Raw genomic sequence first — 71,787 nt, forward strand, 5'->3', positions numbered from 1 at the left:
TAATCAGTGAAGAATACATGCTCGCCGAAGAAATCATCAGCATTGAATTTTTACTTCCTTGAGAATGGATCCTTTGGCTTGGGCTGAGGAGTGTCAGTCAGTTGCATGATGACCTCAGGAATCGCAATCTCAGGTTCTTCAGGCTGAGGAATTTCTGGTTCCTCTTCAGTGGCAGCCTGGTTCTGCAATTCTTCATTTTCATTTTCTTCAGCACTAGCGGCTGGAATGTCTTCATGAGCTTCATCAGATCCCACTTGAACTGTAGTTGCTGGGGACTGAGGAATTTGTTGCAATGGAGTGAAGAGTGGAGAATTGGGGTGCTGACTTTCCCAAAAGTCATCATTCATCACTGGTGTGGTACAGCCAATGTCCACATCTTCATCTTCCATTTCTTCAATGCCAGCCTCTTCAGCAGTAAACTGAGGCATAGGCGAGGAAACTGTGGGGGTTGAAGGGATTTTATCCACTTCAATTTCTCCATCCATCTGCTCTGACGAAGCAGCAGAAGGATTTTCTTCATCAGATCCGCGAGGGATCACATATTCTTCATCAAAAGGGACGATTTCCTTTGATGGCATGTAGGAAACTGGAACAGCATCAATTGGATTAGGAAATGAGCTTGTCAATTTCTTCATCTTCTTCGGTGCTGAAGAATCTGAAGGAGCTGATGCTTTCCTTTTCTTCACTGTTGCACGCTCTGCAGCCTTGGTCTTCTTCACATCTGATGCAGATGGAAGGATTGGAGTTGGGGTAGGCGCAGGTGGAGCAGGTGGAGCAGAGGAAAGTGGTTGGTTTTCTTCAGACGCAACTGATGCAGTTGCCCTGACCTCTTCATTTTCTTCAGGCGCACCACTAGTGGATGCCCTGGCAATTTCATCAGCGGCTGGAATGCAGTCATCAGCCCTGGAACTCACATTTTCTTCAGCAGCCTGATTATCATCAGCGGTGCTGGCATGTTCTTCAGTTGGCTGAGCAGATGCTTCAGCCTGAGGAATTTCTTGTTGCGATGGGGCTGCAACATTGGAGGTGAACATCTTAGTCAATTTAACAAACCTGACCTTGGCTCCTTTCCAATCAGCATAGCAAGCATTGAAATCATCGCTGAGGACTTTGATTTCAGACTGGATCTTCACAAGTTCATCAGTTGTCATAGAGACAATGTTTTTCTTCAGGAATTTCTCCTCCCTGTATTGTGCTTTCTTGAGCTGCCTAGCCTTCTCAAATTTCCATTTTTCTTCTTGGATGAAGGCATTCAGCATATGACTTTGACCAGGAGTCAGCTTGAAGTCCGGCATAGGAGTGTTTGGGTCCTTGTGCCAGAGATCAATGTAGTCGAGGATCAACTTTGGATCCGAAAGCAGTGGCACATTTGTGCCCTTGGCTCTAGCGGCCCTGACTTGCCTATCTCTGATGATTTCAGCAAGTTCATCATCAGCTTCGTCTTCTTCAGAGAGCACTTGGAAGGTGACCTACCTCTTGTGAGGACTTGGGCAAGAGCCTCGTCCAGCAGTGGTCTTTGTCTTCAGCAGAGAGGGTCTTGTTGAAGAATTTGGTGCAGCTGAGGAACTAGCTGAAGCTCCTGAGGCAATAGAGATGCCTGTAGTCCTTTGGCACGTGGCGAGATGCACAGGTGCTGAGGATTTGGTCGGAGCAGCTGAGGACTTTGGAGGAGCAGGAGCGGCGTGAGGAATTGGTCGTGAGGGCTTAGCTGAGGAAATTGGCCGTGATGGCATTGAAAAAGAAGCACTTGGCTTGTGTGCAGGCTTCTTTGCCATGGATTTCTTCGGCCTTACAGAGGCCTCAGCAGCAGCAGCAGTGGAGTCTTCGTTGAATTTTCTCACTGCATCTTTTGCCTGTTTGGCCAGCTTGGCCTGGCGCTTGGCCCATTCTTCAGGAAAATCCTCACCGCACTTGATGCTAGTGGGATCAGCTTCTTGGCCAAGTGCCAATGGTGGTCTTGAGCATGGAGGAGTAATAGCGAATTTCTTCATGTATTTTGGAGTCACATACCTGTACTCCCTCCACTCTTTTGCCCATCTCCTCTCTATCCTCTGAATGCGCACCTTGCACTGATTTTTATCTTCCTCAGGGGGTGTGCAGTACCCAGCATAAATGTCCTCAGGGATTTCAAAGGCAGTATTGATTTCAGGCCTCTTTCCTCCTTTCTGTGGCTTCTTTCCATCAGCCATTTTCTTCAGTCGAGGAATTTGAACAATTGAACTCTCTGAAGAAGTATGCAACTTTTCTTCGAGGAACGCTGCAAATGAGTTAAGTTGATGAGAACCTAGTGATTCAGCAGCGGACATGAGTACCTGTGAACAGAGTATAGTTGCGAGGAATTTGGAGAGGTCATATGCGTTCTCAGAAGGTTTTTCAAAAAGAACAAGTTTGAGGAATTTGACCAGATGAGTCTTGAAGAATTTCACTAAGCGTTCTTTGTCTTAGGTTCCAGAGTTGTATAGATCGAAGATCCACACAATTGAGGAATCTTGAAGAAAAATGATGCTTAGAGAAACGAATCAAGAACAGATGACATGTGAGGTGTTCAGTGTGTGAAAAATTTGAGGAATAAACACCTTTGAAGATTTTGTAGGAATCATTTGAATCAAAGAGGGCAGTAAAAGTAACTTTTAATTACCCTGGACGAAGAACACGATGAACTGGGATGTGGAGAAGTGAAGTTCGTCTGTGCAGATCTTCCACGCCCTAACTTGGCGGAGGAAGACAGCTACGGCGGCGGCGGAGTGAAGATTTCCGCGGCCGGCGCGAGTACGGCGGCGACAAGGTCGAGGCAGTGAAGCTCTTCCTCACCGGCGACGATGAAGTAGCGATGGTGCTAGGGTTTGAGAAGCTCGAGCTGGAGAGAGGTCGAGCGGAGTAAAAGTAGTGAGGAAGGGGAGAGGGGTATTTATAGCCACGGTGAAAAACTGTTCGCCCGAAGAAGTTGGACGAACGTGCCCCTGACCCTTCTCATTCGCTTGACATGTGTCACCCACGTACTAAGAAGTGGAGATCGTGTTAGATCGTGGGTGAATAGATAAATATTTCGTGGGATGCGGAACGGTTTGAGCGGCAAAGCCGAAAATTTGGATAAGATAAGTTAAAAGTTCTGTTCGCATATTCTTTAGCTGACAAGGACACACTGAAGATTTTGAATGAGTTTCAAATAGAACGCACATGAAGAATTTGTGAATAGATTGGGTTGAGTATAGCATAGAGGGGGAAGGGTCCGATCACATTCACTTAGCAGAAAAAACAACTTGAAGAATTAGCCATAAGTGAATGCTGTAGAGGACATAAACTCATATATATATATATATATATATATATATATATATATATATATATATATATATATATATATATATATATATAGCCAATGAAGAAAAACGACAGAAACAGTGAAGACAATGCAAAGTTGAAGAACATGAACAACTGAGGAATTTCAAAACTAAGGAAAAACTCAAATTGAAGATTTTCAACTTTTGTGGTGGTGTGACCCACCGTATAAGAATGATGATTTCAGACACCGCGTACAATTGTCGTAGGGTTCTGAGAATCAAATTCTTCATTAATTTCTTCACACTTAGAGTGTTATTCTTCATTGATTAAAGAAAAACGTTTCATGTGTTGCACATCTAAGTCATCAATTTTGCATAAGTGTCAGGATGAGTGTCCTTTTCAAAGAACATTCGAAGATTCTAATATATTTAGCTCACACTGCAACTTGCTAAATCTATTCTCATCCAAGGGCTTTGTGAAGATACCGGCTAGCTGTTCTTCAGTCTTCACATGCTCAATAGAAATGTCACCCTTCAACACATGATCGCAAAGAAAATGATGACGAATCTGTATGTGCTTTGTCTTCGAGTGCTGAACTGGGTTGTGAGCAATCTTGATGGCACTCTCATTGTCACAGAAGAGAGGCACATTCTTCACGTTGACGCCGTAGTCCTTGAGAGTTTGCTTCATCCACAGCAATTGAGCACAGCAAGAACCAGCAGCAATGTACTCAGCTTCAGTAGTAGACAGTGATACGCAGTTCTGTTTCTTTGAGGACCAACAGACCAAAGATCGTCCGAGGAAATGACATGTTCTAGATGTTGACTTGTTGTCCACACGATCACCAGCATAGTCAGAGTCAGAATATCCAATGAGATCAAAAGCCGAGCCCTTGGGGTACCATAATCCAAGTGTTGGTGTGTGAGCTAGATATCGAAGAATATGTTTCACAGCCTTATGGTGTGATTCCTTCGATGTAGCTTGAAATCGGGCACACATGCAAACACTAAGCATAATATCTGGCCTAGATGCACATAAATACAATAAAGAACCAATCATGGAGCAGTATACCTTTTGATCGAAGTCAATACCATTTTCATCTGTGCACAGATGGCCATTTGTGGGCATAGGAATTTTGACGCCTTTGCAATCTTGCATGCTGAATTTCCTCAGTACATCCTTGAGGTATTTCTCCTGAGATATGAATATGCCATTGCGCTGTTGACGAATTTGAAGACCTAAGAAGAATTTCAACTCTCCCATCATAGACATTTGATATTCTTCACTCATCATATAGGCAAATTCATCACTATAACGTTGGTCAGTACAGCCAAAGATGATATCATCAACATATATTTGGCACACAAACAATTCATCATCATATGATTTAGTGAAAAGAGTAGGTTCGAGTGAACCGGGTTTAAAGCCTTTCTTCATGAGGAATTCCTTCAAAGTATCATACCACGCCCGAGGGGCCTGCTTGAGGCCATAGAGGGCCTTATTGAGTCTGAAGACTTTGTCAGGATGCTTAGGATCTTCAAAACCTGGGGGTTGAGCAACATATACTTCTTCCTCAAGCTTACCATTGAGGAATGCACTTTTCACACCCATTTGATATAAAGTGATATCATGATGGTTAGCATAAGCAAGTAATATGCGAATAGCTTCAAGTCTAGCAACAGGTGCAAAAGTCTCATCGAAATCAATTCCTTCAGCCTGTGTGTAGCCTTGAGCTACAAGCTGTGCCTTATTCCTCGCCACAAGGCCATTTTCATCTTGCTTGTTGCGGTAGATCCACTTTGTGCCAATGATATTGTGCTTGCGAGGATCTGGACGTGTAACCAGTTCCCAAACGTTGTTGAGCTCGAATTGATGTAATTCTTCTTGCATGGCCTGAATCCACTCAGGCTCCAGAAATGCTTCATCTACCTTAGTGGGCTCTGTGATAGAGACAAAAGCATAGTGCCCACAAAAGTTAGATAAATGTGAAGCTTTTGAGCGTGTGAGAGGACCTGGTGCTTTAATGTCATCGATGATCTTTTCAACTTGCACTTCTTTTGCAACGCGAGGATGAGTTGGTTGTCGTCGAGGAATTTGATCAGCATTTTCTTCAGCACCATTTTCTTCAGCATTTTCTTCAGGTTCATTAGCTCGACGTTCTTCATGTTCTGGAATGAATTCTTCAGCAGATTCTTCGGTAGGAATGACATCCTCAGTAGCCTTGAACTTGATAGTTTCCTCAGGTGCTGATTCATCTATCACAGAGGGTAGGTGCTCTCTTTGCGAGCCATTTGTTTCATCGAACCGCACATCTACAGTTTCAACAACCTTGTGAAGAAATTTGTTGAAGACTCTGTAGGTGTGCGAGTCCTTTCCGTCGGTGCAAATTTAGCATTGTGATGAGGATCTCTAATCCAACATTTAGCACCGAAGACTTTGAAATAACTCACATTGGGTTTCTTGTCAGTGAGGAGTTCATAGGCAGTCTTCTTGAAGAATTTGTGAAGATATACCCTGTTGATGATGTGGCACGCAGTATAAATTGCCTCAATCCAGAAGTGACGAGGCGTCTTGTACTCATCAAGCATAGTGCGAGCCATCTCAACAAGAGTTATGTTCTTGCGCTACACGACGCCATTCTGCTAAGGAGTATAAGGAGCAGATAACTCATGAGTAATACCAAGTTCATCAAGATAGTCATCAAGACCAGAATTCTTGAACTCAGTTCCATTGTCACTTCTGATGTGCTTGATCTTCACACCAAAGTTGGTTGAAGCCCTTGAGGAAAATCGTTTGAAGACTTCCTGCACTTCATGTTTGTAAGTAACAATGTGTACCCATGTGTAACAAGAGTAATCATCAACAATAACAAGGCCACAGAGAGATGCATCATTTGTGACAGCTGAGTAATGATTAGGACCAAAGAGGTCCATGTGAAGAAATTCGAATGGTCGAGTAGTGGTCATGATAGTCTTTGCTGGATGCTTAGCCTTGGTCATCTTTCCAGCTTCACAAGCTCCACACAAGTGATCCTTGAGGAATTTGACATTCTCAATGCCAATGACATGCTTCTTCTTCGCAAGCGTGTGCAAATTCCTCATGCCTGCATGACCAAGTCGTCGATGCCATAGCCACCCTTCTGAAGCTTTTGCAAGTAGGCACACGGCTGGTTGCGGTCCTGTAGAGAAATCAACAATATACAAGTCTCCTCTCCTAAAGCCTTCGAAGACTTTGGAATTGTCAGCTTCCATAACCACAACACAACGATACTTGCCAAAGAAAACTACCATATCAAGATCACAAAGCATTGAGACAGACATGAGGTTGTATCCTAAGGACTCGACAAGCATGACTTTGTCCATGTGTCGATCCTTTGTGATCGCAACTTTACCTAGACCCAATACCTGACTTTTGCCTTTGTCAGCGAAGATGATATGCTTCAGATGCGATGGTGATAAGGGTGCATCCATCAATAGATTCTTGTCACCAGTCATGTGATTAGTACATCCACTATCGAGGACCCACTCAGTGGCTTTGGGTTGATCATCCTGCAGATGAATTAGCGCAGCTTACGAACTTCATATACTTCATCAGTGAAGAATATGACATCACAATTCATCAGACGAATTTCATCAAGCAGTGCACCAGTTAAAACAGTATGAGGGCGTGTGAAATGAAAGTTCATTTCTTCATGATTAGCCTGCGTCCTTTCAGGCACACTTCAGGTCTCCAGCAAATTCTTCAGACGTTAAAATACGTCTAGAGACCTGACCCTGCATAAAAGATTAGTTCTTTTTCTTCGCCGCCCACATCTGAAGGGGTGATAAAGAGTTCATCACTCTGCGAGCTCCATACGAGAAAGGTGGCATAGAAGCCAATCCATTCCGTTTCACATAATAGGAGTTAGGGTAAGCATATGAATAAGCAGAGAAATTCTTCGAGGACTTACGAACATAATGATTAGAAGAGTAATGCTCATATTCATAGCCCTTGGCTCTTCCCTGCGAAACAGAGTTGTTAGCACGATGATGTTCATATGAGGACTTTGATCCATGTGAGGAATTTGGTCTGTATGAGGACTTGGATCCATATGAAGAATTTGGTCCATATGAAGAATTTGATCTGGGGTTCCTATTCTTCACGGGTGGTGTCATGAGGACATTCACCTGAAGACTTTCAAGGCACCTTTTGGGAACCCAGATTTTCTTCATAGGAGAACCGTTCCTGCAGTTAGTGCCAACATATCTAGCAAATACTTCACCATTCTAATTTTTAAACAGTTTATAGTTGGAGTCAAATGACAAATCAGAAGAATGAGAAGATTCACATGTAAAGCCAGATAAATTAGATGGATCAACTGGAGGTCCCTTTGCAGTAACCCATGAGGTTTTGGGGTACTGCTCAGACTTCCAATATGTACCATCAGCATTGAGTTTCCTCTCAAAGGCAATACCCTCTTTCCTAGGGTTCCTGTTGAGGATCTGCTTTTTAAGCACATCACAAAGAGTCTGATGCCCTTTGAGGCTTTTGTACATGCCTGTCATGTACAATTCCTTTAGCCCTATATCGTCAGTGATACTAGCAATGTCCTCAGATGAGGAATTAGTGATAGCAGAGACAGTTGAAGAATTTGTAGCATTAGAAGCATTTGAACATTCAGGTGAAGAATTAGCAGATTCACTTTCAATGCATTTCAAACATGGAGGAACAAATTCTTCCTGAGCAGCGCCGATTTGTTGAGCAAGTAATGAATTGCGCTCCTTCTGAAGATCTTCATAACTCACTCTTAGCTTCTCAAGATCTTGCTTTCTTTGAAGAAATTCATAAGAAAGCTTCTCATGATCAGACAAGAGAGTGTTATGATGACCTTGAAGGTTGTCAAACCTAGTCTGAAGTCTCTGAAGATTTTCAGTCAAGGTTTTAGTGCGATCCATTTCTTCACCCAACATATCATCACTTTTGTCTAGCATGTTTTGAACCTTTTCAAAAGCCCTTTGTTGTTTCACAGCAATCTTAGCAAGTTTAGAGTAGCTGGGATTGAGGTTTTCATCAGATTCATTCTCACTTGATTCAAAGGAGGTATATTTGAGTACCTTGGCACCCTTTGCCATGAAGCAATAGGTGGGAGCGTAGTCATCATTGCTTTCATCAGCCTTGTTGGTGAGGTCATTTTCTTTAGTGTTGAAGATAGACTTGTTGACGAATGCAGTAGCGAGGGCTAGGCTCGCCACACCGGATTCGGAATCCTCAGATGCCTCCTCTTCCTCATTTTCTTCAGATTCAGCCTCAGAGTCCATTTCCTTGCCAATGAATGCCCGAGCCTTCTTGGAGCTGCTCTTCTTGTGAGATGAAGACTTTGAGGATTTTGATGATGAAGATTTTGAGGATTTCTTCTTTTTTCGTATCATCAGAACTGTAATCCTTGTATTTTTTCTTCTTTGATTCCTTTTCCCACTGAGGACAATCTTGAATGTAGTGTCCGGGTTTCTTGCATTTGTGACAAAGCCTCTTCTTGTAGTCACTGGATGAGGAATCATTCCTCCTTGAGGGTCTTCCAAAGCGACCACGTCTTGAGAACTTCTGGAATTTCTTCACGAGCAGTGCTAGATCATGGCTCAGTTTTTCAGGATCACCAAGGCTGCTGTCAGAGTCTTCATCTTCAGACTCAGATACTGCCTTGGCCTTCAGTGCATGTGATCTTCCATAGCTCGAACCATAGAGATCTCTCTTTTCAGCAAGTTGGAACTCATGAGTATTTAACCTCTTGAGGATATCAGCGGGATCAAGTGACTTGTAATCAGCATGTTCTTGTATCATCAATGCCAGTGTATCAAATGAGGAATCAAGCGATCTCAACAATTCCTTCACCACCTCATGGTCGGTGATGTTAGTGGCACCAAGCGCTTGAAGCTCATTTGAGATGTCAGTGAGGCGATTGAAGGTTTGTTGAACATTTTCATTGTCGAGTCTTTTGAAGCGGTTGAAGAGATTGCGAAGAACATCAACTCGAGAGTCACGTTGTGTTGAGACTCCTTCATTTACTTTGGACAGCCTATCCCAGATAAGCTTAGCAATTTCCAAAGCACTCACTCTTCCATAGTGTCCTTTGCTCAGATGGCCACATATGATATTCTTCGCTTGAGAATCTAGTTGCTTGAATCTCTTCACATCGGTAGCATTCAGTGAGGGTGAGACAGAGGGAACACCATTTTCCACAACGTACCAGAGATCGTTATCAATTGCCTCAAGATGCATTCGCATCTTATTCTTCCAGTAGGGGTAGTCCGTCCCATCGAAGGTAGGACACCCAGCAGAGACCTTGATCATACCTGCGGTCGACATAACTAAAACTCCAGGCGGTTAAACCAAAATCACACAGAACAAGGGAGTACCTTGCTCTGATACCAATTGAAAGTGTGTTATATTGACTAGAGGGGGGTGAATAGGCGATTTTTATGAATTATTCACTGAGGAATTTGTGGGTGGGGAAATTCCTTAGCGAAGAACTACTTGCAGCGGAATAAGTACTCAAAAGTATGCATAGCAGAACACAAGCATGGTCATCATGATGAAATGAAGACAAGCACAGAGTACAGAAAGTGTAAACATAGGATAACACAGGATGAAGACAAACAGACTAAAGAAATTGAACTGAGGAAATTGAGAAAGTCTTCAGTCAAAGTCTTCAAACATAGATATGAACAAGCATACAACACAGTAATGAGGAAATGAAAGAGTTGAGGAAATAGAACCAGTTGGCTTGGTGAAGACAATGATTTGGTAGACCTGTTCCAACTGTTGTCTCAGTTGTACGTCTGGTTGGAGCGGCTAGATATTTAAACCTGAGGACACACGGTCCCGGACACACAGTCCTCACCGTATTCTCCTTGAGCTAAGGTCACACAGACCTCGCCCAATCACTCGTGGTAAGTCTTCAGGTGACTTCCAAACCTTCACAAACTCGGTCACTCGGCGATCCACAATTTCCTCTTGGATGCTCTAGACCATGACGCCTAACCGTCTGGAAGAAGCACAGTCTTCAAAGGTAACAAGCGTCGGATCCACGCAGGATCAATCTCTTCAGTGATGCTCAATCACTTGGGGTTTGTGGGTGTTTGGGTTTGGGTTTTCCTCACTTGATGATTTTCGCTCAAAGTCCTCGGAGGATGGGATGCTCTCAAATGACAAGTGTCAGTTTCTCTCAGAGCAGCCAACCAGCTAGTGGTTGTAGGGGGGGCGGCTATTTATAGCCTAGGGAGCAGCCCGTCATGATAAGACATAAATGCCCTTCAATGATATGACCGTTAGGTGGGTAGATATTTTGGGACAGCTGGCGCATAGCACAGCAACGTCGGAAATTTGAGTATCAAATTCCTCAGGGCTATCATGTTCCTCACTATGTAGGCAATGCGCACTAGCGAATTCCTAACTCCTCAGTCAGAACAAATTCCTCAAAGACCAGAAGAACTTCGTCTCTATCACTTAAGAATATGACTGAATTGTATGAGATTTCCAATGGCTTCACTCGAAGGGATTGGTAGGTGTAGGATTTTGAGTTGAGCATCACATGGAAATTTTTCCTTAGTATTTCCTCGACCCCCTTTAACAGTACGGTGTTTCCTATGACTCAAGAAAGAGAAAATGAAACTACGAAAACAAAAGTCTTCACGCTTCATGTTCCTCAAATGAATACCAAGTCTTCAAGGTCACACCAATTTCTTCACTTTCAAAGTCTTCAGAAAGTCTTCAGAAATCCAAAGTCTTCAGTCGAAGAACTTCATTTTTAGGGGTCGACTTTCTCTGTAAAAATCAAACTCCTCATAGACTTATAGACCTGTGTACACTCATAAACACATTAGTCCCTTAACCTATAAGTCTTCAATACACCAAAATCACTAAGGGGCACTAGATGCACTTACAGGCAACTTCGATAAACAATGATAAACCACTTCACAATATTGTAGGCAACTATTCTTGCAAAGTTAGGCAATTAAGCAGCAATGATAGGCAACTAATTACCAATAGCAAGCAACTGACCATCAGTGGTAGATGGTTTATAGTATTTATAGGCAACTGAACATCAACCGTAGATAACTAACCATGAAATAATAAGCAAGTGAGCAACCATGATAGGCAAGTTAGAATAATATTAGCAAAATTCATAGGTACACATAGTGCAGTGAAGTTGCTTTGTATGTAACACTAAAGGGTTCTATGTTTTGTATGATTTTTCACGTTTTTACGCAAATCAACCTAATAGGCAGTCCTATAGGACAAATAGAAGAATTTGCTTCTCTTTAGCACTATAGTTGCCTCTGTCGCACCCAAAGTTGCCCTCGATTTTTTTTTGACAAAACATACTCATATGAGATCTAGTTTTGAAGAACTCGTCATGAGAAACCCAGCGGTGAAAACGGAACTGGATTTCGACGATTGAATAAAAAGTTATGTCTTTTAAGAATTTTTGAAACTCCAAATAAATGAATGTGGGGACAAAATCTAGGCAGGATCACATGGACAGGGGAGGTTGTGGCAGGGGACAGGGTGGTTCTTTTTTGGACGTGACTAGGCGGCGCCCGAGCGCCCTGCTGTCGATCGAAGCGCTCGATGAAAACAGAAGGACCAAACGGGTTGCTCTCCACGGTTTCCCAAAATGGCAAGCACGCAACTGTTGCATCCGAATAAAAAAGGAAATCTAGCTGCCACATCATCCTACTCTGTCAAAAAAGAAAGTACACGAGCCTCCAACCACATGTTGCCTCAGTTAAAAGGCCACGTGCATTTATTTTCGGGTTTCAAAATTTTTAAAAAGCTATAACTTTTGATTAGAGCGTCAGAATCAAGATCCATTTTCACCGTTGGGTTTCTCGTGACGACCTCTTCAAAACTAGATCCCATATGAATAGGTTTCGACAAACTTTAATTAGAGCAACTTTAGGTGCTATAGAGGCAACTTTATTGCTATAGGAGAGCAACTCCTTTTTATTGCATAATATGATTACCTATGAGTCGGGAGTCGTTCTAAATTAGTTACCATGACCATCAATGATTAGTGTCACCTCTAAGTAGCACTATAGGGAAGCAACTCTGGCTATTTTGCCTAGTAGGACTACCTATTAGGTTGGTTTGTGTAAAAAAATGAGAAAAATCACACGAAGGCTAGTGTTACATGCAAGCAACTTCACTGCACTATATGCACCTATTAATTTGCTAACATTCTCCCAACATGCTTATCGTGGTTGTTCGGTTATCTATAAATATTTGGAATTTCCTATCATTAATGCCTAGTTGCCTGCTATTGGTAATTAGTTGCCTACCATTGTTGATCAGTTGCCCAGCTACATATATTGTGAAGTTGCTTATCATTGCTTTTCTAAGTTGCCTACACCACTTTCAAGTTGCCTATTGGTGTTTCTTAGTTGCCTGCTATTGGTAATTAGTTGCCTACGATTACTGCTCAGGTGCCTAACTTTACAAATTAGTTGCCTACATATATTGTGAAGTTGCTTATCATTGCTTTTCTAAGTAGCCTACAACACTTTCAAGTTGCCTACCGATGATGCTTAGTTGCCTGCTAATGGTAATTAGTTGCCTACCATTGCTGCTCAGTTGCCTAACTTTATAAATTAGTTGCCTGCATATATCGTGAAGTTGCTTATGATTGCTTTTCTAAGTTGTCTACAACACTCTCAAGTTGCCTACCGGTAAGCAACAGTTAGATTTTTTTAAAGAAATTTGAAATCATGATATACAACTTAGATCCCACAAAACTTTCGACATTAAAGGCAACTTAGTTTCCTTGATGGACAACTTTCATAGTATTGTACGCAATTGAGGATCACTCGTAGGCAACTTCTTAGCGACGTAGTCAACTTGGTTTCTAGAGTAGACAACTTAGAAGCCAGGTTATACAAGTTTCCTTTCTACAGTAAGCCACTTTCACAGTATGGTAGGCAACTAAACAATCTACAACTTAAATTCTGATGTATGCAACTTATAAACCATGGTAACCACCTATTACAATGATGCACACAATTAATCAGGAGGTCATTAGACGAATTCACTTATACACACGTTGCAATTCATCAAGCATCAAAGTTGCTCATGTTTAGCACTAAAGTTGCCTCATCTAGCATCAAAGTTGCTTTTGGAAAAAAATCATTAAAACATATCTATATGGGATCTAGTTTTGAAGAGCTCGTCATGAGGAACCCAACAGTGAAAACAGTTCTTCGTTCTGACACTCGATTCAAAAGTTGTAGCTTTTTGAAAAAAAGTGAAATGAATAAATAGGTGACATCAGCACATGCATGCGCAAAGGCGCTGGCTATCCACATGCATGCGGGGTGGTCCCCAGACATAGCCACCATCTGTTGTGTTAAATAGTCGCACGCGTTCGCACATGCACGCATCGGACAGCTCGCGCGTGCGCTCATCATCGCTAAATATCGCAGCTGCGCGTTTAAGTATTTAGGTTCTTTTTTGGAAGTGTGTACGTAGGGACCAATTGCCTTTTCCATATATATGGTAGGGGTGCTGGATCGAACGAACAGGAGCTCGAGCGCTTGCTAGCCACGTCCATAAATTTTTACATAGCAACAGCTAGCCACTATGTATGACATGTGGGTCCAATGGGGCTGAGTCAGCCCAGTCAATTGTTAACCAATTGACTGGCCAACGAAGTCAAAGGGAGGCCAGGGGTCCCACATGTCACTAACTGGGACTACCCAGTCAGTAGGTTTGACTGGTCCACTGACCAGTGAGGCCCCGTGGTCAGTCTTTGTTAGTTTAACAGGGGTTTTAAACTAAACTAGTTCAGCTTAATTAGGGTGCGGGCCCAAGTTGTCAGCGTCTGTATTAGGGGGCCATTAGCACTAATTGTAGGCCACGTCAGCGGCTTAACGCAGGCGAGGCAGAGAACGCCGGCGAGACAGTGCGCTCGCCTCCGGCGACGGCTCGCTGAGCGGTTGGGGGTTAAAGACGTGGCGCGATGAGGCGCGTCAGACGGCTGTTGCGGGGTGTCCAGAGATGGCCTGAAGCAATGTCGGCGTCGAGGCTCCGGCGAGGCCAAACGCGGCAGCGACGCGGGGGTTTTGTCCACAGGCGACCAAACGAGCGGCTGAGCATATGGATCAACCGAGCGCGGCGCTGCGCATGCTAAGGCGACCGGAAACAGTGACAACAGCGAGGATGAGCGGCGGTGGCTTCGGGAGCTCCTCGGGAACGGCGGCACAGCTTGAAACCGAGCTAACCAAAGGGCCGGGCCGCACCACTACGGTGCCCTGAGCACGCTCACATGCTCAGATGACCGGGAGAAGGGCTGCAGCGAGGGCAGCCAACGCGGCAGCGGAACTGAGCTTCAGTAGCAATGGCGATGGTGGCTAGGGATGAAGGACCGAGTGAAGGATATATGCCCTAGAGACAATAATAAAGTATTGTATATTTCCTTATATCATGATAAATGTTTATTATTCATGCTAGAATTGTATTAACCGGAAACGTAATACATGTGTGAATACATAGACAAACAGAGTGTCACTAGTATGCCTCTACTTGACTAGCTCGTTAATCAAAGATGGTTATGTTTCCTAGCCATAGACATGAGTTGTCATTTGATTAACGGGATCACCTCATTAGGAGAATGACGTGATTGACTTGACCCATTCCGTTAGCTTAGCACCCGATCGTTTAGTATGTTGCTATTGCTTTCTTCCTGACTTGTACATATTCCTATGACTATGAGATTATGCAACTCCCGTTTACCGGAGGAACACTTTGTGTGCTACCAAACGTCACAACGTAACTGGGTGATTATAAAGGTGCTCTACAGGTGTCTCCAAAGGTACTTGTTGGGTTGGCGTATTTCGAGATTAGGATTTGTCACTCCGATTGTCGGAGAGGTATCTCTGGGCCCACTCGGTAATGCACATCACTATAAGCCTTGCAAGCATTGTGACTAATGAGTTAGTTGCGGGATGATGTATTACGGAACAAGTAAAGAGACTTGCCGGTAACGAGATTGAACTAGGTATCGAGATACCGACGATCGAATCTCGGGCAAGTAACATACCGATGACAAAGGGAACAACGTATGTTGTTATGCGGTCTGACCGATAAAGATCTTCGTAGAATATGTGGGAGCCAATATGGGCATCCAGGTCCCGCTATTGGTTATTGACCGGAGAGGTGTCTCGGTCATGTCTACATAGTTCTCGAACCCAAAGGGTCCGCACGCTTAAAGTTACGATGACAGTTATATTATGAGTTTATGTGATTTGATGTACCGAAGGTTGTTCGGAGTTCCGGATGTGATCACGGACATGACGAGGAGTCTCGAAATGGTCGAGACGTAAAGATTGATATATTGGACGACTATATTCGGACACCGGAAGTGTTCCGGAGAAGTTTCGGATTAAACCGGAGTGTCGGAGGGTTACCGGAACCCCCCGGGGAAGTATTGGGCCTTGGTGGGCCTTGAGGGGAGAGAGAGGGCAGCAGCCAAGAGGTGGCGCGCCCCCTCCCAAGGGGAGTCCTAGTTGGACTAGGAGAGGGGGGCGCAGCCCCCTTTCCCTCTCCCTCTCCCTCTCCCTCTCTTTCCTTCCCCCCCTTCTTTCCTAGTAGGACTAGGAAAGGGGAGTCCTACTCCTACTAGGAGGAGGACTCCCCCTCTCTCCTTGGCGCGCCTAGGGCAGCCGGCCTCCCCCTTGCTCCTTTATATACGGGGGCAGGGGGGCACCTAAGAACACACTTTGATATACGATATTTTAGCCGTGTGCGGTGCCCCCCTCCACCAGATTACACCTCGATAATACCGTCACGGAGCTTAGGCGAAGCCCTGTGTCGGTGGAACATCATCATCGTCACCACGCCGTCGTGCTGACGAAACTCTCCCTCAACACTCGGCTGGATCGGAGTTCGAGGGACGTCATCGAGCTGAACGTGTGTAGAACTTGGAGGTGCCGTACGTTCGGTACTTGATCGGTCGGATCGTGAAGACGTACGACTACATCAACCGCGTTGTGATAACGCTTCCGCTGTCGGTCTACGAGGGTACGTGGACAACACTCTCCCCTCTCGTTGCTATGCATCACCATGATCTTGCGTGTGCGTAGGAAATTTTTTTAAATTACTACGTTCCCCAACAGTGGCATCCGAGCCTGGTTTTATGTGTTGATGCTATGCACGAGTAGAACACAAGTGAGTTGTGGGCGATATAAGTCATACTGCTTACCAGCATGTCATACTTTGTTTCAGCGGTATTGTGAGATGAAGCGGCCCGGACCGACATTACGCGTACGCTTACGCGAGACTGGTTTCACCGTTCGGAGCACTCGTTGCTTAAAGGTGACTGGCGGGTGTCTGTCTCTCTCACTTTAGTTCAACCGAGTGTGGCTACGCCCGGTCCTTGCGAAGGTTAAAACAGCACCAACTTGACAAACTATCGTTGTGGTTTTGATGCGTAGGTAAGAACGGTTCTTGCTAAGCCCATAGCAGCCACGTAAAACATGCAACGACAAAGTAGAGGACGTCTAACTTGTTTTTGCAGGGCATGTTGTGATGTGATATGGTCAAGACATGATGTGATATAATGTGTTGTATGAGATGATCATGTTTTGTAACCGAGTTATCGGCAACTGGCAGGAGCCATATAGTTGTCGCTTTATTGTATGAGATGCAATCGCCATGTAATAGTTTTACTTTATCACTAAGCGGTAGCGATAGTCGTAAAAGCAATAAGTTGGCGAGACGACAACGATACTACGATGGAGATCAAGGTGTCGTGCCGGTGACGATGGTGATCATGACGGTGCTTCGGAGATGGAGATCACGAGCACGGTGCTTCGGGGATGGAGATCACAAGCACAAGATGATGATGGCCATATCATATCACTTATATTGATTGCATGTGATGTTAATCCTTTATGCATCTTTTCTTGCTTTGATTGACGGTAGCATTATAAGATGATCCCTCACTAAAATTTCAAGATAAAAGTGTTCTCCCTGAGTATGCACCGTTGCGAAAGTTCTTCGTGCTGAGACACCACGTGATGATCGGGTGTGATAAGCTCTACGTTCAAATACAACGGGTGCAAAACAGTTGCACACGCGGAATACTCAGGTTAAACTTGATGAGCCTAGCATATGTACAGATATGGCCTCGGAACACAGAGACCGAAAGGTCGAGCGTGAATCATATATTAGATATGATCAACATAGTGATGTTCACCATTGAAACTACTCCATCTCACGTGATGATCGGACATGGTTTAGTTGATTTGGATCACGTAATCACTTAGATGATTAGAGGGATATCTATCTAAGTGGGAGTTCTTAAGTAATATGATTAATTGAACTTAAATTTATCATGAACTTAGTCCTGATAGTATTTTGCAAATTATGTTGTAGATCAATAGCTCGCGTTGTTGCTTCCCTGTGTTTATTTTTGATATGTTCCTAGAGAAAAATTATGTTGAAAGATGTTAGTAGCAAAGATGCGGATTGGATCCGTGATCTGAGGATTATCCTCATTGCTGCACAGAAAAATTATGTCCTTGATGCACCGCTAGGTGACAGACCTATTGCAGGAGCAGATGCAGACGTTATGAACGTTTGGCTAGCTCAATATGATGACTACTTGATAGTTTAGTGCACCATGCTTAACGGCTTAGAATCGGGACTTCAAAGACGTTTTGAACGTCATGGACCATATGAGATGTTCCAGGAGTTGAAGTTAATATTTCAAGCAAATACCCGAGTTGAGAGATATGAAGTCTCCAACAAGTTCTATAGCTAAAAGATGGAGGAGAATCGCTCAACTAGTGAGCATGTGCTCAGATTGTCTGGGTACTACAATCGCTTGAATCAAGTGGGAGTTTATCTTCCAGATAAAATAGTGATTGACAGAATTCTCTAGTCACCATCACCAAGTTAGTAGAACTTCGTGATGAACTATAGTATGCAAGGGATGACGAAAGAAATTCCCGAGCTCTTCGTGATGCTGAAATCGACGAAGGTAGAAATCGAGAAAAACATCAAGTGTTGATGGTTGACGAGACCACTAGTTTCAAGAAAAGGGCAAAGGGAAGAAGGGGAACTTCAAAAAGAACGGCAAGCAAGTTGCTACTCAAGTGAAGAAGCCCAAGTCTGTACCTAAGCCTGAGACTAAGTGCTTCTACTGCAAAGGGACTGGTCACTGGAAGCGGAACTGCCCCAAGTATTTGGTGGATAAGAAGGATGGCAAAGTGAACAAAGGTATATTGGATATACATGTTATTGATGTGTACTTACTAGTGTTTATAGCAACCCCTCGGTATTTGATACTGGTTCAGTTGCTAAGAGTAGTAACTCGAAACGGGAGTTGCAGAATAAACAGAGACTAGTAAAAGGCGAGGTGACGATGTGTGTTGGAAGTAGTTCCAAGATTGATATGATCATCATCGCACACTCCCTGTACTTTCGGGATTAGTGTTGAAACTAAATAAGTGTTATTTGGTGTTTGCGTTGAGCATGAATATGATTTGATCATGTTTATTGCAATACGGTTATTCATTTAAGTTAGAGAACAATTGTTGTTCTGTTTACATGAATAAAAACCTTCTATGGTCATACACACCAACGAAAATGGTTTGTTGGATCTCGATCGTAGTGATACACATATTCATAATAATGAAGCCAAAAGATGCAAAGTTAATAATGATAGTGCAACTTATTTGTGGCACTGCCGTTTAGGTCATATTGGTGTAAAGCGCATGAAGAAACTCCATACTGATGGGATTTTGGAATCACTTGATTATGAATCACTTGATGCTTGCGAACCGTGCCTCATGGGCAAGATGACTAAAACGCCGTTCTCCGGAACTATGGAGAGAGCAACAGATTTGTTGGAAATCATACATACAGATGTATGTGGTCCGATGAATATTGAGGCTCGTAGCAGGTATCATTATTTTCTGACCTTCACAGATGATTTGAGCAGATATGGGTATATCTACTTAATGAAACATAAGTCTGAAACATTTGAAAAGTTCATATAATTTCAGAGTGAAGTGGAAAATCATCGTAACAAGAAAATAAAGTTTCTACGATCTGATCGTAGAGAAGAGTATTTGAGTTACGAGTTTGGCCTTCAGTTAAAACAATGTGAAATAGTTTCACTACTCACGCCACCTGGAACACCACGGTGTAATGGTGTGTCCGAACGTCGTAATCGTACTTTATTAGATATGGTGCGATATATGATGTATCTTACCGATCTACCACTATCGTTTTGGGGTTATGCATTAGAGACAGCTGCATTCACGTTAAATAGGGCACCATCAAAATCCGTTGAGACGACGCCTTATGAACTGTGGTTTGGCAAGAAACCAAAGTTGTCGTTTCTTAAAGTTTGGGGTTGCGATGCTTATGTGAAAAAGTTTCATCCTGATAAGCTCAAACCCAAATCGGAGAAATGTGTCTTCATAGGATACCCAAAGGAGACAGTTGGGTACACCTTCTATCACAGATCCGAAGGCAAGACATTCGTTGCTAAGAATGGATCCTTTCTAGAGAAGGAGTTTCTCTCGAAAGAAGTGAGTGGGAGGAAAGTAGAACTTGATGAGGTAACTGTACCTGCTCCCTTATTGGAAAGTAGTTCATCACAGAAATCAGTTTCTGTGACTCCTACACCAATTAGTGAGGAAGTTAATGATGATGATCATGAACTTCAGATCAAGTTATTACTGAACCTCGTAGGTCAACCAGAGTAAGATCCGCACCAGAGTGGTACGGTAATCCTGTTCTGGAGGTTATGTTACTAGACCATGACGAACCTACGAACTATGAGGAAGCGATGGTGAGCCCAGATTCCGCAAAATGGCTTGAGGCCATGAAATCTGAGATAAGATCCATATATGAGAACAAAGTATGGACTTTGGTTGACTTGCCCGATGATCGGCAAGCCATTGAGAATAAATGGATCTTCAAGAGGAAGACGGACGCTGATAGTAGTGTTACTATCTACAAAGCTAGAATTGTCGCAAAAAGGTTTTCGACAAGTTCAAGGTGTTGACTACGATGAGAGTTTCTCACTCGTATCTATGCTTAAGTCTGTCTGAATCATGTTAGCAATTGCCGCATTTTATGAAATCTGGCAAATGGATAAACAAAACTGCATTCCTTAATGGATTTATTAAAGAAGAGTTGTATATGATGCAACCAGAAGGTTTTGTCAATCCTAAAGGTGCTAACAAAATATGCAAGCTCCAGCGATCCATCTATGGACTGGTGCAAGCATCTCGGAGTTGGAATATACGCTTTGATAAGTTGATCAAAGGATATAGTTTTATACAGACTTGCGGTGAAGCCTGTATTTACAAGAAAGTGAGTGGGAGCACTACAGCATTTCTGATAAGTATATGTGAATGACATATTGTTGATCGGAAATAATGTAGAATTATTCTGCAAAGCATAAAGGAGTGTTTGAAAGGAGTTTTTCAAAGAAAGACCTCGGTGAAGCTGCTTACATATTGAGCATCAAGATCTATAGAGATAGATCAAGACGCTTGATAAGTTTTTTCAATGAGTACATACCTTAACAAGATTTTGAAGTAGTTCAAAATAGAACAGTCAAAGAAAGAGTTCTTGCCTGTGTTACAAGGTGTGAAATTGAGTAAGACTCAAAGCCCGACCACGGCAGAAGATAGAAAGAGAATGAAAGTCATTCCCTATGCCTTGGCCATAGGTTCTATAAAGTATGCCATGCTGTGTACCAGATCTATTGTATACCCTACACTGATTTTGGCAAGGGAGTACAATAGTGATCTAGGAGTAGATCACTGGACAGCGGTCAAAATTATCCTTAGTGGAATAAGGATATGTTTCTCGATTATGGAAGTGACAAAAGGTTCGTCGTAAAGGGTTACGTCGATGCAAGTTTTGACACTAAATCTAGATGACTCTAAGTCTCGGTCTAGATACATATTGAAAGTGGGAGCAATTAGCTAGAGTAGCTCCGTGCAGAGCATTGTAGACATAGAAATTTGCAAAATACTTACGGATCTGAATGTGACAGACCCGTTGACTAAAATTATCTCACAATCAAAACATGATCACACCTTAGTACTCTTTGGGTGTTAATCACATAGCGATGTGAACTAGATTATTGACTCTAGTAAACCCTTTGAGTGTTGGTCACATAGAGATGTGAACTATGGGTGTTAATCACATGGTGATGTGAATTATTGATGTTAAATCACATGGCGATGTGAACTAGATTATTGACTCTAGTGCAAGTGGGAGACTGAAGGAAATATGCCCTAGAGGCAATAATAAAGTATTATATATTTCCTTATATCATGATAAATGTTTATTATTCATGCTAGAATTGTATTAACCGGAAACATAATACATGTGTGAATACATAGACAAACAGAGTGTCACTAGTATGCCTCTACTTGACTAGCTCGTTAATCAAAGATGGTTATGTTTCCTAGCCATAGACATGAGTTGTCATTTGATTAACGGGATCACCTCATTAGGAGAATGACGTGATTGACTTGACCCATTCCGTTAGCTTAGCACCCGATCGTTTAGTATGTTGCTATTGCTTTCTTCATGACTTATACATGTTCCTATGACTATGAGATTATGCAACTCCCGTTTACCGGAGGAACACTTTGTGTGCTACCAAACGTCACAACGTAACTGGGTGATTATAAAGGTGCTCTACAGGTGTCTCCAAAGGTACTTGTTGGGTTGGCGTATTTCGAGATTAGGATTTGTCACTCCGATTGTCGGAGAGGTATCTCTGGGCCCACTCGGTAATGCACATCACTATAAGCCTTGCAAGCATTGTGACTAATGAGTTAGTTGCGGGATGATGTATTACGGAACGAGTAAAGAGACTTGCCGGTAACGAGATTGAACTAGGTATCGAGATACCGACGATCGAATCTCGGGCAAGTAACATACCGATGACAAAGGGAACAACGTATGTTGTTATGCGGTCTGACCGATAAAGATCTTCGTAGAATATGTGGGAGCCAATATGGGCATCCAGGTCCCGCTATTGGTTATTGACCGGAGAGGTGTCTCGGTCATGTCTACATAGTTCTCGAACCCAAAGGGTCCGCACGCTTAAAGTTACGATGACAGTTATATTATGAGTTTATGTGATTTGATGTACCGAAGGTTGTTCGGAGTCCCGGATGTGATCACGGACATGACGAGGAGTCTCGAAATGGTCGAGACGTAAAGATTGATATATTGGACGACTATATTCGGACACCGGAAGTGTTCCGGAGAAGTTTCGGATTAAACCGGAGTGCCGGAGGGTTACCGGAACCCCCCGGGGAAGTATTGGGCCTTGGTGGGCCTTGAGGGGAGAGAGAGGGCAGCAGCCAGGAGGTGGCGCGCCCCCTCCCAAGGGGAGTCCTAGTTGGACTAGGAGAGGGGGGCGCAGCCCCCTTTCCCTCTCCCTCTCCCTCTCTTTCCTTCCCCCCCTTCTTTCCTAGTAGGACTAGGAAAGGGGAGTCCTACTCCTACTAGGAGGAGGACTCCCCCTCTCTCCTTGGCGCGCCTAGGGCAGCCGGCCTCCCCCTTGCTCCTTTATATACGGGGGCAGGGGGGCACCTAAGAACACACTTGATATACGATATTTTAGCCGTGTGCGGTGCCCCCCTCCACCAGATTACACCTCGATAATACCGTCGCGGAGCTTAGGCGAAGCCCTGTGTCGGTGGAACATCATCATCGTCACCACGCCGTCGTGCTGACGAAACTCTCCCTCAACACTCGGCTGGATCGGAGTTCGAGGGACGTCATCGAGCTGAACGTGTGTAGAACTTGGAGGTGCCGTACGTTCGGTACTTGATCGGTCGGATCGTGAAGACGTACGACTACATCAACCGCGTTGTGATAACGCTTCCGCTGTCGGTCTACGAGGGTACGTGGACAACACTCTCCCCTCTCGTTGCTATGCATCACCATGATCTTGCGTGTGCGTAGGAAAATTTTTGAAATTACTACGCTCCCCAACACCGAGTGCGGGAGAGACGGGGAATGTGCAGAAGCTCACAGCGAGGACGATGGGCTGGTCAGCGGGCTCGGGGAAGGCTGGTTGACGACGTCTCAACGGCGGCGATCCACGACGTCCGAGGAAGAAGATGAGCTTGATTGTGACGGCGTGGGCTGCACCGTCTTGATCCAGAGCGCGCAGCCGATGTAGTCGACAACGGGGAAGCTCCCAGACATGGATCTATCCCGCGGGGAGCTCGATGGCCGCGACAACGACGAGGTTCATGGCGTTGGTGGCGTCGGGTGTGCGCGAAGTGGCGGATCTAGGGCAAGAGGGGGAGAGCTGCGAGGGGGAGTGGGCGCGGAAGAAATCCTAGGGGCAGAGGGCATCCTTACCATCGACGAGGAGGCGTGGGATGGCCGACGCGTGCGGCATCCGCGCCATGGACGCGCTCGATTTGTCCACGGGGGGCTCGATGAATAGGAGGAAGGCGACCGGGGGGGAGTGGGCTGAGGTGGAAGGGGCCTGCACCGTGCACTTGTGGCCCAATAGTGGGGCCTTTTCTTTTCCATTTTCCTTTTTTCTCTGTTCAGTTTTTCAACTTTAGTCTCTGTTTTGCGTTTTCTTTTAGTACCAAATAAGTTTTGTTTTGAACAAAACTTGGCACATAAATCTAACACAATATGTTGAGATGGAACAAAAAGTTTGGGGTCAAAAGGTTTAGAAATTGAAAGGCCAATTTAATTGCTGCTGGACCACTAAATTAATTCCCATGGGCATTTTGGTAACTCAAAAGAGGCTGGTTTCAACATGACAATGATCAGGGGAATTTATAGGATAAGGTGAACATTTTAGTTTTACTGTTTGAAGAAATAAATATTTGACTTGCATTTTCAATTTGAATTTGAGTTTGGTTTGAAACAAAGTGAGGATTAGCAACTTAATTATGATGACATGGCATCATTGGGCATGAGATTACTGTAGCATGATACTAGAGGTGTTACAGACCATCTAGAAGTTGCAGGTTGAAGGATGGAAGATTGAGGAAGTGCAGATCCAGGCCCTATGTGCGCTCCTGACTATGCCTCATGAGCTTACTAAAGTGATCAAGCAGAGCTTTTGCTTTGGCCTCGTGATCGGTTAGCGTCTCAGTGCCAACAGTCAGCGACGGAATATGATTTTTCCTTCTCCCGTTTGCTCTGAGGTGGAACCATTTTGTATTAGCATCTCCCACTTTGATCTTGGTCATCCTGGATCTTTGTCGCCATCTGATTCGGCCGAGTGCTAGAAAACCCAGCAATTTAGCCTTGAGATCTCTTCTTAAACCCCTTTCATCCTCGGATAGCTGACTACTTTCTTGGGCAAGGTCCGGCTGGAAAATCACTTGATTTGCAATGTCCTCTTGTATCCTTCTCTTTTTCTTTCTCAAATCTTTGTTCCATTTCCTCAGGGCTGAAGCGGTTCTAGAAAGTTTGGCATGAAGCACTCGGATGGCATCAGTGGAAATTACCTCCTTGTTCCAAGCCCGCTGAACCACTTGCTAAAAACCCTCAATTTGTTGTGTTGTGCTTTTATTAGTGGCTTTGGCTTGGCCATGTAATTCTGGACCATTTGTTGTACCCATTAACTTAGATCGGTGAGACAAAAATAACTTCGAACCCTGCCTGTCACATAATAGTACTATCATATCATTGAACATGTTCCAGTGTTGATGTTGGACCTGGTGTATGTTGACTGTAGTTCAGTCCTCCACTTAATCTAATAATGATTTATTTTTCTGGTCCCAAACAAAAACCTTGCTCTGATCCAAGCCTGAAAATGCGTCGTCGGTCAAAGAGTACCCACAACTAGTTGCATGGGTCGTAGACTCGTAGTCCTGGTCGTGCCGTTTCACTTTCATGACAAGGATGGATATGAATATATGTGGGGCATGCGTGACAAAGAACAGAATGTCTCCATCACAAGAATGTCCTTCTAGCATGGACCCAGAGCTTGAGAAAATTGCGTATTCCTTGCCTTGACTAGTAGTGCCACTTGACGACTCTGCACTCCCCATTGTCTGTGATTATTTTTGCGTATCAGACCACCTACATGAACGAATTGCTAGAAAGGACCGGCAAGCCGGGCAAGCGACCACAGCCTGCCAGGTAACAGGAATCCCCTCCTTCCTTTCCCACATCAAACGGTTGATCCAAGACCGAAAGCTCAAGCAGAGTGAAGAGAAGAATCCGGGCAGAAAGCAGAGCATCTAACTCAGACGTGTCATACTTGCAGCGTTGAGAATCCATCCATGCTTATATTTCTCTATCCGTCCAGGGTTGAGGCTTGTCTCCTTGGGGCTTGGGTGGTATAGATCTCTCTTAACCTATCCCTGGTATGTAGACTGGTAGCATACAGGAGGACTGATTAGGATGCATGCATGGCCAGTGGCGGCTCCAGCGTGAAAATGCTGTGGGTTCAAATATATATACTGAACTATGTAATGTGTTCTAATTTTTTTCACAATTATCAACTAATCTAAGGGTGTAATCCAAAAGGCTGTGGGGTCAGCTGACCCCACGCATACACATGGAATCGCCACTGTGCATGGCTCTCGTTTTCTCTTGTCCTAGGCTATCAAGAGAGACTGCCAACAAGACATGTGTTGGATTCTTCATTTCCTGTGCAACCCAACTGAATAGGACAGAGCACTTCACAGGAGAAGAGACCTTTCGGTTGGTTCTGGTTGGCCCTTCGAATTCTTTCTAACAAGAGGCCACAAACTCGGTCCAGCATGTAAAAACTTGGACTTTTGTTTAGGTGGAAATAGGTGTTCGTTCGGATGAGGACGCATTTCAAGCATAATAAATAGTGATGATGATGAGGCGGCAGCAGCAGCAGCAAAGTGGGAGCAGAATAGATACGCCCACTACTAAAGATTGTCCTGCCCATTGTTTGTTTAACCTTTTTTGTTTGAAAGAAAGAAAGAAAGAAAAGGAACTAGTATATGGTAGAAACAGGAAAGGAAGGTTAAATTATGCAGTAAAGCCTGTATCGCCGTTATTCTTTATTTATCTTTTTTTGCCAATGCTATCTCATAGGTACTTAAGTTCTGGAAACATTCCTTATAGGCTACATGCCGGATTCCTGGTGTTTGACTACAGAGAGCATATGGGATGGTGCGATAGATTTACTTGATTGGCATTTCTGTACTTTACTACTACATGTTGCCATCCGTAATTCTCGATCAATTTGAAGAAGAAAAAGGATGATCCCACGCAATAAAAAGGGAGCTAGTGTGAATATTTGCTTCTCCTACGGGAAATTAGCAAGTTCTTATCCTCCAAAATGGGTCCACAAGGACTTCCTCGGGTCCTTAGAAAAGCGACTTTTTCTCGGTCAAGACGGGGAGTGAATTCAGAGATAATGAAGTTGGCGAGCTAATCTTTTAAAACAAGCCTATGAAACCCTTCCAATAAATAATATTGCAATGGGAAAATCCACATTAAAATAATTCAATATAGGCTTATGCTTAGCGTCATTGTATATAACCAAAAAGCAATCCAGCTCCAGTTCATACATACTGTGGTACTGCACCCTCGATATATATACATAATTCTTTTTGCGTGTGAATGAAATGGAACTTTGGAGCAACGAGTGACATAAACAGATTTAACAGAACATGGCTTAAAATACAAATGGAGTGAGAGAATATAGCTTGTTATCACTGGGATGAAATTATAATCAAGAAAAATAATGATTCTAGAATTATGATGGGATAGCAACAAGCAAGATAAAATAAAATATGCCAGGGAGCAACACGCAATAAACAATACTAATAATTGAGTGGCAGCAATAGACAAACCGATAATTTGTGGTGCCATGGTCATCATGAAAGGCACATCTTGGGAAGATCTAAAACACAGGGCAGTGGACAGTGACCTATAGTTTGTCTATCATAGACTGTCGTTTCAATATCAGGGAACATATTCGTCTATATCAATATCAGCGGGATGGCTGGAACCAACAAACCCACTTGGTTTCTTCAACAAAATATAGACTAGATTAGCTGGTGCACTTGCTCCAATAATTTTTACAAAAAAATAGAGCCTTTTTCAAAGTAGCATCAGCATAGATGCTTAAAAGTGTGATGGTGGAACCTGGCTGAGCATGTTGCGCACAACGATGAAGGAATACATACATGGTGCTTTGGGTGATTATTCCTTGCTTATGCTAGTCGATGGGGAAGGGAAGCACAGTCCCCTTCAGAAAAACTGGGGCTCTAACACCCATAACTTCTCGAAATCACATCTGGCTAATATCAGATCAACCAACTCAATAATTTCAGTTCAACACTATGCTGACACCTGAATGCTCACCTGGCTCTTTCCATGCATGAAACCCTATGCTGAAAGATGGTAGGGCCCATATAAATGCCATGAGATTTAGAAGATCTATCTGCTAATCGGCTACTTAAGTAGCGTAAAGCTCCCGTCTCGAATAAAATAAATAAATAGAGAGACAGAGTAGGTTAAAGCTCTAACAGAAAACTTTCGGTACCCCAAACCAAAGGGTATGGCCTGAGATCCGAATCAATTAGTGACTTTGAAGTCCGTGGGGCATTCAATCTGAGATGCCCGTTACAAGATATAACGAGACAAATGGACTTGATTGCTTCTTCCTGCAAGAAGTAGACTGTTAAATTTGACCCACTCAAGTCACTCCAGTACCTGGACACTTAGCTCTGAGAAGCTCAGACTCCTCCCAGTCTTCTTCTAACATACACCTCAAAGAAGAAATGTCAAAGGAACGCAGTAGCACCACAAGCTTCTCACTCCCTTTCCTGGTAAGTTCATGATGCTCTTCTTCCCATGTGCACATGGTTGACTTGTAAGTCTTTCTCTGCTTCTTCTTCTTTGCTTCACTTGATTGCTTGCCTTCCTTTAGAGTAGCTGTTGTGCGTGTTCATCTTCTCGAGAAATGGTCGCGTGTTTTCTTTCTCTGAGGTTGTTTGTTCTATTGCTTCCCTTGTGATTGTGGAGGTTTCTTTTCACTAAAACACTACTGGAGCATGGCGCAGTAGATATAGATTATGCTCAGAAGCTTCCACCTGCAGAATTAAATGAGTAGGAAACTGAGTGTATTCGGCGACGGCAGGGCCCGACGGGAAGGGGGGAGGGGACGTCCGGGGCAGTCCTCTGGCGGGGCAGTGTGCGACTGGCGAGCTCGGTCGAGCGGCTGGCGGTGAGCTTGCTGGGAGGTGCGCCAGGGCAGACTGTGTGGTAGTGGTGCTGCTGAGTGCAGTGGAGGCATGGTGCTGCGCACAGCGGCGTGGGCTGCTCCTGAGCGGCCACGGAGGTGCGCGGGCATGGCGGCGCGTGGAGCTGTGGTTTAGTGAGCGGCGGCTGGGCTTCATCTTTGTCCTGGTGCTGAGGTGCTGCTGGAGCTGGAGTTGCCGCTGATTCTGCTTATTGGAGAAAGTGGAGGTGTTGTGCTGCTGCTGCTGGTTGGAGTTGGTGCTACTGGGAAGCTTCGTGATACTAGCGTGCCTAGAAAAGGTTCTCATAGCTAAACTGAGTAGCTGAAGTGAGTGATCCTGGTGGTGGTGTGGCTGCTGATTGCAGAGAGAGCTGCTGCTGCTGCTGGGTACTCCTCTCCTCCTCTGTCTACAGAGAGAGACAAGGTCCATTTTGGATATGAGTCATGAATCTTGATACTGAAGTTCTTAATAAGTACTCCCTCCGTAAACTAATATAAGAGCGTTTAGAATACTAAAGTAGTGATCTAAATGCTCTTATATTAGTTTACAGAGGGAGTACTAACGAGTTGTGAATTTGGGGAGGTTGCCATGTTATTGCAAAAAAAATGGCAGGAAAAAACATGTTTATTTTGGCTCAAGTTTTCTCCCCATAATATATGAAGATGCTTCTTAGCTAGCAAAGTATCCCGTTATGTCTGAGATTCCGGCATTTAGAATCAGTTATCTCACTGTGGTTTGCAACTGAGAAGCAATCAAGATGATTGATAGGTTGCAATTGAACCCAATTTTCATCGTTGCAGGTAGGATTTAGTTAACCTGAATCTTCCTTCCTGCTTTTCAGCTGTAGGTTTTGTAAAACTTCTCTCTGTAAATTGATGGCTTGATTCTTTGTGATTTTTCATTCTTCTCAGTTCCCTCTGCTGGTCTTCTCATGTGCTTCATTTTTCTTTTCAGTAATGCAGCTACCTGCCACTGATTCAGAATAAATTGAGCGCTTCTGTGTTCCATCGAGCAAACAGATACAGATTAAATCGAGCAGTGTTTCTATTCCCCAAAAACAAAACAAATTGAAAATAGCTTCAGAAAGCATGAAGCTAGTAGCTTTTGGATTAGTTTTATTGGGGTGCCTGCAATCTTTGGCAGCTCCTGACTTCCAAGGTAAAGCCCTTATATATTTGACATAAATAAACATCTTTGCCACATCAGACATTATTCTACAAGGTCCGCACTCGGTAAGGCAATGTCATATTTAAATTGATTTTTTTTACTCCAAGCTGTCTATTTGACTGGAGTATCAGTTGGAGATTTGTCTTCCTGCCTTAGTAGACAAGTATATATCGTATACAACAATATAACTGCCATAGTAATCCTACGGAACTCTGGTGTTGTAATTGGGGCATAAAAGGATATAACATATACAGAAACTAATGCACCAATGGTGGCTGGTGGATATCAACCACACCTTCAATTGCTTAGAAAATTTGCAGTTCTGTTCCAAAGGAACATGAAACTGTAAAAGCATTTCTCATCAAATATTTGATTATTTTCTTTCAATGAAGTGGCCTGCCTTTGGTTTGCTCTGCATCAGTTAAGCTATCCAGATTGCGAGTGGAACACTTAACAGGTGTCAACTCAGAAGGATTGGCCATTTTCCATTCTCTTGCATTTAGTGTCTACCTCGTAATACTACAAACAAAATGACATTTTTTTAATCTCAGTCATAGCACTGTATGAAATGAGGATGATGCTCACTGACAGCCGCGGTGTCTTGAAAGACTGGAACAATAACCAAGTGAGCCCCTGCTATTTTGATAATGTTAGATGCGATCAAGATGGCAGCGTTATTGGAATGTAAGTGAAAGAATTCATCTCAAATGCGTACTTCAAGAAAATTCACATTCTGGCCTATGAACATAGTGAAGTGAAATCTTCGATACTTCTAGTAAAACATTTCTAAAGTGCTTGATGCCAACTTCTAGTTAGATCACTCAAAAACTTCTCATAATAGAACAATGGTTTTACTTCAACAGCACATTCTTCATGCTCTACTATCTCCTACTTTTACTATTATAATACAGTTCACTATAGCATTTACCTGTGTCCACGTGACTATGTGCCTAGTTTCTCATTTCCAAATATGCAGAACTTTGAGCTCCTCAGGGTTAAGTGGAATTTTATCACCCAGCATTGCAACGTTAACAACTTTACAGCAGCTGTAAGTTCAATTATCTACTATTGCAAATATGTATTTCAAGATTATTCTTTATAAAAAAGAGTACTGCACCAAACGCTGGTGGTTGTTTCTTGTTGTAAGTGAATTCAATGAAAAGATCCGGAAATAACGAATAATGAGAAAATTCATTTATAGACATTTTGTTCTCGTTTCCAAATTTCTACTTAGTTATTCCCATCATCTGGTAACCACAGGATGATCCCAATCTCCTTTTAGTCAAAGATAAATCTCACTTCTCCTTCCAAAATGGATGACATTTTCTTATTACTATATGGTTTCAGGTTATTGGATGGTAACAACATAACTGGAGGAATTCCACAGGAGTTAGGGAACCTATCAAACTTAATGACTCTAAAACTTGGAAGAAATGGCTTAAATGGCTCAATACCTGAATCTTTTGGCCTTCTATCAGAACTCCAAAATCTGTAAGTCAGCCCATTACTCATGTTATCATGACTGAACCACAACTCTAACAATGTGATAACTTGGACAGGGATCTAAGCGAAAATCTGTTGATTGGTAACATTCCAAACTCTTTGTCAAATCTTTCATCGTTGAACAATATGTAAGTTGACCTTTTCATGCTGACAAATCCATGAAACCTGCCTAATAGTGAAAGTCATCAATAATATTCATTGTTACTACTTTTCCACATAAATAAAGGATATCTCTATTATCTTATGATATATCATAACTCATTGTGTTTTGCAGTAATCTCGCATATAACAGTCTTAGCGGTGAAATACCAGAACAGCTACTTCAGGTGTCCCAATATAAGTATGGCATATCTTTAGTATTATCAGAATATATTATACAAACAATTTCATGTGTACCACTTTATGTTTTACATAATAAGTGAAATCGAGTCTTTACAGCTATACAGGCAACCATTTGAACTGTGGCCAGCACTTAATTTCATGCAATGGAAGCACTAATAAGACAGGTGATTTAGATAGCAACATAGCAATCCATATTGAACCCTACATTTGGAGCAAGAAACTACATACATTGTCAAACTAAATGCTTGGTAATACCAACAGGTGGATCAAGCAACTCCACTGTCAAGGTGATTCTTGGAAGCATTGGCGGAGCAGTCATTCTTATTGTTTCTGTAGTTCTATTTCTGCTATGGTGGCAAAGAATGCGCCACCGTCCTGATATATACATTGATGTTCCAGGTTCGTTCAGCAAGATCACTACGTTATTTTCAAAATTACTATAATTAAACTTTCAACAATATTACCATACCAGAAAGGACTCTGAACATTTTTCAACCAAGAAATGATAAATATTTACAACATTTTTAGGTCAGCATGATCACAACCTAGAGTTTGGGCAGATAAAGCGTTTTTCATGGCGAGAGCTCCAGACTGCGACCAATAATTTCAGTGAGCAAAATGTACTCGGCAAGGGCGGTTTCGGTAAGGTGTACAAAGGAGTGCTTCCAGGTCCAGACAGCAAGAAGGTTGCGATCAAACGGCTATTTGAAGTAGGAAGTCCCGAAGGCGAAATGGCTTTCCTCAGAGAAGTGGAATTGATAAGCATTGCTGTGCATAAGAACATATTAAGATTAATAGGATTCTGCACGACACCAACAGAGCGGCTCTTGATATACCCCTTCATGGAAAATCTGAGTGTCGCTTCCCGTTTAAGAGGTACTGCTAAGCTAAGATATCTCTTCATCACATGAGTTTATTCATATGTTTATTTAATTGGTCCTTTTTTTAGGTGTGTCAGCTGAGTTGATGCATGCAATTGTAGTGTAGTGTATTGCCAGAAACTTGGAGTGCATGTTATATGTGTTGAATAAGAGAGAAAACAGAAATCATGAAGAATTCAGTTATCTCTAACTTTTATACCAGACACTACAGAGTTTCATTATATGTTCTTTTCAGATAATAATATAGCATATAATTTATTTGTGCAACATACTGCTGATGAAACTCCAACAATACGCAGATATAGAACTTAATGAACCAATATTAGATTGGATGACAAGAATGACGATCGCACTTGGAGCTGCCCGTGGTTTGGAATACCTTCATGAGCACTGCAACCCCAAGATCATCCACCGCGATGTCAAGGCTGCCAACGTCCTACTCGATGGGAACTTTGAAGCAGTCATAGGAGACTTTGGGCTGGCAAAGATGATGGACATGGGGAGGAACACTGTGACGACAGGGGTCCGTGGGACAATGGGCCACATAGCTCCCGAGTACTTTAAGACCGGGAGGCCATCAGTGAAGACGGACATATTTGGATATGGTGTTATGTTATTAGAAATTGTGACAGGCGAGCGTGCAATTTTCCCGGACTTCCTCGAAGGAGCTGGCGAGGTCATGCTCATCGATCAAGTAAGATAGCAATACATTATGGAACTGCTTATAAGTACCCCAAAAAAGATTATAGGTGTTACTGAAAGCTTATGAAACTAAGAAACTAAAAGCATTCTGAAACTCAGTCAGTGTTGCTCACCTTAATAATTAATATGGGCAGAAGTTAGGTGCTTAGAATGGAAGATGTTTAGACATCCCGTATGAACAATGCCCTTGCACTTTCCAGTAAAATTTTGGCTTGCACGCTCACATAGTTGACTCATATGAGGTTGCTTGATTAATCTGAAGGTGAAACTGTTGATGCAAGAAGGGCGATTGGAAGAAATCGTGGACCGCAATATAGGCTGTGGATATGACTTTCAAGAACTAGTAAAAATTATCCAAGTAGCACTCCTCTGCACCAATATTGACCCTTGTCAACGCCCTGCTATGTCGGAAGTTGTGCATATGCTGGAAGAAAAAATTGTGCCGGAAGATCAGTGGGAGGAGTGGCAGCGAGCTGAGCTTACCCGTCGGCAGCAGTACGAAAATAAGCAGCATCACAAATTATTCACCTTCAGTGAGGAGTCACTGAACATCTATGAAGCCGTTGAGCTCTCTGGTGGCAGATGAGCTGCAAGATCATCAAAACTCATCATGATGTTCACTTGTTTCTTCATTAGAAAGAGTGAAAGGAAATATAGAACTCAAAAGTCCCTTTTATAGATGCTATCTATCTGGTTGCGAGACCCTATAGAATCATTAGCAGAATTATGTATAAGTAACTGTACCTAGTATGTGGTGCTGTGACACAATGTTGTACTTATACATCTAGCTCAGACATTATTAACATCTGTATGCATGTATATAATCTATAAACAGACATATTTGATTTTACCTGTGTGCACACGTCTTGCATAGGAAATTTTCTGATGACTATTATTGCTTACTATTAAAATTTGGGTGTTATATAGTCCTCATGTAAGGGCCAGCCTATCCAACTTTATTTTTGAACTGTATTATTGCTTATTAGATACGCTTGGCATGTAATATCTTGAAAGTTTAGCCAAAAGTCCAGCAGCATGCATTTTTCAAATTCCAAACTACAGATAAGTTAACCAACCAACGATGGCCTAAGAGAACTGCACAGCAATGTGTTTCCCCCACAAAAATCCGAAATTGTAAGGGTAACTCGAGCAATGAAAGTGACCATCAATAAAGATAAAACCAACAAAGAAACTCCAAAATCAAGATATTACTTATTATACAAGGAAACATGTTGCCAGGCGTCAATCTAGATGAAGTGGTTTTCCTTAAGAAGTTAGCGTACATGTGTAGATTACAAGCAATGATCATATGGAGCTCAACATCAAACATGTCCAGTGAGGACCCATAAAAGGTCAAGACTGAGAAAGACATTTTCACTCCAGTGAGGACCCATAAAAGGTCAAGACTGAGAAAGACATTTTCACTCCAGCCAACAACTGTGGTGCAGCTGACATAGCATAATAACGTAACCGTGTAGGCGCCACCAGTCCCCTTAAATACCAGCAAGCATCAAGATTTTGCTGACTAGACATGAATTTCCTGAGTTATGGGGATACTCATCTGTTTTGGTCAGTTTTCATGGTGTTCTTTCATTGAAAGGGACCTTTCACAGTATTACTTGCAATTGTTAGATATTTTAACTAGACAGTTCCCAGTTTTTGCAAGAGATTTTCTGATATCCAACCAGCTTGACATTGGGGATTAGGATAAGAGCCCTCGTGGGAGACAAGCATCCAAAGCCCAGCTGCACGCAGTTGCCGTATCTGGAATAGTTTTCGAGCCAATGAGGGCAGCCAACATCAACAAAGAGCGAGGTTCAGATACCAAGAATCATGTCTGCAGAAAGCAGAATAAAATTCATGAAAAAAATATGATGTGCAACGTTCTGCAGCACAACTATGATAAAATGAATAATATTTGCATTTACAAACACAACTATCCTAAACGAAACTTTGCCTAATTAGGTCTGCAGAAAGTGGAACAAAACTCAGGAGAACTATGGCATGTGCCTTTTTTGCGAGAAAAAAAAATGCCCTGCATCGTTCAAATCTGCAGTGCAACTATATTAAATGGATCATTTTGCGTTTATAAACACAACTGCCCTGTAAAAAATTTGCCTTAAGTAATAAGTATGTGAACAAGGAAGCTGTGAACGATATTATGAACATGTGAAGAATAGTAATCAAGAAATTTAGAGCTAACAACTATGTCTAAGGTGAACACAGAATAACAGTGAGAATAAATATCATTATCTTGCAACTTCTTACAAGAATTCTCTGAAGGAGAACTGAGACAGCTGAATTTTTGGCCATGTGGTGCAAAAAGAAAATACAGAATTTACACATCAACACAGGAAACAATATACTCTGGTAGGAATAGCATAGGATCAAATTTACGAACCCATCTGCGTATCAGAGACTTCGGATTGTAGAAAATATGTGACCTGTCAGTGAAACAACTCACTGCTATGAATAAGCATAGCATGAAATTATATCTTGAGAAGTAGGAATATAGGGTGCAGAAAATTAAAGATAACCTTCACATGCATATGGATTTTGTTGAATATCTCCAACATAGAGTTGTTCTCCTGTACAAACGGAAACATTCAGAATGGTAAATCATACAAGAATATGTGTCAGGCAACTTAAATCAAGACTCAAACTAAATTAGAACTAACGCTGAGCTATCACAGTTTCTTCAGCATATCAACAACAAACCTTCTTTCTTCTCACATGTTTATGCACAGGGGACGCCGTTCCTGCCATCAAGCAGTTCTTACACGATACACTAGCGGAAGTCTGGTCATATAGATCTTGGCCTGGAAGAATTATAAGACCAGTGAGTATGCAAGAGCAGAATTTTGATCAACCAATATTGCGAACTTTCTGAGTCATGGCACATACAAGAAAAGAGTACCATTTTACTATGGCAAGCTGAGAACAGTGAACACCTACTGTAGAATATTTCTTCCATATCAGTTGCAAGCAATTAGATTGCTCTCCCTAACTAAGCAATAACTGTAGCATTCTTTTCTTGAAAGCTAGAGGGTTTTTTTCGAGATCTTATCAGATATTTCAGAAGCTAGGGCGTGTCTATTGTTCGCGCAGCATGAATTGATGAAGCCAGTATAAGTTACATGGTCAACAGCCGAATCCCAATCCAAAACCCTTTTTAGGAAAAGACTTGCATCATCCACATTTCCCGTAGCACTGAGCTTTCTAACTAGCACATTTGTTGCGTGAATCTGTCGCCGTTTATCCAGTCTATCCAAGATAGATAGAGCAACACTTGTCCTTTCCCTACTGCAATATTCAAAAGCTAAAGTGACAGGAGTTACTTCACACGGCACCAAATGTTTATCAAGCATGCCTTCATATAATGCCCGTGCTTCCTCTAGTCTCGATTCCTTGCAGAGCCCACTTATTAGAGCTCCATAAGTTACAGAGTCAGCGAGGCATCCATTTTGAACCATTCTATCAAAGACTCTCAAAGCTGAGGTTGATTTGCCAACTTTACAGTAGCCTGCAATCATTGAGGTATAAGTTTGTGTGGTTGGCACTAATTCTATGGCGAGACACTTGTCAAACAGCTTTTCGCTTTCTTCCATCTGTCTCTGCTGGCAATATGTAGCAATAAGGGTGGTGTATGTTTCTATGTCAGGATGGCAACCATTTTCAATCATCCGGTTGAACAAATCTAGAGCATATGTTATGTGACCTTGTTTGCAGTGTTCAGTTATGAATATAGTATATGTCACTTTATCAAGCTCAAGCCCTTGAGTAGTGGCCCTCCGGAGCACCTCGTAGGCCTTTTCAATTTTTCCTTTCTTGAGGAGGCCATCAATGACAGCATTGTATGTGTAAATGTTGGGCAGGAAGCCTTCATGAGTCATCTTATTCATCAGCTCAAAGGCACGATCGAAGCTGCCTGTTTTGCTGTGGCCACTGATCAGCGTAGTGTATGTGTTTGTGTTTGGTGCCAACCCCTGCTCAACCATCCTTCCAAGAAGCATCTCAGCTCGAGCAAGCTTACCCTCATTACAGTACCCTCCAATCATCACAGTGTATGTATGCACATTCGGCTTGTATGAACTACTCTTGATGAGCTTCAAGAAAAGCCTGAACGCCCGCTCCGTCCACCCAATCTTACAGAGCCCATCGATCAGCGACGTGTGTGTGTACACATTCGGCTTCAGTCCTTTTCCGACCATCTCCTCCAGTACACGGAACGCCTGCTTGACATGCCCTCTTTTGCACAAACCATCAATCCACACAGTGTAATTCACCACATTTGGTGGGGTGCCCATCTCCAGCATCCTCCTGAAGAACTCAGACACGTCCCTAAATCGGCCCTTCTTGCAGAAGGTGCGCACGACCACCGTGCATGTCGCGTTGTCCAGGCAGAACCCTTGCCCCCACATTGCCGCCAACAAGGCTTCGACCTCCTCCACCCGGCCTTCCCTGCAGCACCCTAGGACCAGCGCCCGGAAGCTGCGCGCATCAGGGCACACCCCACCACGGGTCACCATTCCGTCGAACACCTTGCGCGCGTAGGCGAAGTTCCTGGTGTCCAGCCCGCCCCTGAGGATCCAGTTGGCCGTCTCGACGCAGAACGGAAGCCCGTGGCTGCGCATCTCGAAGACCATGTCCGCGGCCTCCGGGAGACGGCCCGCCTCGGCGAAGGCGGCGACCATCCGGCGCATGGCCTCGTGCGCCATGGGGAGGCTGCCCCTCGCGACGAAGGCGGTCGCGGCGGTGACGTAGAGGCGCATGAGGTGGCGCACGTCCGGGCGGGACGCAAGGCGGCGGAAAAAGGCGAGCGCCGCAGCGGAGCCATCGGATTCCGCGAGGGAGGGGAGTGCCGCGATGGCGTCGTCGGGAGCTAGCGCGCCGGGGTCGTGGTCGCCGAGCGAGAAGATGTGGGGGGCGGCATCTGGGGTGCAAACGGGAGGCGGAGGCGGGGCGCTGGCCGTGTTTGTGGTGGACAAAGGTGGGGGCTTGAGTGCGAAATGGAGGAGGCGGCGCCCATGGCGATGGCGAGAGAGCATCTGCATGGAGCTTCTTGCTGCTCTGCTGGTGCGGCTCCTTTCCTGCTCTCTGAAAGAACCATTTTCTTTAGAGGGGTGCCTCTGAAAGAACCATAGTAGGCGATTTCCTTTTTTTTAGGGGTGCTAACACTTTATTGATCTATGGTAGCATTAAGAGGTATACATACCGAGCCATAAGGAGATAAAAGCCACAAATGGCGACCCCGATCAAGCAAAAGAGAGTGTTTAGCAAGATTACGAGCATCGCTATTTGAAGCTCTGCTTTCAAAAATAAAGCTACAGCTATTAAAAACGGGACTCCTTTGAGATATTTCTCTGATGACCGATAAGTAAGCTTCGCCAGTCCCTCCTTTAATATCCTCTTCCACCTGTTTGCAATCGCAAACCACCACAAAGTTCTGCAGAGATAGGTCTTCGGCCAAAGCTAGCGCCTCACGACAGGCAACGGCTTCCAAAACTGCCGGGTCTAAGACTCCCGGAATGACCAGCGATGAGGATCCCAAGTACAGACCCTGTTGGTCTCTGCATACTGCTGCAGCTGCTCCTACACCATGGTCCTGCGCAATCCCACCATCTACCATTTGCCGCTCGTTGCGTTGAACTGTCGACGCAACGCACAGGCGAGCCACCCGCGCGCAGAATCTGGGCCGGCCCAGTCATAGCGTTTTCGGGTTTTGGGAACCTTCTAGATGGTTCCCAGAACCGGGTTCTTCTGTTTTGTTTTCTTCTACTTTTTTCGGGTTTCTCTGATTTTTTTTCTTTTCTTTGTCCTTTTTGTTTTCTTTTTTGTTTCTAATTTTAGTTTTTTCCAGTTTAACGTTTATTTTCCTTTTCAAGCTTTTCCTAATTTCTAAAATGATTATTCAGAATTAAAAAAAACCTTGTTTTCAAAAATTGTTCACATTTTTCAAACAATGTTTGTAGTTTCAAAATTTTGTTCACATATTCAAATATATCCGTGTTTTCAAATTTTTGTTCACAATTCAAAAGAATTGGAAACTTCCAAATGTTTTGTTCATGTTTTCAAAATTTGTTTGCAATATCAAAAAACTGTTTGGAATATGATTTTTTTTTTACAAATAGTTTAGAATTTCAAATTTTGTTCGGTTCCTAAAAATTGTTCACTTTTCAAAATTGTTCGGAATTTCTAAATACGTTCATGTTTCCAAAAATGGTTCAAATTCATGATTATCAAAAAATGTTTGAAACTTTAAGAAATGTTCCCATTTCAAAATTTGTCCACAAATTCAAAAAGGTTTCACTTCTCAAAATTTGTTCGCAAATTCAAAAAAATGCCCCTTTTTTGAAAATTTGTTCACAAATTCAAAAATGTTCTTCTTCTCCAAATTTGTTCACAAATTCAAAAATGTCCCTTTTTTGAAAATTTGTTCACAAATTCAAAAATTGTTCACATTTTGCCAAAACTTGTTCATCATTATCAAAACATGTTCGGGATTTTATTTTTTTCCAATTTTTAAAGATTTGTTCACAAATTCGGAAAACAATGTTCATGTTTTTAATTTTTTTTAACAAATTCAAAAATTATTCACATTTTTTGAAAACTTGTTCGTCTTTGTAACGCCCGGATAATCATGCTACAATAATCCCACGCTAATGGTGCCACGTCACCACGGTTACTGTTGCTAATCTACCGTTAGGTCAAACCCTTTTAAAATTCAAATTCAAATTAATGTCAACAACAAAAGTTTTTTCAAAATTTAAAACAAAAATGTTCGGGAGGTGCCATATTTTGCATAAGTAAATATGGTGTGATAAACATATTTTTATAAAATGCGTAGATAATTTAAGATGATTTAAAATAGAAAAGAAAAGAAATTACAAAACAAAAAACAAAAAAAAAAGAGAAAACCCCTGGGCCGTGGCCCAACTGGGCCAACCCATCAGGCCCAGCCGGCCACCCACTTCCTCCTCCTTATCCACCCCGAACCCCCACCGACACCCCACTCCCCCCCCCCCCCCGAAAATATCTCCCCCCTCTCCCCCGATTGGATCGGGATCGAGAGGAGGAGCCTGACGACGACGCCGCCCGGACCGCCCGACGCCGCCTCGCCCTCGCCGGCCTGCCTCCTCCTCCCCGCCGGCCTGCTTCTCCTCCTCCCCGCCGGCCTGCTTCTCCTCGTCGCCGTCGTCCTCGACCACCACCCCGACCCCCGTTGCCCCTGACCCTACGGCCACCGTGAGCCGCCGCCTATTCTCTCCTCCTCTCCCCCTGTCCCCGTACGCACGCACGCGCGCCCGCTCTGCCGTGGCCGCACCCTCTCCCTCGTTGCTCCCTCGTCCCGCCGCTCCACGCCAGCACGCGCGCCCGCGCCGTCCCGTGCCCGTGCTCGCGCCGTGGCCGCGCCCTCTCCCCCCGCGGCTCCCTCGTCCCGTGCACGCCCCGTCCGCACGCACACGGCACCCGCGCGCCGCGCCCCAGCTCCTGGCCGTGCCTGCCCCCGTCGATGCGCGCGCGCTCGCGCGCCCAGCGCCCCGCTGCCACCCCGGGGGCCGCGGCCTCCTTCCCCGCACCGCGCCTAGGCAGCGCGCCCCACCGTCACGCTCCCCGCGCTCGCCGGCGACCTCATGCGCCGCCGAGCGCGCCCCCAACCCCGGCACCCCGGCAGCCGTCGCCCCGCGCCTGTTCGCCGGTGCCCCGGCCCTCCTCGCCCCGGCGATCTGGGCGAACGCCCAGTCGGGCGCCGCAACGCCCGACCCGCCCCACTAGCGCCCCAGCGCCCGATAGGCCCCCTGGGCCCCTGACCAAATGGCCCCACGGCACAGAGAACGTTTAAAAAAATGATTAAAAAAAATTAAATTAATAAAAATAAATAAATAAATATAAATTAATTAAGATAATTAATTAACTTAATTAATCCTGTTAATATTAACTAATTAAGATTAATTAACCTAATAACCAATTAACCTAATTAACTAGTGTTAATTAGCTAACAGCCCCTGACAGGTGGGACCCACCTGTCAGGTTGACCAGGTCAACGGTCAACGTTGACTGCTGACGTCATGCTGATGCATTAATTAAATTTCGAATTAAATTAATTTACTAAATTCTAAAAATAATTTAAATCTTTAAAATTTAATATAAAATAAACCGTAGCTCGGATGGAAAAACTTTGTACATGAAAGTTGCTCAGAACGACGAGACGAATCCGAATACGTAGTCCGTTCGTCAGCCACACGTTCCTAGCATAGCGAGCATGGAACTTTCCCCCTCCGGTCCGTCTGTCCGAAAACGCGAAACATCGGGAATACTTTCCCGGATGTTCCCCCCCTTCGCCGGTACCACCTACTGCCGCGTTAGGGCACACCTAGCACCGCTCATTGTCATGTCACGCATCGTCATGCTTATGTTTGCATTGTATTTACTGTTTCTTCCCCCTCTCCTCTCCGGTAGACTACGAGACTGACGCTGCTGCTGCCCAGTTCGACTACGGAGTTGATGACCCCTCCTACTTGCTAGAGCAACCAGGCAAGCCCCCCCTTGATCACCAGATATCGCCTATTCTTCTCTATACTGCTTGCATTAGAGTAGTGTAGCATGTTACTGTTTTCCGTTAATCCTATCCTGATGCATAGCCTGTCCTTACTACTACTGTTGATACCTTTACCTGCAATCCTACATGCTTAGTATAGGATGCTAGTTTTCCATCAGTGGCCCTATATTCTTGTCCGTCTGCTGTGCTATACTATCGGGCCGTGATCACTTGGGCGGTGATCACGGGTATATACTTATATACTATATACATGACACCTGTGGTGACTAAAGTCGGGTCGGCTCGTAGGAGTACCCGCAAGTGGATCTTTGTAGCGGAGCGACAGGGCAGGTTGAGACCACCTAGGCGAGAGGTGGGCCTGGCCCTGGACGGCGTCCGCGGTTACTTCAACATAACACGCTTAACGAGTTCTTGGTATTTGATCTGAGTCTGGCCATTTGGTCTATACGCACTAACCAGCTATGCGGGAACAGTTATGGGCACTCGACGTCGTGGTATCAGCCGAAGCTCTTCTTGACGTCAGCGACAGAGTGGCGCGCGCCGGATTGGACTGGAACGCCTGCTAGGCTAGGTCTGCTTCCGGCCGCCCTCGCAACGTGCAGGTGTGCAATGGGCGATGGGCCCAGACCCCTGCGCGCATAGGATTCAGACCGGCGTGCTGACCTCTCGGTTGAGCCTAGGTGGGGCTGCGACGTGTTGATCTTCCGAGGCCGGGCATGACCCAGAAAACTGTGTCCGGCCAAATGGGATCGAGCGTGTTGGGTTATGTGGTGCACCCCTGCAGGGAAGTTTATCTATTCGAATAGTTGTGTCCCTCGGTAAAAGGACGACCCGGAGTTGTACCTTGACCTTATGACAACTAGAACCGGATACTTAATAAAATACGCCCTTCCAAGTGCCAGATACAACCCGGTGATTGCTCTCTAACAGGATGAGGAGGGGATCGCTGGGTAGGATTATGCTATGCGATGCTACTTGGAGGACTTCAATCTACTCTCTTCTACATGCTGCAAGATGGAGGCTGCCAGAAGCGTAGTCTTCGACAGGACTAGCTATCCCCTTCTTATTCTGGCATTCTGCAGTTCAGTCCACTGATATGCCCCTTTACACATATACCCATGCATATGTAGAGTAGCTCCTTACTTGCGAGTACTTTGGATGAGTACTCACGGTTGTTTCTCTCCCTCTTTTCCCCCTTTCCTTTTTACCTGGTTGTCGCAACCAGATGTTGGAGTCCAGGAGCCAGACGCCACCGTCGACGACGACACCTACGGCACTGGAGGTGCCTATTACTACGTGCAGCCCGCTGACGACCAGGAGTAGTTAGGAGGATCCCAGGCAGGAGGCCTGCGCCTCTTTCGATCTGCTTCCCAGTTTGTGCTAGCCTTCTTAAGGCAAATTTGTTTAACTTATGTCTGTACTCAGATATTGTTGCTTCCGCTGACTCGTCTATAATCGAGCACTTGTATTCGAGCCCTTGAGGCCCCTGACTTGTATTATGTTTGCTTGTATGACTTATTTATGTTGTAGAGTTGTGTTGTGATATCTTCCCGTGAGTCCCCGATCTTGATCGTACACATTTGCGTGCATAATTAGTGTACGGTCAAATCGGGGGCGTCACAGTCTTTATCAAAACTGGTCATAATTTTAAGAAATGTTTGTGTTTTTCAAAATTTGTCCACAACTTCAAAAAATGTTCCTGTTTTTAAATTTTCGTTACAAATCCGAATTTTTCTTCACAATTTTTGAAAACTCGCGTGTGTGTTTTAAAAAACATTCAGAATTTTTTTAAAAAAATATTCAGAATTTTCAGAAAATGATTAAAAACAAGAAAATATAATCCAATCTGCCGATATGGCTAGTTCTAAATATTCAGCGTTTTCTCTGATTTTTTACACCTCCCCACTTGCATGGGCCGGCCCAGTCCGGGCAGTGCCCTGTGCGGAGCCTCGACATTCTACCATAGAATGCGGCAGATAGGATGTCCCCCATAGTAGCGGGGAAAGATGGAGCCCGTGCAATTGTGGACGAACCTGGAAAGATGGGTTGGCCCGGCACGGCATGACCTGGGCTATACGGGTCAGGCACGGCACGGCCCGGCTATGCACACTAACTACACGGGCCGTGCCATGGTGTCCTCCATGACCAAAATCACTAATTGAGCGAAATCACACCTAAAAAAACTAATTGAGTGAAATCACTAATTGAGGAGTAATTATTTCAAAGATCACTTTCACGTCCCCAGGTTGCGGCAATTGGCGCTGCGCAAGTGCCGTGCTGCATGTGCGTCACTTGTCGCAACCCGAGAGTTCTCTTTTATTTTGTAAATTCGTTTATTCAAAACGTTTTATCTCCTAAATCATGCGGGATCCCTCGTGTCGAGATCTTCAAAACTAGATCCCACATTGTTAGGTTTTGACGGAAAAGAAAATTCACGAAAAAACGTGCCTCTCGCGGAAGAAAAACAAACAGGTTTTTTTGTTTTCGAGAGGCACAGCCATGCCTCTCATGGAAGCACAGTCGTGCATCTCATGAAATGAAAAAAAATGTTTTTTTTGTTTCAAAGAAGCATGGTCATGCCTCTCGCTGAAGCAAACCGTGCCTCTCACGAAAGGAAAAAAAGGGGGAAACATGTTTTTTTTCGTCTCCCACAAGCACGGCCGTGCCTCTCATGAAAAAAAAGAGAAACAAAAAAAATTCATTCACGAGAGGCATAGCCGTGCCTCTCGCGGAAGAAAAATCGTGCCTCTCATGAAAGGAAAATAACGAAAATGCATTTTTTGCCAAAAAAATAAAAAAAATTACTCCTCAATGGAGGAGGCGGCGCCCATGGCGATGGCGAGAGAGAATTTGCATGGATTTTCTTGCTGCTATGCTGGTGCGGCTCCTTTCATGCCCTCTGAAAGAACTTTGTTTCTTTTGAGGGGTGCCTCTGAAAGAACCATAGTAGCGGGGAAAGGCGGAGCCCGTGCAAATGCTTGCTGTGGACAAACCTGACCAGATGGGCTGGCCCGGCACGACACGACCTGGGTTTATACGAGCCAGGCATGGCACGGCCCGGCTAGGCAGGCTAACTACACGGGCCGTGCCATGGTGTCCTCCATGGCCAAAATCACTAATTGAGCGAAAGTGTTAAAAAAACTATATTGAGCGAAATCATCCCTAAAAAAGACTAGTGGAGTGAAATCACTAATTAAGGAGTAATCTTTTCAAAGATCACTTTCACGTCCTCAAGTTGCGGCAAGTGGCGTGCTGCATGTGCGCCACTTGTCGCAACCGGAGAGTTCTCCTTTTTTTAATTCATTTATTCAAAATGTTTTATCTCCTAAATCGTGCGTCGAAATCTCAAACCGTTTTCACCGTTGAATCCCTCGTGTCGAGATTTTTAAAACTAGATCCCATGTTAATAAGTCTTGACGAACTATTTTTCACAAAAAACTGGACGAAAAATTCATGCCTCTCACGAAAGAAAAAAACAATAAAAAAAGTATTTTCTTTGTTTTTGAGAGGCACGATCATGCTTCTCACGGAAGCTAAACCGTGCCTCTAGCGGAAGCACAATCGTGCATCTCATGGAATGACAAAAGAAAGAGAAAATGTGTTTTTTTCTTGTATCCGAGAGGCACAGCCATACCTCTCGCGGAGTAAATCGTGCCTCTCACGAAAGGAATTCATTTCCGAGAAGCACAACTGTGCCTCTCGCAGAAGCAAACCATGCCTCTCACGAAAGGAGAAAATATGTTTTTTTCGTTTCACGGAAGCAAAACCATACCTCTCACGGGAGAAGAAAAAAGAGAAAACAAGTTTTTTTTTCATTTATAAGGGGCACAACCATGCCTCTCTTGGAAGCAAACCATGCCTCTCACAAAAGGAAAAAAACGTGTTTTTTTCATTTTCAAGAAGCACAGCCATGCCTCTCGCGGAAGCAAACCATACCTCTCATGAAAGGAAAAAAGAGAAAACGTGTTTTTTTTCCATTTTCGAGAGTCACGGCCGTGTCTCTTCCGGAAGCAAAACTATGCCTGTCACGGGAGAAAAAAATTGAGAAAACAAGTTTTTTCATTTATAAGAGGCACAACCATGCCTCTCGTGGAAGCAAAACCGTGTCTCTCACGGAAGGAAAAAAAATAAAAACACATTTTTTCGTGAAAAAATAGAATTTTTTGTCCAAAAGCTAAGAAAGACTTGTGGAAAACAAAAAAGCCGGAAAAGCCCGCCTAAAAAACCGAAAACACCTGCGAAAAAATAAAAAAACAACAAAATCCGGAAGGTGCGTGCAGAGCGCAACATGTGGCGGCGGCTGAGAGCGGGCCAAGTGGCGCGCTCTCAGCCCACCCCCAAGTGATCGTTGGGAGACTCCTCAAGGAGCGCTCGTCAACTAGTTGCTCTCTTAATTAAGGAATACTTCTTTCAAAAGTCACTCTGCCCTATGTGTGTTACTTGTCGCTAATTGGGAGTTTTTTTCTTTTTTCGTAGATCGGTTTATTCAAAATATTTTATCTCTTAAACCGTGCATCCAAATCTTGAACCGTTTTCGCCATTGTATTCCTCGCATCAAGATCTTCAAAACTAGATTACATGTTGATAAGTTTTGGTAAACTTTTTTTGCACGAAAAAATAGGACAAAAAACCGTGCCTCTCATGGAAGGAAAAAACACTTTTTTCAATTTTCGAGAGGCACGGTCATGCCTCTCACAGAAGCAAATTCGTGCCTTTCGCGAAAGCAAAACCGTACCTCTCGCGGAAAGAAAAAACTGCATTTTTTCCGTTTCCGACAGGCACAACTGTGTCTCTCGCGGAAGTAAAACCGTGCCTCTCGTGTGAGGAAAAAAACACGCTTTTTTCGTTTTCAGCAGGCACGGCCGTAATTTTTGCGGAAGCAAATCCGTGCTCTCGCGGAAGCAAAGACGTGCTCTCGCGAAAGGAAAAAAACATGTTTTTCTCGTTTTCGAGAGGCACGGCTGTGCCTCTCACGGAAGGAAAAAAAAGAAAATGTGTTTTTTTTTCTGTTTCCAAGAGACACGATCATATCTCTCGCGGAAGCAAATCCGTGCCACTCATGGAAGCAAAAAAACGTGTTTTCCACGCAAAAAAATGAATATTTTTGTCCAAAAGGTAAGAAAGACCGGTGAAACCCGAAAAGCCAAAAAACCGCAAAAACCCATCTAAAAGGTTACCGAAAAAGGCTTCTGCCCCGCTTTATATATAAAGCAAAGATGGACATCACCCGGTACAAACACACGCCACCACCACACACACACCCAAGGCAAGATACATAGGCACTGAGCGCAGCTACACCACCCCTAGCACTACTACCACGAAGAGATGAAGCCGCATACGACGGACCGTGAACTTCAAGGCGACGCCTTCAGGAAGGATACAACACCGGAGCATCGCCACCGCTCGATCCGAGGATCAGAATTTCCCCTGGAGCTGCACGACGGACCGTGAGAGCCGCAACGACGCCTTCAAGAAGGGAACGAGCTTCGCCGCCGCCAGTTCGCCCGAAGACAGAATATGTTTTCACCCTGGCCAACACTCACCGCCAACGAACACCACACGCCGGCTACCACGCCGCCCACACGGCCATGGCCCCTGGGCAACACCAAAGCCACGGTATCTGCCCAAGAGCACCGCGCTACCGCCACCAGGGTCGCCGCCCCGGAATCCAAGACCTTGACACCACCTCACCCGAAACCCGCCGCTACCCCAACCAAAGAGACGGGCGGAAAGGTCCCACCTTTCGCACCCCTGGGCGACCCCAGCGTCGAGACCCAAAAGGCTGGCCAGCACTGGCATCCATCGACCCGTCCTGCAACCCCGAGCGCGAGACGAGCTCGGTCCTGCAGCACCGAGAGAGGGACGAGGTCAGTCCTGCTGCACTGTGCCCGAGACGAGCTTAGTCCCGCTGCACGGTGCACGAGACGAGCTCAGTCCTGCTGCACAGGGGGCGAGACGTGCGATGGATCACAGCTGGGAGAGGGCCAGCCCTTCGATGGAAGTAGCGCCCAGGCGACGAGGAGATGGAGTGAAGGCCGAAATGGCCGGAATGCAGACGAACCGACGCCGGAGAAGTCGGCCGCCGCCGCAAGCAGACCCGTCGAGCCACCGTGAAGCCGCCACGACACCGGGATGCCACCACCATGAGTCGGACCTCCCCATGCTGCTGCCCACGGCCGGAGCAACGGCCACGCCAAGCCGCTACCGTACCCGTGTCACCCAGCGAGCTCCAAGCGCCGGAGCCGCCGGGCACGCACCACCGAAGCCATGCGCCGCCGGCCAACCCCCACTGCCAGATCCGGCCGGATCCAGCTGGAGGTCGTCCGCGTGCCACCTCCCGAGATGGGAGGGCCGCAGCCACCCCGCCGCGCGCGGATCCAGGATGTCGGTGCGCCGCCATCAGCCGGCCACCCGCCACCCCGCGAGCCCGCCGCCGCGACGCTGAGCCTCGCGGCCGCCCAGCGCCGCCACTCGAAGAAGCTGCCCTCGCCGGCGCCCCACGAGCAGAGGGGGGAGAAGGGCCCCGCCGCCGCGCCCACCGGGCTTTCCCCGACAGAGCTTGCCGGCGGCGGCGGGAAGGAGGGGAGGGATGTGGGGTCGGATGGGAGGGGCAACTAGGGTTTCCCCCTCGGCGCTCGCGGGCGCGTCGCGGGAGGGGAGGAGGGGAGGGGAGCCCATCTAAAAGGTTGAAAATCCGTGCGAAAAAATAAAAGAAAAATCGGAGAAAGTGCCCAGAGCATGAAACGTGGCGGTGGCTGAGAGTGGCGTGCTCTCAGCCCACTCAAAGTGATCCTTGGGAGGCTCCTGAAGGAGCGCCCCTTTGATTAGTTGTTCCCCTCCATGGCTCAGGATAACACTACTATTAAACGGGCTACTCCTAAGAAAATACTATGAAACGGGCCGGACCATCGGCATGTTTAGCCACCAGCCCACCTATTATTCAGGCTATCGGGCTGCCTATTGGCCTAAAAAATTAAAAAAAAAAGTAAGAAAACTAAGTGGGTCTTGGCGGGGAGGTCCTATCTGCCGCTTAGTGCGGCACACTGTCGGGAAAACGCATAGGCGGCCCCATAGGGCCGGCCCACTAGCGAACGAGCGATGTGCCAGCGATCGACGACTATAAATTCGCAAAAACATGCAGCAATACCAATGATCGAACACGAGGCCTCCAACAAAGAATCTTTTCATGCTAACCACTGTAGATTATGAGAGTTAGCGCAAGCCTATAAGAAGCAATACGAACGCATATCCAAACATTTCCTTTTTCTTTTTTTCCTTTCGTGTTTTTGATGGTTTTTTTAAGTTACAAAAAGTTCTCGAACCTGAAATTTGGTCACAAATTTTAAAAAATGGTCATGTTTTCAGAATTTGTTCATATTTTACAAAAAGCGTTCCAAAACTTCAGAAATTCTTCGCTTTTTCGGAAAATGTTCAGGATTTCAAAAGTTTTCATGTTTATAAAAAATCTGATTTTGTAACATGAATGCTTAATGAAACGTGAACACTTTTCACTCAAAAGATTTTCCAAAAACATGAACATTTTTTCGAAATTATGAATCTTTTTTGAATATAAGTACAGTTTTCAAACCAGGAATATTTTTTGAAAGTCCTTCCAAATTTGAAAATACGAACAAATTTTGAAAAGGGGACATTTTTTGAAAGTCCAGAACAAATTTGAATATAGGAAAATATTTTGAAATTTTGCGAACATTTTTTACAATGGGAACAATTTTTGGAAATGCGAACATTTTTTGAAACCCCAAACAAATTTGAAAATCCTAACAATGTTGGGAAACAAGAACACTTTTTGAATCTCCTGAATACTTACAAAACACGATTTTTTTTGAAAAATAGCAACTGTTTTGAAACACACAAACATTTTTTAATAAAATAAAATTTTAAAATAAAAATGAAAACGGAAAAGGAAAGAGAAATAAAAAGAAACAGAAAAAGGGAGAAAAAAGAAGCAGAAAAATAAAATGAAAATGAAACAGAAAAAGAAGAAATACTCGTGGTTTTTCTAAATTACTGAACAATATTTTCTGAAAACATGAACATAACAAGATTTGGAAACGGGAACATTTTTTTGAATTACTGAACTTTTTTTAAAACATGCACATTTTTTGAAATTGTGAACGAAATCTGAAAACAATATAATTTTCTTAAATTCCTCAAAGTCCTTTTGAAACACGAATTTTTTTTAAAATTGTGAACAAAATTTGAAAATGAGAACATTTTTTGAATTCCTGAATATTTTTTGAAACTGGGAGCAAATTTTGGAAAACAAGAACGTGTTATAAAATGCTGAATAAATATTTGAAAATTTCAAAATAAAGCAACATGAAAAAGAAAAATTGAAAGAGCAAAGTAAAGAACAGAAAACAGAAAAACAAAAGAAAAAATTAAAACGTAAAAGAAACTAAAAAAGAAAAGAAACAATAAGGAAAAAAGGGGAAATAGAAAATTTGGTTCAGGAACATTCTAGAAGGTTCCCAAAACCAGAAACAAAAACAGCTGGGAACCACCTAGAAGATTCCCAAAACTGGAATTGCTCAAACGTTTGAACGGGTCGGCCCATCAGAATGCTCGTCGAACTGCCCCTGTGCGTTTCCCTGACTACTTGCCGCAACGAGCGACAAATAAGAATTTATGTCTTGCCGTGCTGGTACGCATGCCCAGCCTCCAGGCCCAGGCAAGGCCCTAGGCAAGCCACGTGTTGGGCAACACCTGATTAACCACGTGTCGGGTCGGCCCATCATGGGCCGGGGTATGCGTGCTAACTTGCCGGCCTGCCAGGCACAACCCAGTTGACCAGGTTTGGTTGCGGAGGGGCGCGACTTCTCCTGAGAACACCCCCGGCTGAACTAAATGTGAATGAGTGGCCATGTTTTGCAAGAAAAGGTCATTTTTGAAGGGTGGAAAAGTCATATAAGGGATCTGCTAGAGATGTCCTTAATCATCTGAATCGAACTTTTTCACCTCAAATATGGGATCTGCTAGAGATGTCCTTATGTACCAACATTATACATGCAGATGCAGGTGCAGGTGCATTGTTTCCTTGAATAATCAGAAAATGAAATGAATGCAAGGCGTGTTCGTATTGTATATACTTGTAAGATTTCCCTCTTTGACAATTGTCATTTATCCGTGGATTAACAAGTGCTCTTTTTTTTAGGAAGATTAACAAGTGCTCCTCTTGCCAATCAAAAAAAAAGGAGCATGGATTGAGATCGAGAAAAGGAAAAGGAAAGTAGGAGTATACAACGGATGCCCGAACAAAAGTGAAATTTATTCTTGATTAAAATAAAATAAATAAAAGGGAAGCGCGCGTTACATTTGTAAGTACCGTAATACTATTTTATTCGTTGTCACAGCATCTCATGTCATGCACACTGCATAAGTACATAGACGCATGCAACATGTGCTAGCTGGTTCTCAGGGCTCCAGGGTACGCATTTGAGCGCGGATCACTCATCGCTGCAGGTACCGAAGCAGTTCCTCTCGTTAGCGCCACGACAGGCGTCGCAGCTTCGAGCTGCATAGTTGCACACCTCACAGCTGCCGGTGCATGGATTGCCGGTGCAGTTGCTGCCCGCTTCGTTGTTGCATGCACCGCTGCAGTCCTCGCGACTGCAGATGCCGCAGACACCGGCAACGCCGTTGCACGAATCGCTGCAGATCGAGGCGACGGAGGCTGCACAGTCTTTGCAGAGTATCGTCTCCGACGCCGGTGCCGGAGGTGGCGATGGTGGTGATGGTGGAAGAGCCGGAGGCGGTGGCGTTGCTGGCACCTGAGAGTGACCGCAGCGCCCCAGAGAAGGCACGACCAGAATGGCGAGGATGGCGGCGACGGCGGCTGCCTTGAGAGCGAGAGCGGATGAACCCGGAGCCATTGCGTTGTGGTGTGGACTATGCACAGCGAAGCAAGGGTGAGCTTGAGTGGAAGATCTGCACATCAGCAAGAGAGGGAGACACGGAATGACATGTGATGGCTTCAATCTTGATGTGCACATACGATGCTATTTATATGCACTCAAGATACGAAATCTTTGGTATAGCTATTATAACTTGTCCTGTCATGTACGTAGTACTAAACTATTTGTATATAGGTCAAGTGCACCAAGTTGGGAGTTGAGATCTGCGCCATGCATGGCAGGTTGACTTCAAATCACATTCACCTTGACCGGGCAATGTCGGTTCGATCTATGTGGAGGAGACTAAGAGAAAACTGAATTACTCTTGAGAGTATCTTGAGTCTCGAGGGTTACTGAATCACAGGGGCACATTACTGAAACGTGTCACAGCAACCTGTGTTACTGAATCACATGGGCACATTACAGCGTGCAGAGAGAAAAATCCGCCACGAGGAGGCATCTTCCTTGTCACATGACATAGAGAGCCTATGTGACCGCAGGTCTACATCAAAGATGATGAGTCTAAAGGAGGTAGTCGAGCGCCTATCTATGGCCCTAAAGGCTTTCGTTTTTTAACAGAGAGAGGTCCTGAAGGACCTAGAAAGCTTCATTAGTATTCAGCGTTACAATACATAGCTCATACAAGGACTCAAAGAAAATGAAAATAGCATCTAAGTTCCTGACTTTTACAAGAAGGACCCCAAACTGGAAAGTAGGATTGCAATCGGGTCCTGAACAACCTCCGCCCAGATGAAGCCTCGCCGTCGCCGGGAACAAATCACATCACTTGGGACGCCGAAACCTTCACAGCAGCGAGAACGCGCTATGAACACCGAGCGGAAGATGAGACTGCCTCCCTTATGGCAACATGTCCGGGAGGAACAAAATGGCCGTCCTTCGGCCCGAAGAGGTGACGACACGATGTTGAAGACCGGCAGCTAGTAGGTGCCGTAGCTCCACATAGAACTGTCGCCGCTGATGATCCCCACTCCCATCTGCAAGAACCACATCCAGATCCCCTTCCTTTCCAGCTCCCCGTCCACCTCCATGGTGGCCTCAAGCTGTAGAATAATAGGATGGAGCCTTCTTCAAATCAGGGCACCAACGTGCTTATTTAGGGAGCTAGCTCCAGATCCGCCCCCTTCTCTTCGCCTCCACCATGGAGGAAGAGCAGAGGGCGACGCTGGAGACCACCGGTCGCTACACGGGAGCGACAACGGGTTGCACTCCAATGGCATCACGCCAGACGACAACAAGTCAACCACACACCAAAGCCTAAAACTACTATTTACAGAGTAGCACCAAGTCCCCCCCATCTCTTCTCCGGCCAGCCTCGCCGATGGCGAAGATCCAGGATCGGGTGGGGCCAGATCTCACAGAGTCGACTCTCAAATCTCATGCAGCTAGAAGGGAGGAGAGGACCATACCGCTAAACGTGCTTGTGCGTCCGTTAATCTGTTACCCTCTCTCTCCACCCTAAAGGCTTTATCGTTACGAGCTTCCCAAATTTTCCATAAGATTGTGAGCAATACGAAAGACCAGGTGCCAGCAGGCGCGTGTGGGTGAGGCGAGGCATCCCAGAGATCGTCGATGGAGTCTGAAACTAGTGTGATGCCAACGCGTTGCCAAATGCGGGCGGCGAGGGGACAGACGATGAAGAGGTGGGAGACGTCTACGGAGGGCGCCATGCACTGCGAGCAGGTAGCGTCAGAGATGATGTTCTTGTGGACGAGGTTGGTGTTGGAAATATTCCCTAGAGGCAATAATAGATTGGTTATTATCATATTTCCCGTTCATGATAAATGTTTATTATTCATGCTAGAATTGTATTGACCGAAAACTTAAATACATGTGTGAATACATAAACTACACCGTGTCCCTAGTAAGTGTCTACTAGACTAGCTCATTGATCAAAGATGGTTATGGTTTCCTGATCATAGACATGAGTTGTCATTTGATAACGAGATCACATCATTAGGAGAATGATGCGATGGACAAACCCGATCGCAAGCTTAGCATCAGATCATTTAGTTATTTGCTACAGCTTTCTTCATGTCAAGTATTAGTTCCTTAAACCATGAGATCATGCCACTCACGGATACTGGAGGAATGCCTTGTGTGCTATCGAACGTCACTTCGTAACTGGGTGATCATAAAGGTGCTCTATAGGTATCTCAGAAAGTGTCTGCTTGGTTGCATGGATCGAGACTGGGATTTGTCACTCCTGTGACGGAGAGATATCTCTGGGCCCTCTTGGTAATACAACATCATAAGAAGCTTCATGTGCCTAATGAGTTTAGTCAGGGGATTTTATATTACGGAACGAGTAAAGAGACTTGCTGGTAACGAGATTGAACTAGGTATGGAGATACAGACGATTGAATCTCGGGCAAGTAACATATTGCCGGACAAAGGGAATTGCATACAGGATTAATTGAATCCTCGACATCGTGGTTCAACCGATAAAGATCTTCGTTGAATATGTAGGAACCAATATGGGCATCCAGGTCCCGCTATATCTTATTTACCGAAGAGGAGTCTCGGTCATGTCTGCATGTTCCGAACCCATAGGATCGCACGTTTAACGTTCGATAGTTCTAGGGTATTAATGAGATATTAATAGCGGAAAGTCTGAAGGTTTTTCGGAGTCCCGAATGGGATCTGGGATAGAACGAGGAGCTCCGGAATGGTCCGGAGGTAAAGATTAATATATGGGAAGTCATATTTTGGGTTTCAGAAAAAATTCTGGTTTTTCGGTATTGTACCGGGAAGCTTCCAGAAGGTTCCGGAAGATTCCGGAAGTCCATGGATGGTTCCACCACGTCCCAAGGGCCAACTTGGGCTGTAGGGGGCATCCTAGCCCTGCTAGGCTAGGCGCACCAACCCCTTGGGCCAATATGGGAAGAGTCCCAAGTGGAGAAGGCACCTCCCCCTTGTCTTGTGGGGGAGGGATTCTTCCCTTGGCCGGCCAGCTCCTCCTTGGAGGAGGGGCCAAGGGGCTGTGCACCCCCTCCCTCACCCCTTTATATAGTGGGGAGGCGCAGGGGGCAGCCATCCCTTCCAGACTTGCCCATTACCTCTCCCAACTCCTCCCATATTCCTCCGATATGTGCTTGGCGAAGCTCTGCCGGAATTCCGCTGCTGCCACCACCACCATACCGCCGTGCTGGTTCCGATCTCATCTACCTCCTCTCCCTCTTGCTGGATCAAGCAGAAGAGGACACCATCAAGCTGAACGTGTGCTAATCTCGGAGGTGCCGTCCGTTCGGCACTAGATCGGATTGGATCGCGATTGGATTGTGAAGAGTACGGCTACATCAACCGCGTTAGGACACTAACGCTTTCGGTCTACAAGGGTATGTAGACACACTCCCCTCTCGTAGCTATGCATCTCCTAGATTGGATCTTGGGTGTTTCGTAGGAAATTTCTTGATTTTCATGCAACGTTCCCCATCAGTTGGAACAAGTGTTGAGCCTATTGTGGAAGAGCAGCCAAGCAAATATCTTGATCTTGTTAGGTACCTTGGAGCACCAAATAAGTGATGTGTTCCTGTCGACGTCGGTTTTCTGGAGGAGTACATCATAGGCACTCCTAGTGGAGAACGCAGGGCCCCCAATGAGAAATCACTGATCTTGATCTGGCGACGACATAAAACCCAGAAACACAACCAAAAGAGAAACCAACTCCTACAAAGCGGCAAAGGTTAAATGATTTCGCAGGTTAGCCTCCCATCTGAAACACACAATATTTGCAACCCTAATCATGGGCACCTCTAAGTGGGAGAAGAGGCAGGGGAATGTGGCAGCTAGTGGTAATGGGGTGAGCGAAGTATCATGCCAGAAGTAGGTTGAGGTTCCATTGCTGGTAAGCACAAAGGTTATATTTTATAAGGTAGGCATATGGTGGTTTATTGTTTTGCATAGGTAGGATGTGTTGGAGGCAGGGTTAACCAAAAAGCGTTGGGGTGCTGCAAGCTTAACTGGTCTAGTTTACAGACGTGCTAGTGTGCGAGGAGACGTATTGACGACATGACATGATGCCGACCTTATGTTGAGGCTCCCTAAGTCTAGCAACCCAGAGAGTGAAGTCATGTAGAATGTCCTTGATGGTTACGTTCTCAGAGCGGTGGTCAGTATGAAAGACCAAAGAATTTTTGAATCCTAAATTTTCCATAGAGCAGAGAGAGCTACGATGGCCAAATGTCGTTTTCTAGATTGGGCGGTGTGGGCATCTCCTGGATGTCGTCGATGGAGGTGGGCGTGTGCATGCCAAGCTTAGCCCAAACCGGCCCCAAGTTGGGGGCGGGTGAGAAAGGAGTGTGCCACGTCTTCGAGGGGCGCACTGCACCTGGTGCAAACGGTGTCAGGGACGATGATCTTACGAAAGAGATTTGCCTTGTAGTTGAGGTGGTCCTTGAAGATTAGCCAGCCAAAGACCTGCACTTTAATGGGGACACGGGATTCCCAAATAAGATGATCATTATTGTCATGGTCGGGCTATCCTGTGAGGAGGTGGTAAGCGTTCTTGGTGTGGAGAACGACATCCCATGAGTGAAGTACCTGTCATCGATCGGCGACATCGTTGTGGTCGAAATCCTACAATAAAGAGAACACAAGCAACAAGCTCGACAGAGGCAACCGCGGTAAGGTGATTTCACAAGTTAGCTAGCGATACATTCTACATGACTTGGGGGACCCAAATAGTGGGATTGGTGGAGGGGAGTATAAGTGGGGGAAGGCTATTGCGAGGGGTTGGGAGCATATCCAAGTATCAAGCCAAAAAAGGTGGAGTGGTCATTGTTAGTGAAGATAAATGAATTTTTTTGGAGTGTCGGTAGTTGGGAGTTTACAACTTTTGAGATGAAAGAGGGGTTTGAAGTTTTGTCAGCAATGATGGCAATGGGTCGGGTTCGGCTCGGTTGAACAATATCAAATCCATGTCTAAATCCATGAAGACAATATGTGCCCGTCCACGAAAAGTCCATGCGCGAAAAATTATGCCCATGTCCAAACCCGATGAATACACATCGGGTTCTCTCAACACGTATACGTAAGACATAACACAACATTCACATAAGTCCTCAAATTCTCATAGAATGACATAACACAAGCGCACGACATCAAATAAGTTCATAGATTCTCACAAAATGACATAGTACAAGTGCAGATCACCAAATAAGCTCTCAGGTTCTTACAAAATGACATACTCTCTCCGTCTGGTGAAGAGTGTACGTTTGGGTTTAAAATTTGTCCATAAAAGAGTGTACTTCTATGTTCACAATGCACTTTAAAGTATTTTCTCTCATCACACGGTAATCAAGACCAATAGCATTCTATACATAGTTTTCTTAATTTCTACATGCACTTAGCTCATTGGGGTTGGGTAATTAAAGAGGAGAGAGATGGTGGCTTGCATCTTCCCAATGCATTTTTACTCCACTCCATAATTTGTCCTAAAATTTCTAGATGTACACTTTTCACCGGACGGAGAGAGTAACATCAAATAAGCATAAGTACGGAATTCTTGTTGACCCCTACAAAACGTGATCAGTTTTTTGTATCCCCCACACTCTCCTCTCATGTCGCCACCGCGGGAGACCGAGAGGGAACGCTAGCCGCCGGCCTCTCTACCCCCCTCCTTCCTTCTCCCTCCCACGCTGTCGCCGGCACGTGCCGCTGGGCAAATCCTTGGTGGCGTCGGTGGCGGCGAGCAGCTTCTCCTCCTCGCTTTAGCACCGGGGCTGGCGCGGGACGACCTGGCCGGGTGGGGCGCCGCGCTCTCGTGGGGCTGGCGACGCGGCGGTCGGCGGCAACGTGCGCGGCGACACTTACATTTTCCTTACCTGGGCCTCGCTTTAATATAAAGTCATATTAAATTTGAGACACTTATTTTGAGACGGAGGAAGTATGTGTTATTCTAAGTTAAATGTCTATTAGTTGTGATGCCTCTTCTTTAGTCTTGGTTGGACATGCACATGGCATGTCCGTCTTGGAATTCCTCCAACATGTTTTTTTTGAATAGTTTTATTGATCGAGTTAATAAATTTTCACAAATATTCTTAGTAATATATCTTTACTTTATGCAAGCGTGTAAATCAACATAGTGAGGATTTCTACACATGGTGGTAGCTTTGAGATCTTCACAGTGCCTTTGACTTCTTTTTTCACCCATGCTGCGTGCATGCATTGCTTCTTGTGCTAACTTTATTTAAACTTGGTCTTACCTTGTTTGGTAACCATGTTTGATACTTTTGCATTAAATTGTTGTACTTGTGGGTTATACAACTACTTATGACGAGGAGAGAGAGAAATCTTTGACACAGGGAGATAAATTTGTCAGGTGAGAGAAAAGTGATTCGCTATTCCACGCTTCTATCCTCTCACCATTATCTCTCCTATTATTCGCAAAAAAAAATTCCCTCCTATACCAGTTATGCATTTAAACTTTGCCTACAAAATTGAAATGCTTGTACATTTTGAGTGGAAGGTAAGATTTATAACCCTTTCAATTTTCATCAAGCTACATGGGTAGATACATTTCAAACAAAGCCAATATTGTGAACCAACTTGTGGTTGGATGATTAGAGGGACAGTGGTATTCCCAACCCACCAGGGTTTAAGTCCTAGATTTATTTCAGGATTTCCGGCGATGCGCTTTCAGTGGCAGGAGACATTCCCGCCGATGACGAGACACCTACGGTGACTTCGTAATCTCAAGATGATATGCCGGCTTAGTCTCTTGAAGGTGCTCATAAGGATAGGATGTGCGTGTATGCGTTCATACAGTTGAGTGTATGCACGTATATATGAGCCCTTGCGTCTGTACTGCGTTCAAAAAAAAAGCAAGGCCAATATTGTACTGCTTTTAATGAAAAAATATCATTCTACCCACTACAAGCATGGTCATTTGCTCACCTACCATGTTTGGCATTGTCTCGCAACCCCTACTAATCAACTGCTCATCGCCATGTTATGTGTCGCTTCACGCTGGTCGTCCACTCCATCTCACAACCCCTAACTATATTTACAAGATATATGATTGCTTGTTCGCCTTCATGTTCGGTGTCCCTTCGTGACGATGTCTACTCACTCTTCTAACTAGTTGAGATGTAAAAATAATAATATAGGTTTAAGATTTTAAGAGAAGCTGGAGGGAGGTCCGATTCTCAAGATTCTGAGAGAATCGTCCAAAAAACTGGACATAAATATGACTGCTTGCACGTAGCTATGTTTGGCTTAATTTTGCGCCCGTCCACAATGTCTCACAACCCGTAAGGGCATCTTCAAAAACAGACACCTAAACTGTACAAACTGAGTGGCCCAAACGCGATTTTGCCATCCAAGACGGTACCTCGTCGGACCATGGGCCGGCTCGGTTGCCCGTTATTCCGCAAACCGGGGGGCTTAGTGGCGTCCGGACCGTTGCCACACATGCGTCCTACACCCCGGTCCCACACAAAAACCCTTTCCCTCTCCCGTGATTTCTCCTTGTGAGGCCGCCTTTGTTGTCCACGCCACATTCATGCTGACCTAGAGTGGCAAGACCGGTCCTGAGATTTCGGGGGCCCGAGGCAAAACGACAACCTGAGACCTCTTAATTAATATGAACATCAAATGAAGTTTAACTTTGAAAGCTTCTCCTAGCATAAACTTTGTTCATGTTGTAGTTTTTTTGCTTGTATAACATTATATATTATAAATATGTAGTAGGGATCACTACTGTTTTATATAAAAATATTGTTTGGATACTATCCTCTGTTGATCCGTAAATCCATCTGCATTCTTTACAACATTATCCTCTTCTTTTCTTACTTCGTTATGGTCCTAATCAACCAATAAAGTTAACCATCAACTCTACGCTGAGATTTGATTATAAAGCGTACTTGGCTATGTTCTCACATCTTCTTGATGGTTTCTTAAAAATAAACTGAAAGTAATTTCACATTGCATGAACACACAACCACTATTTTTCATTAAGCAGTTAAATTGACCAAAAGACGAAAGCAAAAAATCTATGAAGCTTTGCTTGTTTGAAGAATTTACCTGGATGCAGCAGTGTAGTACTCGTCCCCCTACGACTATACTGAGTCCCCAAGCCATCCACTGATCCACAAACTTTTTTGTCAAACTCCAAGAAGGCGATGCACAAGCCGACCAACTCGTGGGATAATAACAACCCATAATGCAATTGTCAGGACCCCGATTCTAAGTCACATCGATCTAGCCTGTAACACCTCATATCACTTTGCGGCCTCACGCACGGTATTCCCACGGGTGTCGCCTTACCATGGCCCGGGACCGTTTGCGCCTTTTGGCTCACGTATATGATAGTGTCGCTAGCATCCATATGACAGAGAACCCGGGCCGACATGGCTAGTCGTGAACCCAAAGCGGCGCTAACTTACGGGGACAGGCATACATGAATCAACATCGAGCATGTCGGTCAGCAGCGTGTGAATCCGGGCTGTAGCACTGGGCTAACAGGACTCCGGGAACCCGGGCTGTAGCAGGCTAGGCAGGACTCCGGATGTCACCGCGTGACATTTCCCCGAAGGGACAGACACAGGAATGAAGTGAAACACATGTCGGCCAGTCTAAGTGTTCCGGAGCGATAGTGCTGGGCTAGCAGGACTCCGGTAAACCGGGCTGTAGCGGACTACCAAAGCTCAGTGGAGACACCAGACTACATTTCCCCATAAGAGAGGCTGCCAAGGATAAACAACTAGATTGTCGGATCCCACACATACCAAGCATTTCAATCATACACACAATATGCTCGATATGTGTAAATACAACATGGCATCACAACAAAACTCTACAACTCGAAGTACTTTATTTAAAGGCTCCGGAGAGCCATACATAACATGTTCATACAGATAGGGGTCACACGACCCGACACTCAAGTCAAGCACATGCGGAAGCAACTAGTCTGAGTACAGACTCTAGAAAGAAAGAAGGCTTGACGAAGCCTGTCTATCTACATAGGCCCTTCACAAGCTCAGATCACCACCTGGGTGGCAAGTCACTCGTCAACGTCGAGATCTACATAGAACCCATCGGAGGGGGCGGTGTTGTCGTCTGAAAACAGTAATTAAAGCAACATGAGTACAAAGGTACTCAGCAAGTCTTACAACAGATCCTACTATACATGCACATTCTCAAGAAGGTAGTGGAGTTATTGCAGCAAGCCAGCTTTGACTCTTGGCTAAGCTATCCTACGAGACACCACTTGTAAAATAGTTTTCGCACACGAGTCCACTAATCACCATCACAATACTCCACCGTGGATCCTCCCTCGTCATCCTACGAGAGGGCCATCCGCGGTACTCACACTTATCTTGAGTCTTTTAGTAGTAACCATTAACTTGTCTATGAACTGCATAAGTGACCAAGTAGTCCTTTACCGCGGACGCGGCTATTCGAATAGTTTTATACCCTGCAGGGGTGTACTTCGTCACACATGTTTCCACCACTTAGCGTCTGCACACGACATGTGCTCGGCAGACTTCAAGCGAAAGCCGACGTGGGTGTAGACCACGACCTGACTAACCACGCAAGTCTCTAGTCCAGGTTTATCGCCTATTCGGGTTCCATACACAAGGAAATCCGGCCAGGGTGTCCTCAATGGCCCCAAACGATGTGTGCAGGGTTTCCGAGACACCAAACGGGCGACTCGGTACACCGGGCCACGAGCCTACCGCATCACAGCCCACCCCTAAGGTCAGCGCTGCGCACGGCCTCCAGCAACTACAAACACTAGAAACTACTTGCAAATCCTAGACAGAGGACGAGAGGGGTCGGTAAGTCGAGCGGGGTCATATTTCAGGGCCCAATGTGTGGTAGTAGCTGAATCTTAAATCACGCATACAGATCTCAGTTCTTAAGGACGGCCTCAATGAAACAACCCACCATGTACTCCTACATGGCCTCTCATCAATACCTTTACCAAATCATATTCAACACTTCACTCTCATTACCGACACAACCATTCACTCTAGTTCATCACCCCGATGAGCCAGACCTGACACGACTCTAAGCATAGCAAGCATAGCATTGTAGGAAAGACAAACATGGCTCAGTCAACTCCTACACATGCTAGTGGGTTTCATCTAGTCACTGTGGCAATGACAGGTCATGCAGAGGAAGTGGGTTCAACTACCGCAACACACAACAGTTTGAAACGCGTTGTCTTAATGCAGTAAACGAGAGAAGAAGCGAGAAGTTGGGTTTGTATCGAAATGATCAATGGGTTGCTTGCCTGACAGGGTGGTAGTGGGATACTGCCCTTCAGTGGGATACTCGTGAATATCCTCGGATGCAGAACCTACCACGAAGAACACATCGAAACACGATCATCACATCGCAATATGCAACAATATGATGCATGCAATGACATGGCAAAATGAGTGTGTTTTGGCTAATGCAACTTAGAACACATTGGTTTGAGTTCATTTGAATCAAGGATTCAAATGCTAACCCAAAATAAGAGGTGATATTAGTGCATTAACTTGTTTCATCTAAACAGAAAGGTTAAAGTGTTCTGACATGCATGAAACTAGTACAGATGGAAAGATTGAATTTTTCTGATCAAATTTCACATATAAATCTTTGCATTTGGAGTTACAGATTAATTTCTATGAATTTTTGAAGTTTGTAGTATTTTCTGGAATGTCACATCCCTAGTTCTGGTATGACCTAGGCTAGCCTTCATATGTGCATCATGTTTAAATTTCATTTGAATTTGAAATGGGGATTTGTGAAATCCTTAGAAATTATTTCTGGAAATAACCCAGATAAAAATTGCTCCAAAGAGGTCCAAGAAAATGTTATGTTGCTCTCTGAAAATATTGGTCAGAGGTAAAATTCTAAAAAATATTTTTAGGAGCTCATAAATATTTATTTTGGCCATTTGGAATTAATGCATAATTATTTGCATTGGATATATGTCCAAAAATTATGCTAGTTGTTGAGGAGCTCTGGAATAATACCATTAGCTCCTACAAAAAATTGGCATAAGAAAATAAATTAGTTTAGTATTATTTTTAAGCAGAAACAAATGTCAGAAAATAGAAAACAAACAAAGTAGAAAGAAAGAGGGTAGGGGAAACTTACCTGGGCTTCTTACCTGGCAGCCCAGTAGCCCAACAGGCCGGCCCAGCCGACTGGCCAGTGCCAGTCGTCGTCTCCACCGCGCCAGGAGGACAGGGACGTGTGCCCGCGGCGCGCACGCACGCGTCCGGCCACCTGCTGCCTGCTTGTCCTTCCCCTCGTCGCTCTGGATGCCCCGCGCGACGCCACGCGCCGCCCCGTACCCCTCTCACTCTCCCGTGCCCATTCCCCTCCTCTCCCTCGCTCTCTCGCGCGACGCCCGAGCACCACCATCACCGCCGCACGTCGTTGCCGCGCCCACCGCCGCTGCCTCGCCTCTCCGACAAGCTCAGAAGCTTCGCCGCGTCTTCCTCGTCCTCTCCGTCGAGCCACGCGCCCCAGGAGGCCTGGAGCGCCTCCATCGCCGTCGTCTTCATCTCCGGCCGCCGTGGATCCCCATCGCCGCCCCGTCGACCTCAGCCGTCCCCGAGCTCGCCGTCAAGCCCATCGAGATCGTTGTGAGCTTCTGCTCCGTTCCCCTCTCTCTGTTTAGCCGTTCGCACGCTGTAGCCCCATCTGCCACCCTGGCCGTAGCACCTCGCCGCCGTTCATGTCGCCGCCGTCGTCCTGGCCACCGCAGCTCGCGCCCGCGCACGCCAACACACTCAGCAGCCCCCCAGCAAGCCCACTCCGCCAACCGCAGCCCCTGCCGTGCACCGCAGCGATGCGCGTACACTTGGCCGTGCTCTGGCCGCCGCCCCGAGCTCCGCTCCGGAGAGCTCCGGCCGTCCCCGCCTCTCCCACTTGCTCCAGATGATGCGGACGAGCGCTGGCTCCTCGCCCGTGGTCTCTGCCGCCCAAATGGTCGCCGGAGCGACGATCCCAAGCCCCTCCGCCGCGTTCGGCCTCGCCGGTGGGATTGACAGGGTCTAACCCCCCTGTTGACCCAGCTTTGACCCGTGTGGGTCAGTGACATGTGGGGCCCGGCCCTGCTAATTTTAGTTTAGGATTAGTTTAACAACTAATTAACTCTGTTAAGTAACTATGACACGGACGTGTGGACCCCACACGTCAGATTTGACCTGGATAGCCACGTTGACTCGCTGACGTAGTGATGATGTCATGCTGACGCAGTTATTCATTTCCTTGATTTTTTTGTCAGGAAATTCTAGAAAATGATATAAACTTAAAAAATTCATAGAAATTCAACCGTAGCTCAGATTGAAATAATTTATATATGAAAAATGATCAGAAAAATTCAATCTATCCATATGTACCATTTTCATGCATGACAAACCAACCTATACATGCTGTATATATGAAAACACACTTATGGCATTTAAAGGGACTTAAATTAGAGTTGCATTTGAACCTTTGGTTCAAATGGACCTCTTCCAAGTTGAATGCTAAATGCATTAGCTCAAAACACATCACATGTTCATGCCATATTCATGCATCATATTGTTGCATATGCTTTTGCTTGATTGTCGACACCGTTCCTTCTCGATAGGTTCTGCTCCGGAGAGTGCTCCAGAGTACCTGTCTGTGGAACAGTGCCCCCTGTTGATCTACCAGGCAAGCAAACCCCCCTTTTTCATTCCGATACAATCCCACTCTCTCGCTCCTGCTCTCTTTTATTGCATTTGGACAACAGTGATTCAACTGCTACTTTATGCTGCGGTAGATGAACCCATTCATCTGCATGACCTGTCATTGCCACAGTAAATAGTTGAAACCCACTAGCATGTGTAGGAGTTGATTGAGCCATGTTGTGTTCCTACCATGCCATGCCTGCTATTGCTTAGAGTTGTGTCAGGTCTGATTCATTGGGAATGAATTGGAGTGTTATGATATGTTCTGGTGCTGAGAGTTAAGTGTGTGAACACAATTTGGTAAAGGTAGCGGTGAGAGGCCATGTAGGAGTACATGGTGGGTTGTCTCACTTGAACCGTCCTTAAGCACTGAGTTCTGTGTATGTTGTCCAATGACTAGCTACTACCACACATTGGGCTCCGGGCGCTCCAAGCTCTCTCGACTTATTAACCAACTTGATCTCTGTCTAGGAGTTGCAATTAGTTTCTGGTGTTTGTAGGTAGTGTTAGTAGTCTACCAAGTGGCACCCGGCCATGTGGGCTTGGGACAGACTAGGAACAAGTGGCACGGTGTACCAAGCGTAGATCCATCCGACGAGGTGGGCTTGGGAACCCTGCACACATCGTTTGGGGCCGTGAGTGAAACACCGGCCGGATCTCCTTGCGGATGGAACCTGAATATGCGATAAACCTGGACTAGAGTCTTGTGTGGTTAGTCAGGTCGTGGCCGACTCCCTCGCCAGGCTTCCGCTTGAAGGTTGCCGAGATACACGACGTGTACATGGTGGTAAGTGGCGAGAGCGTGTGTGAAGAAGTACACCCCTGCAGGGTTAACATGATCTATTCGAATAGCCTGGTCCGCGGTTATGGACTTCTTGGATGCTTACGTGGTACATAGACAACTTGGAGTGGATACTCTAAAATGCTCAAGACAAGTGTGAGTGCTATAGATGGTCTTCTCGTAGGGAGATGGGGATGAATCCATAGTGGTGTATTGGGGTGGTGATTAGAGGACTCGTGTGCGCTTTCTTATCTCAAAGAAGTTACTCGTAGTCGTAGAATAGGTTAGCCACTGAGTCAAAGCTGGCTTGCTGCAATTGAACCCCACATTGCCTCCTTGATACTAATGCATGTATGATAGGATCTGATGTAAGTCTTGCTGAGTACCTTTGTACTCACGTTGCTTTATTTATGTTTTTGCAGCAGAGACTTCGGTCTTACTAGTTTACATGGACTTCGACAAGTAGCTTGTACCTCAACTACGATCTTGTGCCCTCGACAAGGTCTTGTAGATAGTCAGGTTCTCAGCCTTTATCATTTGTAGTTGTCTGTACTCAGACAAGTTAGGCTTCCGCTTGTGCTTGTTGCTTGTATGCTCTGAATGATGGGTCATGAGACCCCTGTTTGTAATGAATGCTATGTGGCTCTTCTGGGCCTTTATCTATATGAGTTTGCGTTATGTTGTGATGCCATGTTGTACAACACATACTTGCATGTTATGCGTACGTGTAACGTGTATTGCTATGTGTGGGATCCGACAACCTAGTTGTCTATCCTTGGTAGCCTCTCTTATGGGGAAATGTAGTCTAGTGATTCCACCGAGCCATGGTAGTCCGCTACAGCCTAGTTTACCGGAGTCCTGCTAGTCCAGCACTACTGCTCCGGAACACTTAGACTGTCCGGCATGTGATTCACTTCGTTCCTGTGTCTGTCCCTTCGGGGAAATGTCACGCGGTGACATCCGGAGTCCTGCCTAGCCTGCTACAGCCCGGGTTCCCGGAGTCCTGTTAGCCCAGTTGCTACAGCCCGGATTCACACGTTGATGACCGACATGCTCTATGTTGTCTCATGTATGCTTGTCCCCGTAGGCTAGTGCCACTTTGGGTTCACGACTAGTCATGTCGGCCGGGTTCTCTATCATATGGATGCTAGAGACACTATCATATACGTGAGCCAAATGGCGCAAACGGTCCCGGGCCATGGTAAGGCGACACCCATGGGAATACCGTGCGTGAGGCCGCAAAGTGATATGAGGTGTTACATGCTAGATCGGTGTGACTTAGAATCGGGGTCCCGACAGCTTTGGTATCAGAGCCTGACTGCCTGTGATTACCAAGCCAAACTGGTCAAAGTTGAGTCTAGAAATTCTTTAGTTATGTAAGGGAATTGATTGTGGAAGGGAACGTAAGGCTCTTTTTACTCCTTATACCTCATGCCTTCTGATCTGAGTCATCCTATCTTTCCTACAGGGTTAAGGAACTAGGCTTTCTCTTCTGTCTATCAGGATCACGTGTTACTATTCCGTAGTCTCATAGGATTGGTTGATCAGAGTCATACTCCAGTTTTCGAGTACTTCCGGTGTAGTTGATTAGCACTATCTCAGAATCTTGAGTGATGATGTTGAGTATGGTGCTACCTAGTCTTTTGCAGAATGTCTCATTTTGAGCATTTTACTGCCGTTATGCTGCCGGAATTGTCCTAGGAGTTTGAGAGATAATAAATTTCCTTGTGCTACATGTTGCATCCTATAGTTGTTGTTGACCTCGTCCTTGGTGCCGCTTCTCAGGATGTCGTCAGTTAACCGAAGTTCTGTTGCTCGTAGTCGGAACCACGGAGGTGGTAGGGATGAGGAGGATCCTCCCGACCAGCCTTCGTTGGCAGAGTTCATGTTAGAGATGGAGAGGAACAAGCGTGAGTCTAACCGCTTGTTAGCACGTATCGAGGAGAACACCGCACCCCAGTGCAAAGAGTCAGCGACCATCCATGATTTCATTGGTCTGAAACCACCCACCTTCCATCATTCCATTGAACCACTCGATGCAGATGACTGGCTCCGTAGTATCACACACAAGCTGCGTTCTGCGAACGTAGCTGAAGGTGACAAGGTCACCTATGCTGCATATCACCTAGAAGGTCCTGCTAGTCTTTGGTGGCAAAACCGTGAGGCTATGCTTCCAGCTGGTCAGATTCCTACCTGGAGAGGTTTCACCGAGGCTTTTCGCGAGCATCACATTCCTAAAGCCCTCATCGATCGTAAGAGAGAAGAGTTCTGTAGTTTCACCCAGAGTAAGATGGCTGTTGATGCTTACAGTAGAGAGTTTGAGAACCTCGCCCGCTACGCTACAGAAGAAGTGTCCACAGACGCCAAGAAGCAGGCTAGGTTCCGGAAGGGTCTTAACCCCAAGTTGTGTCGTGATCTCCACTTGCACCATTGCAATACATTCCAGGCTCTTGTGAACAAGGCCATTAATGCGGAGACAACTCAGCTCACTTACGAGGAGTCTCGTAAGCACACCCATAATTTGGGTTCTTCCTCCGGTTCTAGTTCTCAGAAGCGCCGGATTTGGGTTCCGAACTCCGCTCTTCCACCCGGATATTCACCGAGGCCATTTTATGTGGCGCCTCACTCAGTTCACCAGTATGCTCCACCCAGGCCTATTGGTAGACCGCTTGTCAATGCGGGTCCACATCCAACTTCAGGGACTTGCTTCACATGCGGAAAGCCAGGACACTATGCACGTGACTGCTCTCAAGCCAGTTATGCTCCACCCCAGCCCGAGAAGCCTATTGGCCGTGGTAAGCCACCATGCAAGATGATCAGTGTCAAGTCAGCTCCCACTGAACGTGGACGTGTGCATCACGTCTCAGCTAAAGACGCTCATGATGATCCGGATGTCGTTCTTGGTACACTCCTTGTAAATTGTCATCCAGCATCGGTTTTGTTCGATACTAGAACATCTCATTCTTTCATTTCTGAAAGCTATGCCAGCTTGCACAACATATCATTTTGTGATATGCCCTCTCCACTAGTCATTCAAACTCCTGGATCCAAATGGCAAACTTCTAGTGTAAGCCATGGTAATGAAATCCTTGCCGACAGACTTGTATTCCTTGCATCACTTAAAGCCCTCAAGTCTACAGATATTAACATCATCTTGGGTATGGACTGGATGAAAGCTCATTATGCCAAGATTGATTGTTACACTAGGTCTGTTCAGCTTACACACCCATCTGGCAAGATAGTCACTGTCTCCACCAGAGTTGCAAAGCGTCAACTCCATTCTCTTAATGCCAGCCCTCTTCCAGACCTTGAAGATATCCCGGTAGTCCATGACTTTCCGGATGTCTTTCCAGAGGAACTGCCAGGTATTCCACCTGATAGAGATGTAGAATTTGTCATAGATCTTCTCCCAGGAACCGCCCCAATTTCTAGGAGACCTTACAAGATGGCACCATTAGAGCTAGCCGAGCTTAAGAAACAACTTGATGAGTCCTTACAAAAGGGCTTCATCCGTCCTAGTTCTTCTCCCTGGGCTTGCCCCGCCCTCTTCGTCAAGAAGAAGGATGGTACGGACCGGATGGTTGTAGATTATCGTCCCGTTTATTTGGTCACGATAAAGAACAAGTATCCGCTCCCCAGGATCAACGATCTGTATGATCAGCTCGCTGGATCCTCAGTCTTTTCCAAGATGGATTTGAGGTTAGGCTACCACCAAATCAAGATCAGAAACGGGGACATTCCTAAAATGGCTTTTGTCACTCGTTATGGTCAGTACGAGTACACCGTCATGTCCTTTGGTCTAACCAACACTCCAGCTACATTCTCCCGCTTGATGAACTCGATCTTCATGGAGTACTTAGATAAGTTCGTCGTGGTTTACCTCGATGATATCCTTATTTACTCGAAGAACGAGGAAGAGCATGCCGAACATCTTAGACTTGTGTTAGAGAAACTCAAAGAGCATCGCCTTTATGCCAAGTTCTCCAAGTGTGAATTTTGGTTGCCAGAAGTAACCTACCTAGGCCACGTGATCTCTGGTAAGGGCATTGCTGTCAATCCCGAGAGAGTTCAGGCCGTTCTTGATTGGACTCCACCTGAAACAGTTAAACAAGTTAGGAGCCGCTTCGTTGAGAACTTCTCCAAAGTGGCCAAACCTCTCACGGAACTTCTCAAGAAAGATAAAAAGTTTGAGTGGTCCCCACAGTGTGAGTACAATTTTCAGGAACTGAAAAGACGCCTGACTTCTGCTCCCATACTTGTGCCACCGGATTTCACTAAGGACTTTGTTATCTATTGTGACGCCTCACGACAGGGACTAGGTTGCATTCTTATGCAGGATCGTCATGTGATTGCCTATGCATCTCGACAGTTGCATCCACATGAGGATAATTATCCTACACATGATCTAGAGCTTGCAGCCATAGTCTATGCACTTAAAACATGGCGACATTGCCTTCTTGGTAAACGTTGCAAGATTTACACCGACCACCAGAGTCTCAAGTATATCTTCACCCAACCTGATTTGAACCTTAGGCAAAGACGTTGGTTGGAGTTGATCTCAGATTATGACTTAGCGGTTACCTACACCCCAGGCAAGGGAAATGTCATGGCTGATGCGCTAAGTCGTGAGTCCTATTGCAACAATCTCATGTTGCAGCAGGGCCAACCACTTCTTCATCAGGAATTCTGTAAGCTCAACCTTCACATTGCTCCTCATGGATTCCTTTCTACCTTGGTGGCGAAACCTACTCTTGTGGATTAGATCATCTCTGCTCAGAAGCAGGATACAGGAATTTCCTGGATCAAGAGAAACATTAACAAGGGAGTTGTTGGTAGTTTCTCTATAGATGATCGAGGTGTTGTTTTCTTTGAGAATCCCTTGGTGGTTCCCAAGAATCAACATCTTCGGCAACTGATCCTTAAGGAGGCCCATGAATCTCCTCTCACGATTCATCCCGGTAGTACTAAGATGTATCAGGACCTACGCCAGAGGTTCTGGTGGACTAGGATGAAGAGAGAAATTGCTGAGTTCATTGCTAACTGTGACGTTTGTTGTCGCGTTAAGGAAGAACATCAGAGGCCTGCTGGCACCCTTCAGCCTTTAGCTATTCCTGAGTGGAAATGGGATAAAGTTGGTATGGACTTCATCACCGGCTTTCCTAGGACCAAGAAAGGGAATAATTCTATCTTCGTAGTCATTGATCGTCTTTCCAAAGTGGCTCACTTCCTACCTGTTCGAGAGAGTATCACTGCTAGTCAGCTCGCTGACTTATATATTTCTCAAATAGTTTCACTTCATGGTGATCCACTAGAGATCAATTCAGAACGTGGTAGTCTTTTCACTTCTCATTTCTGGGAGAGTTTCCAAACTGCCATGGGCACCCATCTTTCCTTCAGTACCGCTTTCCACCCTCAGTCAAGTGGTCAGGTGGAACGGGTCAACCAGATTCTCGAAGACATGCTTAGAGCTTGTGTTATCTCATTCGGTATGGATTGGGAGAAGTGCCTTCCTTTCGCCGAGTTTGCTTATAACAATAGCTACCAATCCAGTCTTAAGAAAGCTCCTTTCGAAATTCTGTATGGACGAAGATGCCGAACACCTTTGAACTGGTCAGAAACCGGTGAAAGACAATTCTTTGGATCGGACATGATCCAGGAAGCAGAAGAGCAAGTTCGCGTCATTCGTGAGAATTTAAAAAAGCCCAATCTCGTCAAAAGAGCCAGTATGACCATCGTCATAAGGAAGTGGCTTATGAAATTGGCGATAAGGCTTACCTTCGGGTTACTCCTTTGAAGGGCACCCATCGTTTTGGTATCAAGGGCAAGTTGGCTCCTTATTACATTGGTCCTTTTCGCATTCTCGCTAAACGAGGAGAGGTTGCCTACCAGTTGGAACTACCCCCACATCTTTCTCGAGTACATGATGTCTTCCACGTATCTCAACTCAGGCGTTGCTTCTCGGATCCCATCCGCGGAGTGGACCACAAAACGCTTGATCTCCAAGATAACCTCACATATCGAGAGTATCTGGTTCGCATTCTTGATCAAGCAGAGCGTGTTACCCCACGTCAGAACATCAAGTTTCTCAAGGTTCAGTGGTCTCATCATTCCGAGAGAGAAGCTACTTGGGAGCGAGAAGATCGTCTTCGATTGGAGTATCCCACTTTCTTTCCGTCGACCCCTGAATCTCGGGATGAGATTCTTTCAAGTGCAGGCGAGTTGTCACATCCCTAGTTCTGGTATGACCTAGGCTAGCCTTCATGTGTGCATCATGTTTAAATTTCATTTAAATTTGAAATGGGGATTTGTGAAACCCTCAAAAATTATTTTTGGAAATAACCCAGATAAAAATTGCTCCAAAGAGGTCCAAGAAAATGTTCATGTTGCTCTCTGAAAATATTGGTCAGAGGTACAATTCTAACAAATATTTTTAGGAGCTCATAAATATTTATTTTGGCCATTTGGAATTAATGCATAATTATTTGCATTGGATATATATATGTTATATATATAATATATGTCCAAAAATTATGCTAGTTGTTGAGGAGCTCTGGAATAATACCATTAGCTCCTACAAAAAATTGGCATAAGAAAATAAATTAGTTTAGTATTATTTTAAGCAGAAACAAATGTCAGAAAATAGAAAGAAAAACAAAGTAGAAAGAAAGAGGGTAGGGGAAACTTACCTGGGCTTCTTACCTGGCAGCCCAGTAGCCCAACAGGCCGGCCCAGCCGACTGG

The 71,787-nt window shown here is 45.1% G+C and overlaps 2 protein-coding genes and 2 long non-coding RNA genes across 12 annotated transcripts; 1 reads left to right on the forward strand and 3 right to left on the reverse strand.

Moving 5' to 3' along the window:
• Positions 1 to 27,753: 27,753 nt before the first annotated feature.
• LOC123163882 (uncharacterized) lies at positions 27,754 to 29,477 on the reverse strand. Its single transcript, XR_006482038.1, has 2 exons — positions 29,334 to 29,477; positions 27,754 to 28,367 (listed from the first exon to the last, which is right to left on the reverse strand). It is a non-coding gene; the product is annotated as an uncharacterized lncRNA (long non-coding RNA).
• LOC123163880 (LRR receptor kinase SERK2) lies at positions 27,781 to 33,962 on the forward strand. Of its 2 annotated transcripts, none has more exons than XM_044581285.1 (12): positions 27,781 to 28,103; positions 29,472 to 29,675; positions 30,236 to 30,368; positions 30,661 to 30,732; positions 31,032 to 31,175; positions 31,244 to 31,315; positions 31,462 to 31,527; positions 31,626 to 31,693; positions 31,791 to 31,928; positions 32,058 to 32,405; positions 32,710 to 33,104; positions 33,375 to 33,962. In XM_044581285.1, exons 2-12 carry the CDS (start codon positions 29,606 to 29,608, stop codon positions 33,696 to 33,698), a joined length of 1,830 nt encoding a protein of 609 aa, XP_044437220.1. In that variant the 5' UTR covers positions 27,781 to 28,103; positions 29,472 to 29,605; the 3' UTR covers positions 33,699 to 33,962. The 2 variants fall into 2 exon arrangements, with proteins under 2 accessions (XP_044437220.1, XP_044437221.1); XM_044581286.1 differs by lacking the exon at positions 27,781 to 28,103 and adding an exon at positions 28,129 to 28,147.
• On the reverse strand, positions 30,085 to 33,476 carry LOC123163881 (uncharacterized). The gene is made up of 3 exons (XR_006482037.1): positions 33,226 to 33,476; positions 31,139 to 31,356; positions 30,085 to 30,317 (listed from the first exon to the last, which is right to left on the reverse strand). It is a non-coding gene; the product is annotated as an uncharacterized lncRNA (long non-coding RNA).
• Positions 33,963 to 34,302: 340 nt separating the features above from the next.
• LOC123163878 (pentatricopeptide repeat-containing protein At4g19890) lies at positions 34,303 to 38,241 on the reverse strand. 8 transcript variants are annotated; one of them, XM_044581278.1, is made up of 5 exons: positions 36,068 to 38,241; positions 35,831 to 35,931; positions 35,650 to 35,700; positions 35,514 to 35,556; positions 34,303 to 34,949 (listed from the first exon to the last, which is right to left on the reverse strand). In XM_044581278.1, the coding sequence occupies exon 1, from the start codon at positions 38,164 to 38,166 to the stop codon at positions 36,154 to 36,156; it is 2,013 nt and encodes a 670-aa protein (XP_044437213.1). In that variant the 5' UTR covers positions 38,167 to 38,241; the 3' UTR covers positions 34,303 to 34,949; positions 35,514 to 35,556; positions 35,650 to 35,700; positions 35,831 to 35,931; positions 36,068 to 36,153. The 8 variants fall into 8 exon arrangements, with proteins under 8 accessions (XP_044437213.1, XP_044437212.1, XP_044437218.1 ...); XM_044581277.1 differs by having other exon boundaries at positions 36,030 to 38,241; XM_044581283.1 differs by having other exon boundaries at positions 35,514 to 35,575; positions 36,030 to 38,241.
• Positions 38,242 to 71,787: the final 33,546 nt, after the last annotated feature.

This window comes from Triticum aestivum, chromosome 7D (assembly GCF_018294505.1).
Source record: "Triticum aestivum cultivar Chinese Spring chromosome 7D, IWGSC CS RefSeq v2.1, whole genome shotgun sequence".
Lineage (NCBI taxonomy): Eukaryota > Viridiplantae > Streptophyta > Magnoliopsida > Poales > Poaceae > Triticum > Triticum aestivum.

Coding starts and splice junctions, on each gene's coding strand:
- LOC123163880 (XM_044581285.1), top strand. CDS start 29,606: ATGAAGCTAGTAGCTTTTGGATTAGTTTTATTGGGGTGCCTGCAATCT. Junction 31,316..31,461: donor CTTTCATCGTTGAACAATAT/GTAAGTTGACCT, acceptor TGTGTTTTGCAG/TAATCTCGCATATAACAGTC. Junction 31,929..32,057: donor TATATACATTGATGTTCCAG/GTTCGTTCAGCA, acceptor CAACATTTTTAG/GTCAGCATGATCACAACCTA.
- LOC123163878 (XM_044581278.1), bottom strand. CDS start 38,166: ATGCAGATGCTCTCTCGCCATCGCCATGGGCGCCGCCTCCTCCATTTC.